Raw genomic sequence first — 72,089 nt, 5'->3', positions numbered from 1 at the left:
ACCAAAAACAAGGGAAAACAATATTTTCTTGCATTCTGAAATAGGGGATGATTATAGAGACCAAAGGGAAGATTCATACACCTTTACATCTCAAAAGCTGGAGGGAAGAATCTTACAAAGCAAGCATATGCTACATATTGAGCACTAAGAAGGACCTAAAGTCATTCACACACAAACAATGCATAGACTAGGAAGAAAAAGAGAACAAGGCTTGCAATTAACTAGGATTTAGGAAATACTATAGTGTTTTCCTGTCTCCACCAATGGATGGTATAATCTTGCTCCTAAATGATATTGATAATCATCTGCCAAAAGTAGTCACATGAGCGAATGGGAACATGTGCAATAGTTGTTTGTTTGAGGACTGCTCTGATCAATCCATCAAATTTGTATCAAACCAACCAGTGTCTTTTTTTTTTTTTCTTGTAAACGAAGACTAAAGCAAGTGTTGAATTCCAACCTGTTGTGAAATATTATCAATTGACCTTTTATGTTTCCAATTATATGACCAAAGAACTGATATATCTTGGCAGCTTTCTGAAGGATCCTGCAATCTGAGTACCGCTTGAGGAACCATCGCCACAACACTCTACCACCATAATGCGAAAAGAAATTTATACCTTAAACAAAACTATATTTATTCCCTTCCCATATTTTTTACCATAAGGTCAAGGCATGGCCAAGAAAATGGTTTATGCAAACACTACAAGAGAGACGCATTGCAGTGGAGCAAGAAAATCTTTTTACATGGCGATGGCGAGCAAGCTAACTTTTGTAGATGATGGTGGTGGCACTGCCAAAATATATTATGAAGTCTTAATTATATTTTGATTCATGTCTTAATTGATGAAGAGAAGGATGAAGAGAAGGAAGGGTGCAAAATATTGATGCAAGTTTGCCAAAAACACAATACTAAAAGGCAAGAAGAAGACAAGGCACTGGAGTTGAAGTGTTGGTTCAAAATATGAAGTTAGGTGAATTCTTGAAGTGTTGATTCAGACTATGGACTTAGATGCCCTGCCCATAAAGGATACTTTTTAACTATATTTTGGATGACCTTTCTTTAGCCAAGCACTTGTTTTGATAGTGTTTTGATTTTTTTCTTCATGGACCAACAATGTACCTTGACATTGAGATTTTATTTTTTCACCGAAGACATGATTTAATTGTTCTTAAAATCGTCACAAAACAATAAATATTTGGGGCAATCGTTAATTAATGAGCATAAATGAAATATGAATTATTGCTTTTTGTGGGATTTTAAAAGCCCATGAATTGAAGTAAAGCTAATTTTTGCTAGGATTTAATTGGCATGGCAATCATAATTAAAAAAATCAAATATTTGATACGACTATCAATGGATGAGCATAAATGAAATATCAATTACCGCACTTTAAAACCCATGAACTGAAGTAAAGGGAAGTCATTATCTTTAATGTCAATAATTAACAGAGTTTGTTATAGTGATTAAAAATAAAAAATAACTTCCCGAGTCTTAAATGTTATCTTTTGTAAGTGATTTCTCATTGTTCTTGCATATACTAAAGGATTTTTAATGGCTATGCATATTACTGTTTATGGTTATGTGCCTAGAAAAAAGCTTACTGTTACGAATAAGGCAAGATATTGTTATCTTAAGCTTGATGATAGATATCCTTCTGCACTTTGAGTTGGTGGGATGCTCTGTCACACTTCGGCCATCGTCTCTAGGTAGTGAGAAGGTGAAGATAAAAATAACTACACTTGCAAATGGAGAATATGGTTTCGTTCTTGCAGATGCTCATTCCTTCTATAAAGTGTTTATTGATCAAGGCACTCGGACAACTCCAGTTGTTCTTGATGATGATTGTGTTTCTGTCGGACATGCACAAAATATTGTTGTTCAGAGTGTGTTGGATTTGATAGGGAACCTGCCGTGTTGCATAGCAGCTTGCATGTCGCTCTATGTAGTGCAAAAGAAGTGTTGCAAGTGGAAGAGTTGCCATTGCATATAATGGATATATTGCCTTTGAGTGTGGAGCGGGTTCTACAATGATTGGTATGGATCAAAAGCACGATGGACATGTTTGGAAATAATACATTTCTTGCACATTTGATTGTTTTGATGGTGCCCCGTTAGGCTTAGCAGGTGTGGTGGTCATTTGCGATGCTTGAATCTTGATTGCCCATACTTAGCAAGAATGAAGAGCGCTAACTTAACACAATGGAAAGGAAGACTTAAAAGAACGTGCACAAAAGGAATTGTTGGTCTTGAACATGGAAGTCTCGCTTACAAACATTGTGGTCAAATGCCAGAGTGTATAGGGACTTGTCCAACTTTTATCTGCTGCGTACCTAATGACCATATGTCAACCACAAGATGTGCTATTGATTCAGGTTTCATGAACACCCTCACGGAGAGGGTTTATCTAGGTTTTTATATATCTAAAAAGTGGAGAAGAAGTTGCAATGCATGCACAACTCCATCCTTTCACTACTCTAAAACAATTAGGGCTTGCTGTGGGGCAGGACATTGTTATGCAAAGGTTGTTGGGTGATGGGGTTACAAAGTGTGTAGAGGATGCAAAGAGGGAAAGTTCGTTTAGTGCAAAGGGATTGGATGCAATGTTGGATCTAAAAAACAGATGTAGATATCCATTTATTAACAGCATTCTATTTCCTAATCAACTAGACACAACACACTAACCGCATGTATTTAAAATGTCCACTATTGGACCAGGGAGTGCCTTGGATCTTGTTAATAGAATGCATCCTGGTGGCAATATTTAAGAGATGTGGATTCACTTTGACCACGTGCATCAATTTCAAGGCTAGTCTACAATGGGCACCCATGTGTATGACCCTTTCATCCGTGAGTTGTTCATAATAGCCACATGTGAGTTCAAGGTGGAGAATAGATATGCACAGAGATTGAGTTTTGTAAAATGTTGAATGCTATGGCTTTTGGAACTCCAGAGTTTCAAGGGTTCATGGCCAACGAGGCTAGTGCTAGTTCAAGTCTCAGAACGAGTCCACTCGTTGTGAGACTTGAACAAGTCCAACGAGGCTAGTGCTAGTTCAAGTCTCAGAACGAGTCCACTCGTCTTTGACCTTGGCTCAAAAAACAAAAACAAAAAGGTAGTGCTAATTGGTTAGCTATGCGGTCCATGTATATTGGTGGTGCTAAAAGGGGTCATGTAGGGCAAGGAGAGATCTTGTGTCTTCCACTGGAAACAGAGCATGCTCAATCACACAAAGATATGTATACGTGCATTCTCTCAGAAGAACCACAAGCTTTTGTGCAAAAAATGAAAAGAAGCCCCCATGGATGTGGCCGCCCGCACCGCGAACATTTCCTTGTATGAAGCTTTTGGTATAGTCTTCTCCTTGGCAATTTTGCAAAGCTCAAACTACGATGGGACATCATAATCCCATGTAGAAAAGGATAATTAGGACAAAGGAGTCTTGCTTTGTTGTATTGGACGGAAGTAAGTTTTGGTTTTGGACTGTTTGTCCGTTGTTTGGTCATTTGAAACTATCATAGACTAATTATGCAAAGAGTGTATTGAGGACGAATGTGCCTTGTTTTGAAATGTTCCACAAAAGTTAATTTTTTATTTTTGCAATGACTCTGTATGTACGTTGGAGCTTTTTTTAAAAATTTCTATGGGGACTCGAGAGGAATATGAAGCTAAATGAGAGTTCTATTGTAGTATTAGATGTAGGTTTATTTGTTTAACAGTGTAGTTTCCATTGTTGACCTGCTTCACATCTCTATCTTGCGACTAAGATATATTTGTAGCTTGCATAGGTCAAGGAGCCAAAAAGATAATCTTTATTTTATGCTTGATGAGAAAGTTGAGGTCCACTAGCTTCTTGTATTTAACACGAAAAATGTATGATCTAATATCATCATTGGAAAATCCATTTGCTGGATTTTTTCCACTCGCTCGGAGATGCTTCATGCTCGATTTCGGTCGCTTGGGGTGTGTTCATCCTCGTGCAATTTCAATCTATTGGCTATAGCTAAGCCAATGAAACTTTCAACAAAGTTCAAACAATAATACTTTTTTGTTTTGATGATTGCAAGGAGGTCGATGCTACATGTGAAGGTTATGTAAAGGAGTCATTCCTTTGATGGCCTTTGTGACACTTGAATTAAGAATATACACAGTTACGTTAACTACTTCAACCCAAATGCATTATAAGAGATTCCTACCATTAAAAGCAGACGCCTTTCCATCTCAACAATTGTGTCTCTTGTGCTCTGCAATACCATTTTGCTATACGAAGTGTGAGCAATAGTGAGATGTCAATGTATGCATATTTTCTTGTAGAAATCCAATTCTCCTTTTCAATTTATTTTAAACTACTTCAATTATTTCATATCTTAGGTTGAACCAATGCAAGCCATTCCTTTAACTTTCCAAAGGCCAAAGGCTTGTTCTTACGAAAATACACGCAACACCATTTTGATGCAGTGTGAGTTGTAGTGAGATGTCGCTTCCTCTTTCGTTGCAGAAATCCAAGAATTTATCAAACATGAATTATCCTCCTCCGCATGTTCTAAACTCCTTCAATTTTGTTCTTGTTTCAGTTTAAATCAATGCAAGGCCTTCCTTAAACATTCCAAAATCTTGAGACTTTTTTTTTGAGAAAATACACTCAAATCTTCCTACAGTAATCATCTATCAATATGAAAAATAGAAAAAACCTTCAAGTGCATTTCCACTCATCTTTCTGCAGACATAAGTGTGTATGAGCTAAAGATGAGTTTTTGGCTCTAAAATTGGCCACTTATGGAAAAGGTTTCCAATGCTACTTTTGCCCATCATCATACAAGCTTCACATACTTCCGAATTATCAAAAAATGCTTAAGTGGCTTATCTTTCTACACCTAGATAATGAGATGCCCATATCTCTCATGTCAAAGTTTGATGCTACCCAAATTGACGCGGACTACAAATGCTAAAAACTCACACAAGTTGTTTCTCCAAATGCCCTTTGCAATGAGCTTATCTCCATCAAGAATGACTGCACCATTCTTGTCAAAGTGAGCTGGCAAGTCACGGTCCATGATTACTAATTCAAAAAAAGAATTCTCTTCACGTATTGAACCCAAAAATATTTGAAAGACTTTTTGTACTACCTTCTTTAGACATAAGTGAAATAGTACGTGAACCTTTCATCAAGCACTTTGCATCATCGACCATCACCACCTTGATGTCATTCCCCACAAGCTATAGAGAGGAATACCAATCCTTGTGACTAATCATGTGCCCCGAAGTCCCACTGTAAACGATCCAAGGATGATCATGTGCTGCGTTGTTTCACAACACACTTCTTCAATGACAACAAATAGCTCTATTTCTACAGCACCATGACTACATTTTTCCTTGGTCTTTAGAGTGCCATTCTAGGCAACTTCTTTGCTTTTTCTTGCATTCTTTTAAATATGTGCACTTTTTTGTTATAGTAGGAACATTTAACCTTTTTTTCTTATTTGAAGAGTTGAATCCCTACCCCTTCTTTGTATTAGCAAAGAAATCCTAGTTGCTGTTGCATGACAAATGAAGATTAATACAAGGATGCAACAAAAAAGATACTTAGGGCTTTTGTAAAGAGTTCCACTTTGTAGATGAATGTGGGAGAGGGCTTGACAATAATCCCACATGGGAACTTTTGGGAGTTCTAGAATTTTTGTATAAAAGGTGGCTCATTTGAGAGCATGGACACATTGGGCAAACTCATGTTTGAGCTCTCTTGAGACTAGCTCTCCCTCTTCTTCCATAGAGGTGCAAGCTTTTCTCTCTTCCCATCTACATTGTTGTAAGTTCTATTCTTTTGTTAATTCAATGCAATGAGTTGATATTTGTCTCTCTTCTCATGTCAATTCTCTTGTGTGCATGTTTCTTATTGAGAGTTTCAAGGATTGTGTGCATGCTAGGGAAATGAGTATTTGAGAATGAAGAATGCTTTGATCTTGTGTGAGCAATAGCTAAGCTTTCTTCTTGTTTGGATGTATGGATGAGTGGAATGTGGAGTTGAGTGAGCAATAGCAAGATTGAGCTTGAGTGTGTGTTGAGTCTATGTCAATAGTAGTAGTTTTCTTAGCATTCTCTCCATCAAATGGATAAGCTTTTGTGCACCGGTACGGGTTGAATCCCTAGCTCCGAAAGGGATGCAAATCCCATTGGATTGAGCTAAGTGTGGATCATACTACTCTTGCTACAAGTGAGAGAGTTTTCCGTCTCTCCATTGGCGCCGCTGCCGCCGGGGAGAAGACTCAAAACCGGTTGAGAAGCCTGCATTACTACCACTATTTCTTTTTGTTTTGAGGTTTAGGGCATTGAGTGTGTGATCTCAAGGGCGCCTTGTGTGTTTTCGTTTTTTTTTAATGAGAAGCAGGAAAAAATTTAAACCCCATCGCGGTTGAGTAATCCCGCCATTAATCAGAATTTAAGTACTTTCTGTTTTTGTATTTTTGTTGCAAGTTGGCGAGAGATAGGTAGGAAGTAGTGAAGCGATTTTTTTTTCCTTTATTGTTTTGTTGTTTTGTTGTTTTGTGGGGAGTCGTCGCAGCAAAGAAAAATAAATAGATATATATATATATATATATATATATATATATATATATATATATATATATATATATATATCTATCTATCTATCTATCTATCTATCTATCTATCTATCTATTTATACACATATAAATACATTGGAGAGCCTGCACAGCAGACGGCGAAGGAATAGACGGCGGTTGAAAGGAGAGAGAAGACAGCTTTAAAAATATATATATATATCTTTACTTCTGACGTGGCAGCTGGAGAAAAGCGTTGGCAGAGAGCGCTGCAGTGGGAGGCTGTAGGCAGTCGACAGTGTGTCGGCGGCGGCGACAGGCATAGTAAAGAGAAGGCGAGAAGCAGCACGGCGTGAAGCTGAAGGCCGCAGGCAGTTGAAGTAGAGGCGAAGGCGGCAAGAATATATATATATATATATATATATATATATATATATATATATATTCACGTGGCTGTAGCTGGAAGTGGAAGCGGCTGCGTGGAAGGTGGCTATGGTGGCTGCGAAGGAAACGGTGAACGTCGACACTGAGCGCAGGCGAAGGTAGCTAAGCAGAAGGCAGTAGTCGGCAGAAGCGGGTGGGCGGAAGTTGCAAGAAAGCGAAGTGGAAGCGCAGCTGTGGCGGCCAGCTGGAAGTGGAAGCGGCTGCGTGTGGAGTGGAGGTGGCGGTCGCGAGGCCAACAAGCGAAGAAGCCTGCAAAGGCAGTTGGAGGAAGTGCGAAGGCGAGGTAGTTGCAGTGGAGGCGACCGGCAAAACTGGCTGTAGCTGTGTGACGTTGAGTTGTGAAGGCGGTTGCTGTGCAGCTGCAAGGAGTGAAGGCGAACGGTGCGGGCAAGCGCGTCGTTGTTTGCAGAAGCCGCGTGGAGGCAGCTGGAGCCGGCGGGAAATCCGGGAGGGAGTGGGCGAGCGGCGGATAAGGTTAGTGGATTTTTCTTTTTTTTTATTTTTTATTTTTATTAATTTTTCATGTTTTTTTGTATTTTAAAATAAAAAAATAAAAAAATAATATTTTTTTTATTAAAAAAAGAAAAAAGAAAAAAAGAGATTAAAAAAAGAAAAAAAAAGAAGAAGAAAAAAAGAGATTAAAAAAAAGAGAACAATTAAATATTAAAAAATAGAGAAATAAAAAATTAAAAAAATTAAATTATTTATTTTTTTTAAGAGTCCATATTATTTGCATAATTTTTATTTTTTCATTTCTGTAATTTTTAGCATAATTAGAGTAATTTGCATTGTTTTAGATTTTTGTAATTTAAAAAAAATAAAAATAAAAATAAAAAAACAAAACAAAACAAAAGGAAAAAAGAAAAAGAAAAAGAAGAAAAAAACAATTTTTATTTTTTCCATTGTTCATTATTTAAATTTTTGCATAGTTAGCTTGCATTTTTTATTTTTTTAGAAATTTTGTAAATGATGCATAATTAGTAAATTCATATTTTTATATTTGGCACGAAATTTATTCATTTTATTAAAAAAACACACAAAAACAAAAACAAAACAAAAACAAAACAAAAACACATAAAACCAAAAAAAAATTTGACCTTATGCAATTACGGTCGGGACGTCTTGTAGAGTCTAGGGCACCTTCTAGAGTACCTACGCAAGAAAGTGGGACCCAATCGGTAGGCAATTTGGCAGATATTGCTGAAACCCTATCTGAATCCCAATCCGATACCCTTTCCTCCAGAACAACTAGTTCATTGTCCATGGACAATCTAGGGCCGACAAATAGTCATCCCGTAGCCCTAAATAAGACACCCGCAAGATCCTTTAATCCATTTGAAGCCGACACCATGGGGTTAACACTCAATGTGAGACTCCAATATGTCTACACAAATGCTCAAGGAGCTGAGATCTTTAAGGATCCACAACAACGGTATCTTGTTAAGATCGCCGACGTTTTCTCAGAACTTGATAGAGCACCTCTCGTCAATGACCAGGGTAACATGTACATGGGTGGAGATGGTGTTCGCTACGAAGTCACCTACCATCCAGAAAAGGTAGACAAATTAGGGGAGATCTCTAAAACCGAGATCTTAGACTTATCAGAACTTTCCAGAGCAAGGGAGTCTAGAGATGACTGGCTCATTGAGCCGGACATGCCTGGACCTTCCAATGCCCAGTCCTCAAGGCCATCCATAGATGATTTACTTCTTGTAGATCTAAGTTTGGAAAAGGATAGGAAAGGCAAGTGTAAACTGGATCAGGGGGCTGAATGCCAATGGGAGTTTGTACGACAAATTCCTGTGACAAAGGTCTTACAGGATGACCCACTTCAAGAGGTCTATAAGGACTCGTTAGAGGGATATTATGCCACAACTAGATTGCCACAGCTGGATCTTCCTCTAGCTCATGTGGTGGTAGTTGAGAAGCTTGCAGGACACATGAACAGAATAATTGATAAATGGGCCAATGAATACCGAACCTTAGATTGGAAAGAGATTCGGGAACTCACGTGGAAAGGACAACCATTATTTATGGAAGTGTTCTCAACAAATACAGCCAAACCAGGAGAGACAGCCTTTCTTGGAGAAACTGTTACTCCTCCCCTACGAGAGTTCACTAGAGAGGGACCTTCAACATCTAAGTGGACCACTGCTAGTAGCCCAACTCTAGCACCAAGATATCGTCCTACACCAAATGTGCGACCACAGGTCACATCACACCAACATCTTTCTCACTATGACAATCGGAGGGTAGGGGAGCCAACTAGGCCTCCTATTAATGCACATCCTGAAATGAGGGTGACAAGATCTTTGGAGGGGTTTCGTGAGGCTGGTAATAGGGTACCCACACCAATTTTGGAAACATGTGGACCATCTTTCCAACGAGAGGAACAATTCCCACTGAGAATGAGAGGCCGTAGGCCCTATGATGAGTATTCAAGACAAGTAAGGCCATCAACTCTTCAGAAACTGGTAAAGAAGTATGAAGGGTCGGGAGATCCATACGATCATGTAGCAGCATTTAGACAAGCAGTTCGAGCTGAGCAAGTGGCTGATAAGCATACTCAAATTGAAGGGTTTGGACTCACTCTTGAGGGAAAAGCCCTGGCTTGGTTTCAGGCATTAGAGGCTTCAGACAAATCTTCGTTGCGAGTTTTGGAAGAGAGATTCATAGCTGCTTTTTCCTTGATGGGAATTCAACATGACACGGTAGCACACATCTACTCTTTCAAACAAGGCGAGAATGAGAGTGTTAGAGACTGTGTAAATAGAATGAAGCAGTACATTAATCGTTGCCCAGAGGATGAGAAGCCCGCCCAAAGTCGATTAATTTCTCTCTTCTTAAAAGGCCTCAAAAATTCGACACTGCATACACATCTCTATGCGAAGAAACATACAAATTTCAATGAGTGTTGCCATGATGCTATGGATTTCACCGATAACTTCAAGTTCCAGGATGGTTCTAGCCCTGAGGTGAGACCTCGAGATCAGTGGGGTGACGACCAAAGTTCAGGGTCTAGCGCGCTAGTAAATCCAGACCAGATAGCTAACCTAGTACTAAGGAGATTGGGACAGACCTATCGTCCACCCATGCAGCCACAACAACAGCAGCAGAGAATGAGGAGTGTACTTCCTACAGGTCCTCATCTTTGTGGAGCATGTGGCGGTGACCATAAAACAGAGGACTGTAATACCTTTTCTCCTCTAGTCACAAACCAACCCACAAAGAAGTGGTACCAAGCCTGTGCTTGGAACTTTACCCACACCACACAGGAATGTACTCGCATTGCGAGAATGAGACAGGAACGTGAGCAGCCGAGGGGTGGAGTGGCTCCACAAATGTATCAACAATATACTAATTTTGAACGTAAGCCACCGATGGCACAAGAGCAAGCACGACCTGTTCTTGGTGCTCAACCTCCTGCTCCAGGGACTGCTCCTGTGAGGGTTTTCGACTACGATAATTCAAATATGTGTAGAGAATTGGTAAACCCAGGCTATGTGGAGGAAGAATATGTATCATATTCATCCAAAGATAATCTCTTTGAAAGTCCCGCATACCCAAGCCCAACACTAGACGTTCACCCAGGGGAACAAAACTCTTTAATGTTGCTAGGCGGCTACCAACCTAGGACTCCAGGCCCCTCAGGTCAATGGCAGCCAAGGAAAGTAGAGGCCAAACCAATGGGCCCCTGTTATGAGTGCAGAGAACCCCATTGGGCTCGTGATTGTCCACATCGCTCTAGGCAAGCATCTCGGTCCAATACAACAGTACAACAGTTTCCACCAATTGAAAGATATTGTCTAGGGTGTTGTGTAGAACACTTCCCAAAAGACTGTCTGCTGAAACCACATGAGGAAGGCACCTCTCAACCAAAGGTCTCACTCAACCTTGTAGGGGCAGTTCCATCGCCACCTTCATCTGAGAATGATGATGTCCTGCCACTTAGAGTCATGACTAGATCACAAACACGAAATGCAGAAATGCAAACTGATGAGACACCTCGAACTAGGGATGCAAAGACAAATCTAGTGGACAAGACCCTACAGTCCAGTAGAAAAAAGACCACTCGGCGGAAGAAGAACCGAAACAAACAAACTAAAAGTACATCCACTAGTTCTCAAGAAGCCTCTAAACAAAACATGAAGGATAAAACTTTTACATCCCAAGAAGTGCATGAGGAACATCAACCTCAACCTGGGCCTAGTGTAAACAAGATGAGGCTAGTACGACTCAGGATAGTTCTGGGGGTTCTGTTTTTGTGGATAAAGTGAATGAGACTCTAGAGGCCATCATTGATGCTCATAGAAGTCGCATTGCAGCTTTATCTGAGCTACCCAAGAAGCTTCAAGAATACCCAAACCCTCGTGAGGAGAAGATCAATCTAGCTGTACATCAGCAACTCATTAGGGAAGCTCAGTCAATACTTGAGGGACCACCCCCACCTATTCCTCGGGGCCCAACCTCTCTTAAGCCAACATTAGAAACCATACCAGAAGTATCGTCAAGTCGAGAAATGAAAAGTGAACTCATTTCACAAGCTCATAGCGAAAGGTCTGCACCAATTGACACCCAATTGAAAGGGGGTAATCTGCCACCACCTAGCCTTGTCTTCCCATGCAATGATGAAGTTATTGATACTAATGAGGACATGGCAAATGAGATGTGGGCTGCAGTTCATGAGAAAGTTCATGAGAACATGTCTTCCATTAGTTCGCCTCCATTCTCTGAGGTGGATTTTACCAGAGGCACGGAAAACAAATTTAGACACCCAAGCATCCAGGAGGAAGTTCAAACAATTGTTTCTCCTAGAAGTAAGCATACAATGAAAACCTTACCATCATATCTGGGAGAATATGAGAACTGTTCTCAAACCTTGAGGATACCCTCCATGCATAAAAGGTTGACAAAGGAGAAGGATATGAGTACCGTGGAAGCTATTTTGTCAGCACCAGTGGCTTGTACCTTACCTTTGCTCGATTTGATAAAAATTCGACCTGAGTTGTGGAATGATATTGCCACATGTTTGTCAGAGCAGGTATTGCTACAAAAGGGTCACCATGAGTGTACTATACACCCTGAGACAAAGCATGTAATGCCAGTTCCTATCAACAAAGTGGGAAAATTTTGTGAGGACGATCAGGGAAATGCTACCCTCCCATTAGAAGTGCGAAAAGTATCTTCAACTGCAATACTTGATAGTGGCGCAGGAGTGGCCATTGTGACAAGGTCCATTTGGAAAAAGTGGGGCAAACCAGCTATTAGGAGTACCAGGATGCGCTTGCAGCTAGCTGATGGAAGCTTAGAACATCCCCTTGGGTTGCTTGAGAACATATTGGTCACCACGTGTGGGATTGAATATGAGCACACCTTTGCAGTAGTGGATTTTGAAAAACATCCAAACTACGAAGTGATATTGGGTAGACCATTCATGCGACAATTTCAAATGATTCAAGATTGGGAATACAATTATTTGTACCTCCGACATGATTCTATCATCACAAGGGTCAACCTAAGGAATCACTAATATCGTGATGTAACAAGGTCTCCAATAGATGAGTTTGATTCTGCTTCATCTGAGGGCTCAAGAGTTACATTGTCTGATGGGCGAGAAGATCTATGGGCCTCATGTAGGGATTTCAACACTGAGAGACTTAAGGGTAATCGAAGTGTATCAGACGAGGCATACATTCCACAACCCTTCCCTGAGCATTTAATTGATCCATTAGAATGGAGTCATGTCCTTGCAACATTATCAACATGTGCATTACCGAAGCCAATTCAATTTTGTGACTCAGATGGATATGATATTATTCCTATAAGAATGGTACAACCACGTGCTCTTCTAGATGATTTGTACTATAGGGATACATCCACAACAGCTATGCATGTCGAGGAAGTCTCAGTGGAGAATTTACCACTCAAATCTGTTAATGATGCTGATCAAAAGCGTAATGTTTCTACCTTACCCAACCCACAATCAAAATCTGCTCTTGAAGCTCCAAAACAAATGATGTGGATAATTGATGAGTACTCAAGTGAGGGCCATGGCTGGCATGTTCCAACTACTCTAGTTGCTGCTCAAAGAAGGCCAGGTAAGAAGGAATTATCAATGTGGCTACCCAAAGATGCGTACAAACTTGTACCATCTAGTCCAGTTGCTAAGCCTCCTAAGAAGCACATCATTTCCAAGCCCAAACCTTGGATTGTTAATCGATGGGTCCCAAAACATGTTCTTAAAGCACAAGGCTATTATGAGGGTGCAACAGCAATTTGGCTTCCAAAATGCCATGCTTTGCTAGGGGTAACAGAGTCTTTCAGAAAGATTCCAAATGCCACCCTTGATTTTCCATATCAGTGGGTGCAAAAGAAATCAACACAAACTCTTCAAGAAAGGAAAGGTGGCTGTGATAGCACCTACAAATCTACTTGTGTTGATCCTCCTAAAACATGTCTTGAAACACCGGTTGTCCCACTACCAGGGCAAGGGTAAGCTCAACGACTCCATAATAAGATCGACAAGCCAGGGCACTTTTCTCCCATTGGGTTTTTCCCCTCGGCTATATTCGGTGTTTGGCACCAATGGCAAATTTTATTTTTTTTCTTTTCTTTTCGTGTTTGTTAATAAAAATTTTGCAGAGATCTCCGTAAAAAACAAAAGCATCAAACATGCCCCTATAGTCCACCTACCTTGCACACAAATTAGGAAGGGGGGAGACATGCTACGCCTACAAAGATCAAGGAGGAGCAATCTGCACAAAATCAACAATGCATCAATGCAAACGAACAACATCAACAGGACACTACAACAGGTGTATTCAAATCTTAATCTTTATTTCTTTATGTGCTCTTATCTTTTGAATATATGGTTTGCATGTTCACACAATGTTGGCTGGTTTAAGTTTTTGATTAGTTGTTAAAATATGGTGAGTGAATTCTAGAGTCTTAGAAGACTTAGGAAAAGATATTTCTATCTAAAGACAGTGTAGGATATATACCAATGGAGTATGCCACGTACTTATGCTTTCAAGGTATATTAGTTATACCTAGTTGTAGCTACCTTTTAGATATGAGCTGGGTGCTAGGAGTAATAAAAATTTATTAAAAAAAATTATACCCTAAACAAAATATATATATATCCAAAGTAAATTGAGACATGAAGTGTCTACCGCCATGTGAAATGCTCGGTAGGACCTGGGGATGTCTCAGCACCTTGGGGCCGATGCCTTGGTTTCCATGGGGTGAACACTGATGTCTAAAAACTTCAGAAGAAGAACTTTGAGGAATCTATCGCCTTGATAGATGTTGGTAAGACTCGGGGGTACACTATAGGCCCTCAAGACCGATGCTTTCATCTTCATGGGGTACTCCTTAGGTCATAAAAGAAAGAAAAAGGGTCTGTCACCCTTGAGATACTTAACGGTCTTTAGATTCTCTTGGCGGAGGTCTCTGGGCCAATGCTTGGGTCTCTTTGGGATAGAAACTTAATCTTTATCACCTTCTACACACATATCAAAAAAAAAGAGAAAAAGAAAAAAAGAAAAAAAAAGGAGTTCCAATCACCTTTGCTCATATTTAGGAGTAGGTTTGCCACTTAGGAATAACTTACATACTTGTAGAACATTGAGACTGCGGTCACAATCGGCGGTGTACAAAGCACACTTGCCTTTGCATAGCATTATCTACCACTTAAGTCTCACTTTGATTAGTCTTTACTCACCTATTTTAGGACTCATTAAAACTTTAATCAGCCTTGCACTTGTATACTCACGTGTGAAATCATCATTGCTGATTTTTCTTTTCTTTTCTTTTTTTTCAATAAAAGACTTTAATGTATCAATTGTTTTTTGTTGCAGCTCTTGCTACTACCGCGCTCGAGGACGTGCGCAAAATAAGAAGGGGAGAGTGTTGCATGACAAATGAAGATTAATATAAGAATACAACAAAAAAGATACTTAGGGCTTTTGTAAAGAGTTCCACTTTGTAGATGAATGTGGGAGAGGGCTTGACAATAATCCCACATGGGAACTTTTGGGAGTTCTAGAATTTTTGTATAAAAGGTGGCTCATTTGAGAGCATGGACACATTGGGCAAACTCATGTTTGAGCTCTCTTGAGACTAGCTCTCCCTCTTCTTCCATAGAGGTGCAAGCTCTTCTCTCTTCCCATCTACATTGTTGTAAGTTCTATTCTTTTGTTAATTCAATGCAATGAGTTGATATTTGTCTCTCTTCTCATGTCAATTCTCTTGTGTGCATGTTTCTTATTGAGAGTTTCAAGGATTGTGTGCATGCTAGGGAAATGAGTATTTGAGAATGAAGAATGCTTTGATCTTGTGTGAGCAATAGCTAAGCTTTCTTCTTGTTTGGATGTATGGATGAGTGGAATGTGGAGTTGAGTGAGCAATAGCAAGATTGAGCTTGAGTGTGTGTTGAGTCTATGTCAATAGTAGTAGTTTTCTTAGCATTCTCTCCATCAAATGGATAAGCTTTTGTGCACCGGTACGGGTTGAATCCCTAGCTCCGAAAGGGATGCAAATCCCATTGGATTGAGCTAAGTGTGGATCATACTACTCTTGCTACAAGTGAGAGAGTTTTCCGTCTCTCCATTGCCATCACACGGCTCTACGTCCTCACCTCCTCATTGTTATTTTGTAGTACCGTTACGATCTGGTAATCCACAAACCAGTCAACCACCACACACAACGCAAGTAAGAGTCCCATCTCTTTAAGGAACCCATTATGGCACCATTAACTTCGCCAAAAGGACATTACACCACCATATCTTTGAGCGAAGGTCTAGTGAAGGAGCGAAAGGCCAAGACTACTCCTCATAAGAGTTTTTTTCAAGGTTTTGGCCTCAATTTTAAGACAAGACACTTTTGGACTCCATCCCACAAGAAGCTCAATGGCAACAAATCTCGAGATCTTCACGTAGCATTTTGCATACTTTTGTAGATCATATATGAATGGTGACTACACAAATTGTACTATGTCAACATGGGTGGGTGTTTTTTCATGCTAACACCTATCTTCCCCCTAGAATGATTATGAGTGTACCTCTGCCAAAATAGTGCTTGACAAAGTCTTGGACTCAAGTTCAAGACTACTCCATGTGAGTCTATTGGACCCCTACCTAGCCTATTTGGCATGACCTCACACGAATCCAAGATTTTTGCATACACATGGTGGTAGTCTTGTAGTAAAGTTCAAGACCCTTGGCCTTGTGTGTTTGACATTCTCATCCATAGCATAGTCTCTCCCACGTGCTAGTCTTAGACATTAGTCCATGACCCGAAAAAGCACGTCATGATTCATAGCATAGTCTCTCACACGTGCTAGTCTTGGACATTAGTCCATGACCCGAAAAAGCACATCGTGATTCTTACCATAGGTCTAAGACAATTGGCCATCCCTCTTTCAAAGGTTGATCCTTGCCAAGGGTCGTGGATCTATGGGAAGAACCACAATGTGCTTTTGAAATTCGTGGACTCAAGCCCAAGACTAGCACAGACTAGGCTAACCAAATATGTGACACATGGTTTACTTTTACACTACATGCATGCATGCAGTTAATTTATCCCTCTTCATATGTACAGCTTAAATCTGCAAGTAAACACAGCTCCCTTAACCTGAGCGATGACAGCTGGTCCTCAAAAAGTGGATTTGCACGTATTGCAGCTCAAAATTGTGGCAGCATGCAAGCAAGAAGCAAACCATCTCGAACCAAACACACCAATTATTGTTTAATTATATGGGGTTGAATCAGTAGGATGGCATGTCTCAAATGAAAGTTCTTACCCTAGGAAGGGAGAACCTTCACCACCACTAAAGGCAAGTTAGCAAAATCATATCCAACTCTCATCATTCCATGCCCAATTTTCATCATTGCATTTTCAAACTTAAGTCACAGAGCAAGATCTCACACCACAGATAAAGGGCGACATATCTTACACCATCGATAGAAAGAAAGCAAACACTCAGTCAAGGGGTGAAGATTCTCCCAAAGGGAAGAACCCCACTCACAATTAAAGCTGGGCTTGAGAAAATGATTATTTATGCTTGGATGCCTTGAAGTTGACAAAAGAAGTTAATGTGTTTCATCAAGAGCAGCGAAAAAACCTCACCCCTAGGCTTTACCAGTGTGGACAAGTTATGCTGAAATGCCATCGATGTGAAAAAATCCTCTCAAATCCAACAAATGGCACCATTTCCTACAAAATCGTTCTTCCCTGGCCCGAACTTAAGAGTTGAATACCAAATTCCTTTGAATATTACATGGACAACTGGCATAGCTTAGAGACAAACATAGCTCGCCAATTATAGAGTGGTTCTATTACAACCCACCAAATGCCACATGGAACCAGCCAGGAGTAGTTGCCATGAGAATGTCCCTCTGCTCTCACCAATCCAACAGTCATTGCATGTTTATGGGGCCTTTCAAATGTCACAGGAGCTGCAGGATCCATCCATAAGGTAATAGCATCCTTGCATGTGACGTAAGAACTCTAAAACTGCCTACAATCTCCCGCCTGCCCACTACCCGGCTAAGTTGCAGAGGGTGGCAGATACATTTGAAGCCCCCCTTCGTGACCGGGTACAGACGTGTCTGAATTAATTTCAAGGGCAGGCCCCTTCTAAATCTGAAGGGACCGGGTGCTAGCCCTGGGGCGGGTATAACTCAATGGATCAGAGTGTCAGATTGTGAATTTGAGAACACGGGTTTGAATCCCGTTACTCGCCAAAGAGCAAAGTAACCTTCGGGTCTCATAAGTAATTATTTGATTTCGGGAGAACAGTTCCAAAAAATGATGTCAAATTCTTTCATGACTTCCTCTCTGACATATCAAACACCCACCCACCCCCCTGCTGGGCCGTGTGTACAAAAGTCACTCAGGTAATGGCCCGCTGACCAAATTCTCACTTGAAATCCAAATCACAGTAAAATTGAATGGAAAACCTTCATACAAATACATAATGATGATTGCACGATGATAATTCGCACAGGCAAACAAAGTAAACAAAGCAGATCAAATGCCTACAGAAGTTCTAAAATCTCTGATGAACATAAAGGGAAAAAAAAGCTTCGCATCATGATACTCACACACTAACCTGAGAAGAGAGAATATTTTCTTGACGACTGCAAGGTTTCCCTGTTGATGGTTTTAAACACAAGCCCCATCCTTCTATGCCAGCAGCTCTAGGCCCCAAAAGAGCATTACCAAGCTATACTCTAGGCAACCAGTGACCTGGCCCTGTACCAATCTGATTTCACATAAAGAACAAACAGAATTCGACCAACAAAATGTGTCTCACACTGAACTGTCATACAAGATCTCTAAAAAGGCAACTTCAACACACATGCCTGACTAAATCATAAAATCAGTAAGCACACTAACCTAATGATCTGATAACCCATCTTGCATCTTCGCCATCAAAAAAAACTAAGAGGAAACATAAAATGGCCTGTTGCCAAAACGTTCAGTATACCATTGCTATTAAAAACATATACTACACACGAATTTGACTATCGCCTGCTACGCTGGCGAATAGGAGATCTAGAACCGGACCTTGGAGGAGAGCGTGACCTGGCTCGTGAGAAATCCCGATCCCGTGGCCAATCTCTTCTTCTGTCTCTTTCATGATGTCTGTCTCGTCCGTTGCTTCTCCCGTTCCGTTCTCCATGCTCATCCCTGCCATACTGGCAATAATCTCTCCCCCTGGCCCTCACACTGTACTGATCCTTCTCCCTTGCAAGATTGTCTCTTTGTGTGTCCCTCCCAATTTCCTCAGCCACCCTTTCCATGTCCTCTTTATTCTTCCTCTCTTCAGCTTTCTTCTCCTTCCCAATTCTTTCCTCTTCCTTCGCCTTCTCTTTTTTTTCCTGGAAATTTTTTGAAGGGTTAACAATCCTAAACACAGCAAGTTGTAGCAACTAACAATGGATTTTTGAACACACACACAGCTCTCCCACTCATTGTACTTATTGCACACCCAGATTCAGCTTTTTAGTTCAGTACTTTTTCATTTTGTTGGGATGACAGAGGATACCCCATACAGGTACACCGATTTGTCTCATAGGCCGAGTTCGGTCTTTTGGAAGACGTTAATAAAATCTTTCTCTCTCTCTCTCTCTCTCTTTCTCTCTCTCTCTCTCTCTCTCTCTCTCTCTCTCTCTCTCTCTCTCTCTCTCTCTCGCAAAGATCGCTTTTAAGGTGCATGTATCTGATCCTTGGCATCCTAGCTCTACTAGCTTGTTAGTAGGATTTTTTCTTTCTTTTTGCAAAATTTTTCTTTTTCTGGACTACAGATTTGGCTCAAGACCTTCATGATCTTCGTGTTAAGTATTTGGTCTCACAAATCATTTTGGCCTTCCGCAGGCCTCTATCACTCTCTCTCTCTCTCTCTCTCGCCCAGCCCGCCTGTGCCCCTCCATTCGCTCTCTCCAGACCGCTTGCGCCCCTCTCTCTCTCTCTCTCTCTCTCTCTCTCTCTCTCTCTCTCTCTCTCTCTCTCGCCCAGGCTACCAGATTCCCAGACTACATCAGAGGGAGATCACAGAGATATGGGCTCGACATCAGCACCATATCCAAGAGCGGCTAGCTCACTTACACTCACACCCGGAGATCATGCTCCGAGGTATTTTTGCCTCGCCATCGCCTATGTATCACATATTACACCCCCATTATGGTACTGGTTGGAGCTAGACATATCTGCATTGCATTCTTGTATACCCTGCGCATATAGGTTGCATACTGAGCCTCTAGCAGTAGTGCTCCATCCATCACACCCCCCCACTAGCTCAGTACTTTCATAGTTTATTTCATGTTCATTTTGTCCTTTTTTTCCTGGACATCCAGAAGACATTGACAGTTGTACATTGATTTGTCTCATAGGTCGAGTTCGGCCTCTAGTAGATACAGCTTTCTTTCTTTCTTTCTTTCTCGCCCCAGCCCGCCTGCGCCCCTTTCCCGCCCCCGCCTCAGCTCCAGCCTGCTCCCAAGGCAGCTGGCCCCAAGGGGATTCTCTTCAAGCTGAAGAATGTGAAAGGCCTCCCCCTCTCTACTTCGTGCATCGGGCAGACGAAGGTCACAGGATCATGACTTGGTCCAACAAATGGGACGGATTACAGGGAGATTTAAAGAAAGCGATGGACAAGAGCAAACTCGAGTTCAGAACCCAACAGCCGGGGAACTCTTACTAGAGATGTGCTAAAGGCCATCAGGGACATCTTGGTGTTCCAGGATGACCAACAGGACAAAGAGACAGCTGAGCTCCAAGAGGAGATGGCAAAGATGAGGGAACAACATGGCAAGCAGGTGGAAACCCTTGAGCGAGAGATTTCAGCTCTCAAACAAGCCTCCCAAGAGCATAAAGAAGAGACCCAGAAATTCACAGAAGCAATTCAGGATCTTAAAAAGGAAGAGTGGGAAATCAGTCCCTCTCTGCTTTTAGAGGTTGAATACCTCAGAACCCAACTCCACAAAGGCCTCATGAACACAAGGAGCTTGAGAAGGGATGGGCAGATGTCGTCAAACAAGAGGTGAGGAAGGAATGGACAGAGGTTGTGAAGAAGCAAAAATCAGCCCCGACCCCTAACACCATGGGCCCTCAATGTGAGGATCACAGCCTACAGGGCTGAAGGTAGGAGGCTCACCGATGGAGGATGGTGAAACCTTATGCAAACAAATGGGATGCTGAGAGGACAATTTAGAGGACGTGACATGATCCTTTACATAGAGACACACTAGTGCCAGAGGAGCTGGCTACCTAAGGTGAGGGGATATAGATGGGAGTCTGTCCACCATCCACAGTCTCGAACACTAGGAGGCACTAGAGGCTCAAGAGGAGTGGCCATACTCTTCAGGGAGGAGCTACAGCATATGATACAAGTGATCAGGCAGGATGAGGATGCACAATTCATATTGGTGTGGGATCATCTATCTCGAAGAGGGGTACCTGTGCACTGGCAGTACGGGCATTGAAGTCTCCAGGATCAGTACACAAAGAGCCCGTGACATCTACCTTGTGGTGTGCTACTTTGCACCATCTTCATCCAAATATGCCACCAATGGGGGGCCTAGCCCGGTGGCCTAGTTCTAGCTCTGTCACCTGCTACCCCTTCAGACATGGAGCAAGTACAGTGGACTACTTGATGGGATCTCTCTCCTTGATACTCCTCATTTCGGACTTCACCATCTCCCCCCGCCCCATGGGCAGCTGGTCATGCCTACCTAGCCTTCTCCCTCACATGCCAGTACTGTTGGAATACGCACAGGCAGGAGCATAGACAAGGAGAGAGAGAGAGAGAGAGAGAGAGAGAGAGAGAGAGAGAGAGCAAGGGATTTGTCCTCAAGTCATTACTTCGGACAGTCAGCTTGTGATATTCCATTTCCTTAGATGGACAGGACTTTGGCATATTTGGACTACACGGAATGGGTTCATCTGTGATTCCTTGTCTGGAATACATGGGCACATTCTACGTATCCGCGGTTTGCTGCTTTGGCAGTTTCCTTCTCTTCTCTCAGCTCAGCTGTTGGATGCAGATGTTATTTCGTTATGGTCTACGGCGGCTCGGCTAGCTCATCTTTGATGCTTTTATCTGGGATGCTTATTTAGGAGGCTTTCTTATTAGTGTACAGGTTTGCATGGTCATGATCCTTCAGAGGATCTTTTGTGGGGGGTTTTTTTTGGGGGGACCATAGGTTCTGTGTGAGCCATGTGGCTGATGTACATTTTTACATATAATATAAAACACCATTTCAGGGGGGGGGGGGGGGGGGGGGGGGGGGGGGAAGAGAGAGAGAGCTTGTTGACAAGATCACCTTTTATTATAGCATGAAGCTTATTACAATGGCAATAGCCAGCAAAGGAATGTTGCACTATGCTTGGATTGGACGCTACAAGTGAATTTGAGGAGCTGTCTTATATAGTGAACCACGGAACTAGCCGATTGCCCCTAAGAGTTGGCCAACTTCTCCACGACCTACTAAACAAGGAGAAAATGAATAAAACCTAACAAATAGGAAAAACCGCAATACACTGAGATGCACAATATTCTAACACCACCTCTACAACTCATAGTGTGTAAGAGTCTGAAGAAGCTAAGCTGATGAAGATGCAACCATGGACCCTCCAGTACTGCAGATACCGGAATCACATCGGAGAGAGCACCCGCCAACCTGTTTCCTCGAAACCCAATGCCACAACGAATAGCAAAGAACTTTGCTCGGGTCCAAATTCCCACACAAGTGTAAGATGATGAGTTGCTGGACACACCGCGTCCATTATCCCCCCACAGTGGACTGTGAACACATCACGTCCCAAAAACTCGAACAATGAACTCCGAACAGATCCTATCCATAGTCTCTGCTACACCAAAGATAACCTTGTCCTGCCAGATTTTTAATGCTTGGAACTCCGACTAACGTTCCCATGCACTACAAAATGGAGCTGCTTACAACCCTCTCTCCCGCCCACAAGCCTCCTATAACTTGGTTGAACACAATGCTAATCGATACACTTAAATACAACAAGATTTAATGGACAACATGCTCAATACAAGAAGTAATTTGCTGAATTGACAAGAGACGCACAATGAGCCGGAACAGCCGACCCCTCCCTCAAATAAAGTATATTGATCTTACATGGTGTCATGGGCATTTCTGACCAGATTTCCATACCAATGCCTATGAATACAGTATTACAAACAATGTATTGTCGGTGTAGACTTGCAGCTCACACTACCCTCTCAAGTGCCCATGTTCCCTACCATATGCTCTCTATTGTTCCACCTACACATGGTAGCAACAATCTGCAAGAGAGCACATAGAACAAGAGAACACTACACAGGGTATGTAATCATGGAGTCCGATTCCTCTCTCCTACTACTTGCTTCCATATTTAAACATCAAAGCTTACCGATTGCAAGTAGAGTCGATGATAGCGGAAGTCTTCGTGATGGAAGCGTTTGGAGTATTGAAATCTTTGATTTATCGCGATCCTTCACGACAAAAATCTTGAAGAGGATGAAGGGGAACCTTGGGAAACGGAAATTGCTCATGCCAATGCTGCATTGCATGGCATCTTTATGTGCTTGCCTGCAAATGAAATTGCATGCTGTTTTCATGCCTGCATGACCTATGTGTAGTTCCGGGCTAGGGGACGCCCGCCCGTGAACCGTGCGTGTGAAACTGTCTGCTGACATGGTTGTGTGGCATGTGAACAGGTGGTAAGTATTACCCAATCTAGGCTCAAATAGCCCTTAGAACTTAGCCAATATTTATAAGTGAGTGCATTCCCACTTCATTAAAGTTTGGACGCCCAAAAGTCACTTATAAATTATGAACGCTTCCAAGTTCACACTCATTGAAGTCCCGAGGCGGACAAGACTCGATGTCCAGGACCTGATCCTCCCCTTTTACTCATAAATGGGCATCTCCCCTTTTACTCATAAATGGGCATCTCCCCATGTCCCTTCACCTGATTGGACCCCAATTCACTTACTTATTAAGAGAAATTCGTGTTTTCTCTTCATGAGGATTTTTGGAGGCTGAAAACTCTGTTTTTCCACCATTTCTCTCCATTTCCAAGCTCTCCATAGCCATACCCAACTTGCTTGGGTGTTTTCCAAGCTTCCAAGAGTGTTTCCAAGTGCTAATCACTCTCCTACTCACTCCCAATGACTGAAATTCAGCAAAACAGCTCTTATTTTTGCTGTAATTTCTGGTCTTTTGCTGAAAACCCTAATTTCAGCCTTCCTTTCTCAAGTTGAACCATAGGGGAAGCTTTCCCAAGGTTCCCTTCATCCTCTTGAAGACTTTTGTCGCGAAGGATTGCGGCAAATCGAAGATATCAACACTTCTAAAGCTTCCAACGCAAAGACTTCCGCTTGCAACAACTTCTATGAAGACTGGTAAGGTAATTGGACAATGTATTGTCATTACTTACTCAGTAGAAGGGCAGGACTCCTTGTTTAGCCGCCCTGTGTAGTATTTCTCTTGTCCTATGTGCTCTTGAAGATGTTGCTACCTTGCTTGGTAGAACATAGAACCAATGGTAGAGAATATGGGCACTGAAGTCGGGCCGAGCATCAAGGCAGCTCCTTGGTAATCTACATCGACATACCATTGTTTTCTAAATGCTGAATTTCATATGCATTGGCATGGAGGATTTGGCAATGGATGCCCGTGAAACTATGTATTGAATTTCTCCAATAGTAATACAATTTACTCAAGGGAGGGGTCGGCCGTTCCGGCTCATTGTGTGCCTCTTGTCAATTCAGCAATTTACTTCTTGTATTTGAGCAAGTGTCCTTCAAATCTTAGTGTATTTAAGTGTATTGATTAGCATTGTGTTCAACCAAGTTACATATGACCAGTACTTACTACTTGTCACGTGCCACATAACCATGTCAACACACAGTTACACACACGGTTCATGGACAGACGTCCCCTTACCTAGAACTACACATTGGTCAAGCAAGCATAAAAATAGCATGCAATTTTAATTGCAAGGAAGCACATAAAGATGCTATACAATGCAGCATTGGTAAGGACAATCCCCGTTCATGAAACTATACCAAAATAGACATACTCTAGGCAAGTACACGAGATACCAAACCCGATGGAACACCAATCCTCCAAGCATTTCCGAGCATGTACACGTAGGCACAAGTCCCAAAGCAAAAAGCCAAGTCCCCAGTATCACATGAGTGGCATCAATCCCCGGCATATGCAACTACCATGGACGTCAATCCAATGTACATACATAATGAGAAAACACAAGTGGACAGTGGACCAATTGGGTAGCTAAATGGTGACATCCCCCCTGGCTTCTAAACAGTTGTCCACAACTAAACGTATCCAAATAGGTCTGAAGCAGATGCAAGCAATCTCAAAAAAACTCTTCATCTACCATTTAGCATCAATGGGAAGATAGTTCTTAAACTTCACAAGGTAACGCCTGACAACTTTGCCTGTAGCAGCAAGCTTACGTTCCTTGTGATACACAATCTGCTCTGGCTACAAAATCTCCTCAAGCTCATCAACTTGTGGTGGATCTACATATTTGCAAAGGAGACTCACATTAAAAACATTACGTATATACCAACGACTAGGTAATGCCAACGTGAAAGCCACTTCATTGATCTTCTCGATCACTCGAAAAGACCCATAGTACCTCGTTGCAAGCTTAGAGTATGCACCCTCTTTCCCAGGCCTCTTTGAAAGTCTTGCTTTCTCAAATTTCAACAATACCCAATCATTCTCTTTAACAACAAATCGCCTTCTATGCTTGTTGGCAGCCTTTTTATGCTCGTCTTTGCGACCTTGCAATGACTATCTACACCTGAGCAAAAGCAATATCCAAGTCTCTTACATACTCATCAACTGCAAATATCCCATCCTTTGTGCGAAGGATGGGTGGCAAAACCACCTTACCATAAACAATCTCAAACGGGACCTTTCCTGTAGATGAATGTATCGTGTTGTTGTTTGCAAATTTCACAAGCGGTAAGTACTTCTCCCAAGAAGATTTATGATCCACCATGAAACCGATCCCGTCAAGTGGAAAGACTCCGTTGGACACCCACACGGTTAATAGCACAACTTTTAAAACCACAATTTGAAATGGACAACTTAATATAACTTGAAATTGAAATGAAATGAAATGGAAAGATGGACACCAGCACTAGGGCCGGGAACGGACCAACCCCCCCCCCTCAATATATGATATATTTATTGGGAGTATTTAACAAATACAATGCTCCATGGGTTCCAAGAACCAGATGATGTCCATGTACATATGAAAACAGTACCAAACAAATAGGCTCGAAGTCGAAATTCGATGTAGATGCTCGAAGCAGAACGACCACTAGCGTGGTCCAGTCTCTATGGTCCTGTGCTTTCACTGGACTCCGCGGAGAGCGCCTCACTGGTGTTCCGAGACCACGCACAAACAGGCGCTCTCGTACCAACGCCTTGCTCTCCCGATCTCAGCACCTTTGGACCGAGGTTCGCCAATAGAGCTTGGACTACCCGGCACCGAACGGGTGTTGGCCGTATAGAGAGTCGGGAATCCCTTATCAGATTTAACACGAAATACTTTACTTAAATCTGAAATTCACTTACTTGTGGATGGCAGATAGAGGACCAATACCCGTGGTATTTGTGTAGAAGATGTAGCCACCCAGGAGATGTTAAGTCCTCTTGTGGTCGCCAGTGGAGAAGACGTGCAACCTTGTTGAGATGGCGCAGCCACCTCGTAGAGAACTTAGCGCAGCCACCAAGATAAATACAACCGCAAAGACCACAGCCACCTGCTGTGAAAAGAGGAGCACCCTCTTGCAAGGGAGGTGATGCCTGGCCGCAACGTGGAGGAAGTAGTCTTTGGATAGATTGAACCGTCCACTGGAAAAATACAACAACGGAAAGAGAAGCATGTGTAGTCGCCTGCTGTGGGCAGGCGCAACCAACTGATGAGGGTACAGTCGCCTGAGAGGATGGGAGAAACAGCCACCTAGGAAGCGCCTGGCTGCTGTGCACTGCCACCTGGCTACAGCCTGCGCAGTGAATCTTCCAGTGACTAGAAAAAGCAAGCCTGTATGACACTTCATTGATCTTGTGAATCACCTTGAAGGGTCCATAATAGCGAGGAGAAAGCTTAGGATATGATCCTTCTCGTCCTGGCCTCTTCCGAAGCCTAGCTTTCTCAAATTTCAGCAAAACCCAATCACCTTCTTTGACTTCCATGTCTCTTCTGTGCTTGTCAGCAGCCATTTTATGCTTATCCTGAGATCTTGCAATGGCTGTCCGGACCTGACCAAAGGCAACATCCAAGTCACAAACATATTCATCAGCCGCAAAAATCTCATCCTTGGTACGAAGGATGGGTGGCAATACCACTCTGCCATAGATAATCTCAAACGGAGCCTTTCCCGTGGAAGCATGGATCGTATTGTTGTAGGCAAACTCAACAAGTGGAAGATACTTCTCCCATGCACTCTTTTGATCTGCCACATAACACTTCAATAAGTCCAACACGGCTGAATTTGCAGCTTCACTTTGGCCATCCGTTTGGGGATGATAAGCTGATGAAAACTCAAGTTTAGTACCCATATTATCAAATAAAGCCCTCCAAAAGAGGCTTGTAGTCCTGGGATCTCTATCCCCAACAATGGATTTAGGCATACCATGATGCTTGAAAATATTTGCAAGAAAAAGCTTTACCAAATTTCACCTTTTGGCAAGTAATACATGCACGCACATAAGCCTCAATGTCTTTACGCATGCTTGGCCAAAAGAAATATCTCTGAATCATGCGAGTAGTGGGCATAATACCTCTATGACCAGCATAAGGTGGAGCGTGACACTAGCCGAGGGAGACAGCCGCGACAGCACGCTCAGAGACCGCTGCAACAGCAGCCAGAGTCTCAGCCTCACTAGGTTCCCGTGAGGAACAGCTTTGCTCCTCTCCAGGAGGAGACCCCTGCGGCGACGACTGAGGACCAGGAGATGCCAGCACCCCCTCCTTCACCCCCCCCACCCCCGTCCCCTCCCACCGCCTCGCTTCCACCTTCGCCTCTCGCAGAGCAGTCGCTCCAGGTTTTTAGTGCAACTTCGAGAGCATTGATCAATTGGCGCAAGACAGTGGCCTTTTGGATCAGTAGTGCTCCCACTCCGGCATGGAGCCCGGACCCCGATTTTAGATGGATTCCTCCTGGCACAGCAGTGCGGTATTTGGGATGCCAGATTGGACTAGATTTGTCACCTGAGCAGCAGATTGCCCCGCTTCTTCTGAGCATTCGGAAGAAGCTTTTGTATTGGAGTACAGCTTGACTATCCTTGGCTGGAAGGGTGGTGGTGGCGAATCAGGTGCTGTTAGCGACCATGTGGTACATTACGTCTTGCTGGATCTTCTCGAGCTCTTGCATCAGCCAGGTACAGAGGCTGATCAAGAACTTTCTTTGGTCTGGGCGGGACGGTCAACCAGCCCGGGCAAAGGTTGCATGGGCAGTTATTACACTTCCGTTGGCTCAGGGAGACTTGGGCATTATAGATCCAGTCTATCAGAGTAGAGCCTTATTGGGGAAGCTTATTGTTCGGGGGCTGCTTCCAAGCGCTGAGCCTTGGAAAGAGCTTCTCTTGCAGCGGCTGCAAGCTCGGGCTCCTCCAACAGGTGGCACTTGGGCACCAGAGATTCGCTGGATCTTCATAGAGATGAGGAGGACAGGCCTCAGTAGAGGATGGGAGGACAGATTTGCTTTGAGTATCCTGAGAGCTTGGGAGCTGCTGAGACCGGGGCTCTCTCAGCGACCTCCTTGTGTTGAGGAGCGGGCCAGACAGCCGCTCATCTGGAGCCCAGCGGTTCGCACAGAGCAGGGTCATATACTGGGTTCTCGGCCTCGTCTAGCCTGGGGACCTTTAGCAGCAGGCCCAACACGTAGTTTTGGAGACTGGCAGGCCTTCTGCAGCCTCCCAGAGGAGATCCAGGTGGAGAGGCTGAGTCACTTCAGAGGGGGGTTGATTATGAGGGATGATATTCAGGAGGCACTCACAGAGGAGTGGTTCACGCCTTTCGAGCTCGGTGGATGGGAGCCTTTACACAGTTGGAGATCCTGATTGCTGTCAGAGCTTGCACTGAGGATGGCAGATGCCTCTACTATGAGATTCAAGATGAGGGCAGACTTCAGAGAGTGGAGGTGGAGTCGCCTTTGGTTGCAGAGTGCACCTTTCAGAGGATACGGGTAGTGGCCGCCGCTTCTCGGAAGTGGCATATTGACCCCGACCCTGCAGATGTGCTCCCGGATTGGCGCATATGGGCATATGCAGCGCGCCCCTTGGCCCGGCTACAGTGGGACCCTGGGGAGTACGAGTGGCATGATCCTTATGCATCCCTTGAGGCCACAGAGATCACCTTTTTCCAGTATACAGTTCGGCTGGGGCGGCATATTTTGACGGCGAGGAGGATGGTCTCTCCAGCTGCAGCGGGGCAGTGGTGGCAGCTACAAGGACTCTCACAGGAGTTCCTGGAGGATTTTTGGGCTCGGCTCTGGGCTAGTCGACAGGCCCGCAAGATCTCGACTTTCCAGTGGCTGGTCGCCAACAGGGACTCAGCAGTTGGCACCTGGCTTGTTTACAGCGGTCTTCCGGCGGCCTGCGTCCGATGCAGCCACCCTATGGAGACACAGAGACACAACCTTTGGGATTGCCCTCAGGCGCAGCAGATTTGGCTGCGGATGCTGCGTATTCTGGCCCCCCTCTCTCCAGAGGGTATGTTTACGTGGGGCACCGCTGCTTGGTCGACTTCGTCAGGGCCTACTATGGGTTATGAGATGGAGCAGGACAGTCAGGCCATCAGATTCATTAGGGGCCAGCCTCGCCTAGTTCCGGCACCGGATTTCTCGTCCGCCAGTTGGACACATGAGAGGGATTTACGATGGGAGCTCCTCAGCAGTCTCACCATCTGGTTCACCTGGAGGGCCCGGTGTTTCACGGCCTTTGAGGGGAGACTAGAGCCCCCAGCAGAGACTGCATGGGGGATTTGGCAAGAGTTGATCCACACCCTGCGAGGACAGTATGACCACATCCGGGGCGACTCGGATGAGGCGATCTTGCGGCGTCAGGCCTTTCACACCACCTGGCGCAGCGGCCCCTTCTATACCCTACACACGGGATCCCCCCGTTGGCATTACAGGCCACCTGTTTGGCTTTCCCCCCCCCCCTATTGTATGATTTAGCCCCTCAGTCCTTGTACTAATGCTTGTATTTTGCAACACCTAGGGAGAGTCTCCCGGGCTGCCTTGCTGTATTCACTGCTCTGCTTCTCTTATGAGCAGGAGAGATCTTTTGTAGCCCTACGGGCGTTTTTATATAACTAATGAAAGGATCTTTTCTCGGGAAAAAAAAAAGGTGAAGCGTGACATTCGTCTATAACCTTTGGACGCAAATCCTTCACCACACATAGGCAATTATCCTTCATAAGATACCCTCGTTGATAACATAAGAGGCATGTGAATGACCAGCCAACAAATCAGTCCATATATGGCAAAAATCAGCATCCAAATGATACAAATCTCCAATAGCAGATAAGTCTCCATGAGAGGCCACTGAGACTGCAACAGCATAAGGCCTCCTGGATAGTGCATCGGCCACCACATTTTTCTTTCCTGGAGTATGCACAATCTGAAAATGAAACATGGAAAGAAAGTTTGCCATTCTCATCTGCTTCTCTGAAAGCTTTGTTTGAGATAGAAAGTATCTCAAGCTTTGATGATCTGTCTTGACTACAAATTCAGCCCCAAGAAGATAATGTTTCCATATCTTTAAGGCGTGAATTACAGCCAAGAGCTCTTTCTCATAGATATCCATATGAAGCTCAGCATCATGCAAACGACGGTCTCGTATGCAACTACATGCCCTTCTTGATTTAGGACAGCTCCTATGCAATCACCACAAGCATCACATTCAACCACAAATGACTTGTGCAAGTCAGGAACAATCAATACTAGACCACATATAATAGCATGCTTGAGCTGCAAGAAAGCATCCTGTTCCTTTGAAGTCCATTTGAAAGCAGTTTTCTTCTTTGTGAGATCATGTAGAGGAGTGGCAATCATGGCGAAATGCCTTATGAAACGCCTGTAATACGAACATAATTCCAGAAAACTACGTACTTGATGTACGTTTTGCAATTCGGGCCAATTCCGAATAGTCTCTATCTTTGCAGGATCCATTGTAACTCCATCCTTGGATACAATATGACCCAGATAATGAATCTCTGAAAGGAAAAACTCACTTCTCTTGGCATTAATGAAAAGTTTATGCTTCCGCAACTCTTCAAACACTGTGACCAAATGAGTTCTGTGTTCCTGCTCATTCTTGGAGACCAAGATGTCATCAAAGAATACTCCTGTAAATTTACAATGGGATCGGAATATCCTATCCATCATACGATTAAACGTAGCACGAGCATTGGTGAGACCAAAAGGCATTACCAAAAATTCATATAATCCGAAGGCTGTCCTGAATGCAGTCTTATGGACATCTTGTGGCACCACGCGTATCTGGTGATAACCACTCTTCAAATCAAGTCTGCTAAAGCAACCTGAGCCATCAAGCTTATCCAAGATATCATCAATTCGCGGAATTGAAAATCTGTTCTTGATGGTAAGCTTGTTCAAAGCTCTATAGTCCACACACATACGGAATGATCCGTCCTTCTTTTGAACAAGAAGCACAAGAGAGCAGGAAGGTGAGGAACTGGGCTGAACCAAACCTTTCTCTAAAAGCTCATTTACCTGCTTCATGATTTCTTCTTGTTGTGCAGCACTCACTCGGTATGCGGGTTTGTTAGGAGGAGAACTACCTGGCACAAGATCTGTGCGATGATCTTCGGGCCTTTGGGGAGGTAATTCACCTGGCAATGAATCAGCAAAGCAGTCGTTGAATGCATAAAGAAAATTCAGCCTATCATTAGACATAGCATCCACATTTTGATGATTTGGCACAAGGCTATCAAGAACAAAAACCAAGTATGCTGAAAGACTCTTTTTCATTGCTTTATTAATTTGGATGTGTGATACAAGTGGGATGGAATCCCCTTCTTTGCCAGCATCAATAAAATGCATGCGGCCTTTATGCATAAAAGAAATCATATTAGACTTGTAGCCTTTGCGGGACTCAAGCCTATGGTGCCACGGCTTGCCCAACAATACATCACATCCATTCAGTGGAGCAACTAGGAAATGTCCATTATCAAGGTAGCCCTGTATATGGATGCGCAACTTTCCTATCAATGGGGTAGCCTGCACCTCTTTACCAATAAATGCAGCTTCGGCTTCAATCTGAGGTCCCATGTTCTCAACCTCAATACCCAATGCAACTGCCATTTGCATAGAGATGAAGTTATCGGTTGCACAATCATCAAACATGAATAGTGCGGGCTGATCCTTGATTTGCCCCCAAGCCTTGCAAACCATTCGCTCTTTTGCATCATGACTTGTATTTCCTTGCACATCAGGAACTACATGTACCTTAGCCTTGGTTTGCTTGTCCTCGTGCTTTGATTTGCGATCTGGGCATAGTCGGAACATCTGGTCTTTGCTACCACAAGAAAAGCATTTTCCATCCTTGGCATATTGCTCTCTTTGCTCTAGGGTTAAACCGAATTTGTTCTTCCTTGGGCCCTGATGTTTAGATGTGTTATTTTCAGCTTTACCACCCTTGCAGGTGTCCCGGAAGTTCTTTTTAGGTGGCTGTCCACCCTTTTGCTGATTTGGGACAGCCTTGTCTTTCCCCTTTGAACCTCCTTGATCCTGTTTAATCTTGAGCACCAATTGCTCCGTAGCAAGAGCAGAAGCTGTGAGCTGTTGCAAAGTATGTTTCGGGTGCAATTCAATGTCCGAACGATATGCTGGTTGCAGTCCAAAACGAAACTTCCTCTTTCTTTCATCCTCACTGATTTGCATAAAGGGAGTCACTTCCAGCAATACTTTCCAAAACTTGTTAACATACTGTTGCACGCTTTCATTCTCTCTTTGTTCCAGCCTGTCCCACTTTTGAGTGAGAGTTTGCTCTGCATTTGGTGGCAAAAACTGAGCATAGAATCTGTCTTTAAATTCCTTCCAGGTGCTAATGGGGTCCTTGGTGATCTTTTCAATGATCCACCAATGAGCAGTAGTTCCTTTCAAAAACATGCTAGCATGGCGTACTTTTGACTTTTCAGTAAAGTCCTCATCACTAAAAGCAATGTCGAACTGTGCCACAAATGCTAACACCTTAGAAGCATCATGTTCACCATGAAAAACATCAAATTTAACAGATTTGTCACCTGCTTTGAATTCCTTGAGCTTTCTGGCATGAGGCTCATGGTCTTCTCTTTTTCTTTTCCCCTTGTCCAACGGGGCAGCCCTATCTGCATGGGCTCCATGGGTCGTCATAGAAATTTTATGAGGCACGGTGGCATGTGCTCCATGAACTTGAAAATCAGATGCATGTGACTTACCTACATAAGGCAGTTGTCTCTCCATGAGACAACTCAGAAGGCAAAATTTTTCTAGCAGCAGACCTGTCACCCTTACCGAGAGATACATGTCTTGAATGCATGTGACTTTCATGCCCTCCATGAGCACTGGCATACATATATCTGTCAGGCTTAGTGCCTTGTGGAGAAGATGCATGTCAAGAAGTGACTGTCACCTCTTCCTTTTGCATTAAAGATTTCAGCCTTTGAGATGCAGGATCTCCATGCTTCAAACGAGGTGGATTTCTGAATTTCAGCTCTCCGTCATCCCCCTCTTTAATTTCACCTTTGCGGAGGAGATAGGCAAGTGCCAACTCCCTTGGTTTCTTGCCCACTTCCCGTGCCATTGATTCAAAAGTTACATCTACCATTGCATCAGCCTTCCTGGCTTCAATAGCACTTTGCACATGGGGATCTTCATGCAAAAACTTTAACTCTTGCTCTTGAGCCTGCAGAAGTTTTCTCATATGTTCCATTTCAGCCCTCATAGCATCAAGCTCTTGTTCAAGCATAACTGTCTTTCCTGGAGACAGTTGACCCTTTGATTCACTATCATTAACCCTTTCCAGGGGCTTGTGTCTTCCTCGCAGGGCATCAGACCCACAAGAGGCACTAGATGGACCCCTCGAATTTGGCACTTCCAAAGGGTTGCCTTGGCTGTCCATTGTGTTTAAAGTGTGCTAAAAGCGAGATGTCCAGTACACAGGTTCGTTTCCCCACTAGAAAGAGAGAAACAACCGTGCTCTGATACCAATGAAACCGATCCCGTCAAGTGGGAAGACTCCATTGGACACCCACACGCTTAATAGCACAACTTTTAAAACCACAATTTGAAATGGACAACTTAATACAACTTGAAATTGAAATGAAATGAAATGGAAAGATGGACACCAGCACTGGGGCCGGAACGGGCCGACCCCCCCCTCAATATATGATATATTTATTGGGAGTATTTAACAAATACAATGCTCCATGGGTTCCAAGAACCAGATGATGTCCATGTACATATGAAAACCGTACCAAACAAATAGGCTCGAAGTCGAAATTCGATGTAGATGCTCGAAGCAGAACGACCACTAGCGTGGTCCAGTCTCTACGGTCCTGTGCTTTCACTGGACTCCGCGGAGAGCGCCTCACTGGTGTTCTGAGACCACGCACAAACAGGCGCTCTCGTACTACCGCCTGGCTCTCCCAATCTCAGCACCTTTGGACCGAGGTTCGCCAATAGAGCTTGGACTACCCGGCACCGAACGGGTGTTGGCCGTATAGGGAGTCGGGAATCCCTTATTAGATTTAACACGAAATACTTTACTTAAATCTGAAATTCACTTACTTGTGGATGGCAGATAGAGGACCAATACCCGTGGTATTTGTGTAGAAGATGTAGCTACCCAGGAGATGTTAAGTCCTCTGGTGGTCGCCAGTGGAGAAGACGTGCAACCTTGTTGAGATGGCACAGCCGCCTCGTAGAGAACTTAGCGCAGCCACCAAGATAAATACAACCGCAAAGACCACAGCCACCTGCTGTGAAAAGAGGAACACCCTCTTGCAAGGGAGGAGATGCCTGGCTGCAGCGTGGAGGAAGTAGTCTTTGGATAGATTGAACCGTCCACTGGAAAAATACAACAGCAGAAAGAGAAGCATGTGTAGTCGCCTGCTGTGGGCAGACGCAACCAACTGATGAGGGTACAGTCGCCTGAGAGGATGGGAGAAACAGCCACCTAGGAAGCGCCTGGCTGCTGTGCACTGCCACCTCTGGCTACAGCCTGCGCAGCTACCTGTAGTGGGCAGCCTGCTGAAGGATAGACGCAACTTGCTGCAGATGAGACGTAGAGCCTGTTGGAGGTGGCCCACGACTGCGTGCAGAAGAGAAAGGCAGCGCAGCCTTCAAGTATGCTGCCGCCTGTAGGAGCAGCCACCAGAGGCAGCACACTGAAGTACTGCAGGTCTGCTGCCGCCTGTAGGAGCAGAACGTACAGCCGCCAAAAATCGTGTACGTGCGCAGCCTGAAGAGATGGTCGCCGGTAGTGAATGTGAACATTTAACCTTATAAAACAAAGGGTTAGAATATAAAATATTTAAATAACATGTGCCATATACTTACCACCTGTTCACATGCACCAAAACTCGTCAAAATACAGAACAGACTTCACGACTCACTGGCAAGCGTCCCCGCTCAGTAAGTAACACGTCAAGCAGGCAAACACAAAAATACATGTCATGCGAAAACAGTTTCAAACATGCAAATCATGTGTGCATGTGCAAATAGTAACATGGACATATCTCCCGTTCATGGAACAAGTACAAAATATCTGTCGGCACAAAACTGGCACGACGTAAAACATAATAACCTGGTGTCATGTGCATCTCGCACTTGGATGCCACGTAGACATTTCTGTACAGAAGGTGCAGGCCCTGGGATGGTGAACTGGTCCCATGTGAGCCCAGTCCGGGACGAGTCAGCCAGGGATCCATCTCAGTCGTCCGAGGTCAGGTGTGCATTGTCCTGCACATGAGTCCAAGGTCAGGTGTGCACTGTCCTGCACATGAAAGAGTGCCAGTCCGCGCTGTGAGTCTCCCTCTAGAATGATGTCAGTGGTTCTGTGTATCTGGTTTGGTACCGGATGCCAGATCATTGAGTAGATTAGGTTTAGGACAAGGGGCCAGCCCATAGGGCTACCCCGGATCTGAGTGTGGGCACGGGAATGGTGTAGAACCACCCCCATGAGGGCCAGGAAGGCCCAGGCTGAACCCACCAGCCATGGAGGGGCTGTAGGACAGCCCTAGGGCAGAGATAAGGCAATCTCCAAGAGATTACAGCCTTTATATGGCTGTAGGGCATGTATGGGGCAGCCCATACAGGCTGCCTAGCCTTGGGATTGTGGACAAAAGTGGTGTCCAGTCAATCAGAAGCAGGCGCATCACTTTCAGCCTGTTAGGGAAAAAAGGTAGTATTTTTTGGGATTTAATTCAGCATTTATTGCTGAATTTCACCAGTCGTGGGACATAGTTGGTTTTTTCAGCTGGCCGACTGCTTCTCAGGAGGAGTATAAATAGTGGAGGCCATAATCCCATCATTCATCTCAGTTTTCACCAAGTGCTCAAGCCAATCAAGGGCCAGTCTCAAGCCAAGGAGATTGCCAAGCAAAGGGGTGGACTTCTGAAGGTCAAGGGCAGGATTTTCCAGCCAAGAAAAGGTCAAGTTTTCTGTATTTGTTTTCAAATTTACATCATTCTAATAAAGCAAATACACCATCCGTGGTGGGGGCCCTACAGAGGGTATTTGGGACCCTACAGAGGGTAATTGGGACCCAATACTGTGTCCTCTCCATCTCCCCCTTCTCTCTCTATTTTCTGCACATCTCCTTTCAGTTTGTGCGTTAATTCCATCGCGAAAAGAGTGCTGATTTCTGAGTTTTGAAGTACCGATCCTTCTCCGAAGCTTCCGCATATTACAGTGGTATCAGAGCCTACTTCAAGGACAAAGATTCAGCAAAGAAAACCAGAAAATTTTTTCACTCGTGTGGTTGGTTTTTAGACGCCGGTGGACTACCCCTTTCGGAGTGACTCCTGTCCCTCGAAGGACGGTTGGTTTTTAGCCTCCGGAAGCCTCCGAAAGTCTCCCACACAGATAGTGGATGGTCAGATTGCGTTCCGGAAAGGAATTGCATTTTCCCGCTATGGCGAGCTTCGGCGACGAGAGAGAACCAGAACCATGGGACCAGAGTGCACCAGGCAGCCCACCTAGGGCACCAGGCTAGAGTGTCACAGACATGTTCCAGCAGATGATGCGAGCAATCGCAGACCAGACAGCCAAGTTGGATGAGCAGAAGGCGCGGATCTTGGCTCTGGAGGAGCGTTCTCGCTCTCCAGCGTCGCGTTTTCCATCTCCTCCTCCCTCTCCTTCCGTATCACAGATACCAGATCCTCGTCACAGGGACCCTCTCGCAGGGTCACAGCTGCAGCCAGGCTCCTTGCTTGAGTTGCAGATGCGTGCATTGGAAATTCGACAACGAGAAGACGACGCCATGCGACGCGTGGAACACGAGCGTTACTTCAGAGCTTTGGATGCCAGATTGACACCAGCGGCTCCCTTGAATCATTTTCCCGAGAAAATGAATTTCAGTAAGTATAATGGTAAACTCGATCCCACGACTCTTTATTCATGGTTACATCAATTTGAAGCTTACTTTGCCGCAGTTAGGAAAACAGATACTGACAAAGTGATCTTAGCTAGTTGGTACTTGGAAGGTGAGGTCATTCCTTGGTGGACTCAGTGGGCTCATGCCCACACCAGAGCAGGTATGGCAGCTTATGTGTGGGACGAGTTCGTCCGCGACCTTAAGCAGCGGTTTCTACCGCCCCAATACCTTGAGCGACTCGAAGACGAGTTCAGGGGAGCGCGTCAGAACGCGCAACCAGTCCTTCAGTTTGCCAATAAAATTTCGACCTTGTGTCTGCAATTAGGCTTATCTGATTCGGACAAGAAAGGGCAGTTTTTGTATGGCCTGGACACGCAAATCCAATGGGAGGTGCGTATGTTTAGGCCAGCCACCTTTGAGGACGCACTCTCGCTTGCGCAGAGTGCAGAAATGAAACACAATGGTGGCAAGTCCAAGACTTCCCAGCCGGCTTCTCCCAAGGCTAACACCTCGGGGGGCAAAAGCCAGAACCAGACGGGGTCTTCCCCAGGACAGAGCCCGGGAGCCTCTGGCTCCAAGAACTCGAACAATGCGTCTAAGCTTACTCCAGACCAGAAAGCGGAGGCAGGCAAGACAGGTGGCAAGTTGAGTGCTGAGGAGCTTTCTCAGTACAAGAAGGAGGGTAGATGTTTCTTTTGTCACACAAAAGGACATACTTCTCGGGATTGTCCGAAGAAGCCTCCAAAGGCCGCCGCCGCCTCCACAGCTTCAGTGGTGAGGACAGCTCCCACAGACCCCAGCGGCTACCTCTAGTTCTTCAACCCCCGGTGCTTCAGTTGGAGCAATTATTAGCCGGGAGCTCGAAGATAAGCAGAAGGGCGCCCATGACCAGGAGTATGAGCGCAACGAATTGCTCAAGTCCTTTGGCTACATAGGTGGCCAGAGAGTCGTTCTTGTTTGAAAGCGGCAGCACGGAGGATGTGGTCACAGAACAGGCCGCTAGGCGTGCCCGTTTCGAGCCGACTCCGGTGGACAAACAGGTTGAGGGTTTTAGCACAGGTATGACAACGAGAGTCAAGTATGAAGCTCTAGGTGCTAAGTTAGTGATTCAGGGCCTAGAGTTTGTGCATGACTTTATGGTCGCCCCTCTTGTAGGAGCAGACATAATTTTGGGTATCCAGTGGTTTCACAAGTTTCTTCCTGATGTCAAGTGGGACAAGCACACGTTCTAGATCGATCGGAATGTGTCAAACACCCCCGTGACCCTTAAGTGTGAGCCAGGTATTCCAAACTTTCCGCTCATAAGCCACTTGCAGGCTAAGCGAGCAGTCAGGAAAGGCGCACAGTGTGCGATGATTTACATCCAGACAGCCCAGACGGTGGCCAGTGCTTCCGAGAAGTATTCGGTTCTCCATGAAAAGTTCCAGAAGATTTTTCTTCGGGACAGTCTCCCTCCCCAGCTCCCCCCGTCCAGACCGGAGGATCACAAGATTGACCTCCTCCCAGGCTCGGAACCCCCGAGCAAGTTTCTGTATCGCCTTTCCAAGGCAATGGAATCGGAGTTGGACCGCCAACTCCAAGAATTGTTGCAAGCTGGTTTCATCCGCCCCAACGTGTCGCCATTTGCAGCACCGATCTTGTTTGTCAAGAAGAAAGATGGGTCTTCTCGGTTATGTGTCGATTATCGTGCACTCAACAAGCTCACTATCAAGAGCAGATTCCCGATGCCTCGAATTGACTATATTCTCGAGAGGCTGAATGGAGCAAAGGTGTTCTCAAAACTGGATTTAAAGAGTGGGTACCACCAGGTACGGATTGTTGAGGGGGACATCCCCAAGACAGCCTTCCGTACAGAACGGGCCCACTATGAATTTGTGGTCATGCCATTTGAATTGACGAACGCCCCCACTACATTTAACCGCATGATGATGCGTATTTTCTGGGAGTTGATTGGAGAGTGTGTGTTCATATTTCTGGACGACATACTCATATTTTCAGCTACAGTTGAGCAGCATGACATTGATGTGGAGAAAGTCCTTAAGTTGCTAGAAAGCAACGAGCTCTATGTCAATGAAAAGAAGTCAGAATTTTATCTGTTCCAGGTACATTACTTGGGATATATAATTAGTGCCGAAGGCATTCGACTTGATCCGGCTAAAGTGGCCGAGATTGTTAATTGGGAAGTACCTCAGACAGCTTATGACATTAGATCATTTGTGGGTATATGCCAGGCATATTCCACCCACATTGACAAGTTTTTTGATCTCTCAGCAGATCTCACCGATCTCCTAAAGGGAGTGAAAACAAGAAGGCAAAAGATTCAAATGACTCCACGAGCGTTGGAGGCATTCCAGAACCTCAAGGTGGCTTTGTCAGAAGCGCCTTGTTTAGCCCTTGCCTCGTGGGACGAACCATTTCAAGTGATCACCGATGCGAGTAACATCGCAATTGGAGGTGTATTGCAACAGAATGGTCATCCGGTAGCTTACATGTCTCGTAAGTTACTGCCCACCGAAAAGAACTACTCAGTCTATGATCGTGAACTCCTAGCAGTTATACAGGCCTTGAAACATTGGAAACATTTCTTGTACGGCCGTGACTTCGAGGTTCGCACTGACCATCAGGCATTGCGCTGGATTCAGACGATGCCAAATGCACAGTGGAGTGATCGACAACACCGCTGGAGTCAGATATTCCAGCAGTTCGGTGGCATGATTGAGTACCTTCCAGGAAAGGCCAATCCAGTGGCCGATGCTTTGAGCAGGAAGGGACAAGTATCTGCGATTCAGACCACTAGACTTGACCTTGTTGATACAGGACTAGAAGACATAAAGCACACGTACGCGGATTCCGAGGAATTCGGTACACAGTGGGAACAAGCATTGGATGCCACAGGACCATGCCATTTTCTGATACGCGATGGTTGGCTTTTCTACAAAGGCCGACTGTGTGTCATGAAGTCATTCCGGGCAGCTCTTCTCCATGATGCCCATGACGCCATTACAGGTGGTCATAGGGGCATGAATTCGACTCTGGAGAAATTAGAACGGCAATACTATTGGCCAAAGATGAGGCGTGATGTGTTTGCATATGTACAACGCTGTGACATTTGTCAAAAGGTGAAAGCTCCTCGTGGAAAGAAGATAGGGTTGTTACAGCCTTTGCCAATTCCTAAGGGTCCTTTCCAGGACATTTCGATGGACTTTGTCACAAATCTGCCTCTCAGTCCGAGTAAGCGTAATACGCAGTGTTTAACTATTGTTGATAGGTTCAGCAAATTTGTTATGCTTATTCCTTGCAGGGCCAATGTGACCGCCGAGGATGTTGCCCAGCTATTCATTCGGCATTGGTACCCGATTGGCGGGATTCCTAGGACCATAGTGTCAGACCGAGATGCCAAGTTTACCAGTCATTTTTGGAGGGCATTGTTTGATAATTTTGGTACTAAGTTGAATTTCTCCAGTGCATTCCACCCACAGACAATGGCCAGACAGAGATATACAACCAGTTGGCCTTTGATGTGCTGAAGTGTTATGTCCACGATCAGCAAGGTAAGTGGGAATCGTTTTTGCCTTTAGTTCAAGCTGTTTTGAATGACTCTTTTTGCTTCAGCTATTGGCAAGACTCCATATGAGGCAGCGTTTGGAAGGCCTTTCCAGTCGTTGTTAACCAGGACTTCGTCTTCAGTACCTGAAGCGAACATAGTGACGGAGTCTTACCAGGAGATCCTAGAGTCTGTTAAAGACAGATTGACTAGAGCGCAAGAGGCCTACACTCGACAGGCCAATAAAGACCGAAGGGACATGAAGTTTTCGGAAGGGGATTGGGTGTATCTTCGGATTATGAAGCAAAGATTGCAGCAAGTGGGCAAGCGATGCCCAAAGTTGTCTTTCAGGAGCTTCGGACCATTTCCCATCCGGAAAAAGATTAATGAGGTGTCTATGCAGTTAAAGCTACCTCCGAGTTGGACTATGCACGATGTATTTCATGTCAGTTGGTTAAAGCCATATGCAGGTCCACCCCCTTCAGAGGTCAAAGACGAAGCGGAACCAGACATTATTGTGATGAAGCAGAAGTAATGGTTCCACAACAGATCCTTCTGCACTGTTTCAAGCATGGCTCAGGCCGAAGAATACGACAGTTCCTCACGAAGTTTCAGGACCGAGGAACTCATGAAGCGGTATGGCTCGACAAAGAATTTTTCGAAGACTATCCGGCATTATTGACAGATTATTTGGAGGCTATGCAGCTTCCGTCAAGTTAAGCAGAAGGGGATGTCACGTGCATCCCGCACTTGGATGCCACGTAGACATTTCTGTACAGAAGGTGCAGGCCCTGGGATGGTGAACTGGTCCCATGTGAGCCCAGTCCGGGACGAGTCAGCCACGGATCCATCTCAGTTGTCCGAGGTCGGGTGTGCATTGTCCTGCACATGAGTCCAAGGTCAGGTGTGCACTGTCCTGCACATGAAACAGTGCCAGTCCGCGCTGTGAGTCTCCCTCTAGAATGATGTCAGTGGTTCTGGGTATCTGGTTTGGTACCGGATGCCAGATCACTGAGTAGATTAGGTTTAGGACAAGGTGCCAGCCCATAGGGCTACCCCGGATCTGAGTGTGGGCACGGGAATGGTGTAGAACCAACCCCATGAGGGCTAGAAAGGCCCAAGCTGAACCCACCAGCCATGGAGGGGCTGTAGGACAGCCCTAGGGCACAGATAAGGCAATCTCCAGGAGATTACAGCCTTTATATGGCTGTAGGGCATGTATGGGGCAGCCCATACAGGCTGCCTAGCCTTGGGATTGTGGACATAAGTGGTGTCCAATCAATCAGGAGCAGGCGCATCACTTTCAGCCTGTTAGGAAAAAAAGGTAGTATTTTTTGGGATTTAATTCAGCATTTATTGCTGAATTTCACCAGTCGTGGGACATAGTTGGTTTTTTCAGCTGGCCGACTGCTCCTCAGGAGGAGTATAAATAGTGGAGGCCATAATCCCATCATTCATCTCAGTTTTCACCAAGTGCTCAAGCCAATCAAGGGCCAGTCAAGACAAGGAGATTGCCAAGCAAAGGGGTGGACTTCTGAAGGTCAAGGGCAGGATTTTCCAGCCAAGAAAAGGTCAAGTTTTCTATATTTGTTTTCAGATTTACATCATTCTAATAAAGCAAATACACCATCCGTGGTGGGGGCTTTACAGAGGGTAATTGGGACCCAATACTGTGTCCTCTCCATCTCCCCCTTCTCTCTCTATTTTCTGCACATCTCCTTTCAGTTTGTGCGTTAATTCCGTCGCGAAAAGAGTGCTGATTTCTGAGTTTTGAAGTACCGATCCTTCTCCGAAGCTTCCGCATATTACACCTGGTCTTCCTATGGAGTGACAGTCCCATAGGTAATACACAGTTCCAGGCAGCACGAGTCTCCCTATGGTGTGACAGTCCCATAGGCAAAACACGGCACGAATACTGGCTCTTCCATGGCGTGACAATCCCATGGGTCGAACACAGTCCAGATCATACACGGGGGCACCAGTCTGGCTCCCGTCCATACGACACCATCCTGCTAACACACAGGTGGCACCAGTCTGGCTCCCGTCCATGTTAGCAAAATACTAGCCTCTTCACATGAGACACCGGCCTGGCCTCAAGTGAACGATTCATGACACGAAATGTTTCACACCTCAACAACAGTGAAATGCGTTTCATGGTGACCATGCGCTCAATCATGTGCGTAGTAGGCATTATACCTCTATGACCAACATATGGAGAAGCATGGCACTCATCCAAAAACTTTTGCCTCATGTCAAACACCACATAGACAATTATCTTTCATGAGATTACCCTCTTTGATCACATATGAGACATGTGCATGACCAGCCATCAAATCAGCCCAAATAGTGGCAAAATCAGCATCCGTATGATACAAATCGTGCATGGCAGACAAGTATCCATGAGAAGCAACCGAGATAGCTGCTACATACGGCTTTCGTAACAATGCATCTGCCACTACATTCTTCTTTCCTGGGGTGTGCAAGATCTGAAAATGAAACATAGCGAGAAAATTGGCCATCCTCATATGTTTCTCTGACAATTTAGTTTGGGTAAGAAAATACATGAAACTCTAGTGATTTCTTTTCACAGTGAAATCAACCCCAAGAGGGTAATGTTTCCATATACCAAAGTGCATGAATTATAGCCAAGAGCTCTTTCTCATAAATGCCAAGAGAGAGCTATGCATCATGCAATCTACGGCTCTCATAAGCCCAATATGTCTCTCTTGATTTAGGACAACTCCTATGCAATTTCCAGATGCATCACATTCCACACTGAATGGCTTTTGCAAATCTGGAATGATCAACATTGAACCATGTGTAGTTGCATCTTTCAATTTGAGGAAGACATCCCTCTCTACTTCAATCCATTTGAATGTAGCCTTCTTCTTTGTGAAGTCATGCAAAGGAGAAGCAATCCATGCAAAGTGCCAAATGAACCTGCCGTAGTAAGAGCATAATCCAAGAAAACTACGGATCTCATGTACTGATCTCAATTCCAGTAAATTCCGAATCGCATCAATCTTTGCAAGATCCATCCGCACTCCATCTTTGAACACAATATGCCCAAGATAATGTATCTCTGATAAGAAGACTCAACTCTTCTTTGCATTTATGAAGTGTTTATGCTTACGGAGTTCTTCAAAAACAATAGCCAAATGAACTCTATGCTCTTCTTCGGTCTTCGAGAAGACTAGGATGTCACCAAAGAAGACACCCGTAAATTTCATGTATCCACGGAATATGTGATCCACCATTCTATTGAATGTAGCCGGGGCATTCGTAAGACCAAAAGACATAACAAGATACTCATAAATCCCAAATGTTGTCCTAAGAGCAATTTTATGTACATCCTCAGGCACCACATGCACTTGATGATACCCACTCTTGAGATCAATTCGGCTAAAGCATACCGATCCATCCAAATGTTGTCCTAAGAGCAATTTTATGTACATCCTCAGGCACCACATGCACTTGATGATACCCACTCTTGAGATCAATTCGGCTAAAGCATACCGATCCATCCAACTTGTCAAGGATATCGTCTATGCGTGGAATCGGAAACTGATTCTTGATGGTAAGCTTATTCAAAGCTCTATAATCCACACACATACGAAAAGATCCATCCTTCTTTTGACCAAGAAGACAGGTGAACAACATGGGGAAGAGCTTGGCTGAACCAAACCCTTCTCAAGAAGCTCATTTACCTGCTTCATGATCTCCTCTTTTTGGCCTATTAGGTGGTAAGCTACCTCACTCAAGATCAATCCGATGATCTTACAGTCGTACGGATAGCAACTCATTTGGTAACTCATCAGCAAAACAATCATTGTACTCTTGCAAGATTTTCAACCTATCATTATTAAGAGTGTTTACATGCACATTATTTCTTCAACATAATCCTGTATAAAAAATAAGTACGCAAAATTACTCTTTCTTCATTACTTTCTTAATTTGTACATGAGATACAAGGGAAATGGTATCACCCTCTTCACCAGCATCAATCACATGCTCTCGAACTTTATGCATGAAGGTGATCCTATTGGTCTTGTAAGCCTTGCATAGATCAATGTGTGTATCACCCTCTTCACCAGCATCAATCACATGCTCTCGACCTTTATGCATGAAGGTGATCCTATTGGTCTTGTAAGCCTTGCATAGATCAATGTGTGTATACCAAGGCTTTCCAAGCAATACATTACAGCCATTCAAAGGTGCTACAAGAAAGTCCTCATGATCCACATAGCCTTCAATGTGTATGCACAACTTGCGAATAATAGGCATAACCTGCACTTCTCTACCAACGAAGGCAGCCCCTACTTCAATTTGAGGACCCATGTCCTCCATTTCAATACCCAAAGCAGCTGCCATCCATGTAGATATGAAGTTCTCATTTGCACAAAAATCAAACATGAACAAAGAGGACTGATCCTTAAGCTGTGCCCAAGCTTTACATACAACCCTGTCTTTGCTATCATGTGAAGTGTTGCCCTGTACATCTGAAATCATATGCACATTGGGCTTTGATGCATTTGCATTATCACGTTTCTTCTTATTGAAGCATGCATTTGCAATATGCTCAGTACTACCATAAGTAGAGCAATTCCCCTCACTCATATATTGCTTTTTCTGCTCCGAAGTGAGACCGTAGTCTCTCACTTTGAAGGAACGCTTCTTGGTAGACTTATTTTCAGCCTTTGGACCATTTTTATCTTGGTTTTGGTCCTTTTTAGGTGGCTGTCCATTATTTTGTAGGTTTTGGACAGTCCTCTCTTTGCCTTGAAATGAGGGTTTAGCCTTATTGAATCGACTCAACTTAAGTTCCAATCACTCGGTGGCAGTGGGAGCTGCGATTAGTTGGTGTGACCAAGATACATTTGTAGTCCCACTTTGTACACAGATTGCAATCCCGATTGAAACCTTCTCTTCCTTTCCGCCTCGGTGACATCCATAAATGGAGACACCTCCAAAAGCCCCTTCCAAAACTTTTACACATATGCATTCACTGTTTCCCCCTCATTCACTGTTTCCCCCTAATTCTGCTTTCACCCAATCCCACTTCATTGTTATCTCATTCAATACATTGAGAGGCAAGAATTGGACATAGAACCTCTCCTTGAACTCTTCCCATGATCTAACAAGATTCGGTGAGAGCTTCTCAATGAGCCACCAATGGGCAATAGTGCCTTTCATGAACATGCTTACATGTCGGATCATGGATTTCTAAGTGAAATCCTCATCACTAAAAGCAATATTAAACTGGGTAAAAAAAGCAAGTGCCTTTTATGCATCATATTCCCCATGACATGCGTCAAACTTCACAAATTTGTCTCCAGCTTTGAAGTCACGAGACTTTGATGCATTAGCTTGCATCTCAACACGTTTTCCCGCATGTTTGTCCATTGGGACAACCCCTGTGACTGGCATCATTTTAGGAACAAAAAGTGATGCATTAGGCATAGATAAATGTGCCCAGTAAGCATGAGGCATGGCTGGCCCCTCAACACACATTGGTGCATTTTTATCCATAGCTTCTCCCTCATGAGCACACTCGATAGCATGAGTGGCATGAGAGATACGCAGAATACCTGCACCAACAAAAAATTGCAGCCCGTGTTGCATGTGTTGTGCATGCACATTTTCAACCAGCAATGGCATTTGACATACATTTTGACCACTGCCATACACATTGTATCCTTCACGGGCTACATAAGGTACTCTTGCATGGCGTGAAGTTACTGATAGTTCCTCTCTAATCGCATGTGGATTCATCCGCTTAGACATAAGTCCTTGTTATGGCACATGTGGGGATACCAAGGCATGTGGGATGGTTGCCTTTTCTACATAGGCATCCTCGGTATGAGCCAAGTATGCACCTGCTACATCCCTCGGTTGCATGTGCAACTCTTGGACAATCATTGCCATTACATGATCTATATAAGATTCAACTTTCTTGGCCTTCAAACGATCATGTACCAAGCACCAGGTTGAGGCTCTTCTACAGAAGGTGTTTTGGCGTTTTTGAGAGAGAAGGATTTCTGCGTTTGGCTGCATTTCCTGCAGGTCTAGGGCCGCCAGAGGAGGTATCCTATTGGCTGAGTTTTCTGCCCTTGTAAGCAGGTGAAGGGCAGCCACCAATGGCTGTGTTTTTTTCTCCAGGGGAGGTGCTAGGCAGCCTGGCTGCATTTTTCTCCAGAGGAGGTGCTGGGCAGCATGGCAGCGTATTTCTCCAGAGGAGGTGTTGAAGGTGCTGTGTTTTCCTCTTCCCTCTCTTCTTCTTGGTACACGTGCTGCCGGCAGGTTACAGCAGCATTTTTTTTTGCATTATCTCATCTGTATTTTTGGAGGCAATGGAGGTGCTGGGCAGCCTGGCTGCATTTTTCTCCAGAGGAGATGCTGGGCAGCATGGCAGCATTTTTCTCCAGAGGAGGTGTTGAAGGTGCTGTGTTTTCCTCTTCCCTCTCTTCTTCTTGGTACACGTGCTGCCGGCAGGTTACAGCAGCATTTTTTTTTTGCATTATCTCATCTGTATTTTTGGAGGCAATGGAGGCAGGTGTTCTTTTCCAAGAATGGTGCCTTCCCACATGGCCTTTGCCTGGCTGATCTTTGCTTTGACAGAGTTTTTAGACTCATGGGTGCACACTTGGATTCACATCCTCGAGGTGTGTGTGTGGAAGACAGTTAGTCCTTTCTCAATAGCAGAGGGGATCTATGAGTTTGTGCCAGTTCAGCATAGTTTTGCTGGTGTACAGGTGTTTCCTTTAGGTTCTCAGGGTGTTCACCTTGAGAGGGGGATGTGGTTACTTGGCAAGGTGAGCCACTCCTATTCCCCAGGCAGATGGCCTTCTGGATTACACGATACACGCATAGGAGTCTTCATCCCTAGGATGAGCATTGATTTGGGAGCATGGTGTACAGGTTGAAATCGGCATTCATGCAGAGGCAAGCTAGGTCATTTGGTGACGAGAGATGTTGTCAAGGTTCATAGGTACTTGCTCAGTTGCAAGATGGGTACAAGATGCATGGCAAGTGTACAGGTTCATTGGATGCAGATAGGTACCAGTGGAGCAGCAGTTTGGAGCAGATGATTGACATCAGATTGTGCTTTGGGATGATGAGTTGTGGATGGTTGGTTCCACATGGACACGTGACTAGTTGGTTGGGAGCTTGCCAGCTGGGGTTGTCAGGTTTTGGCAAGAGAGCTTTCTTGAGCTCAGTGCCATAGTTAACACCAAAGAGTTCAAGGGGTGTTGCCATGTGACTGGGTGACTCATAGGGGTGTTGCCATGTGACTGGGTGACTCATAGGGGTGTGTGAGAAGTAGTCCCATCACGCGACGGCGAGTTATGGATACAGGTTTTAAAGGTCAGGTGCCGGCAGGATTGTCAGCTACAGTATTGGAGGTATGTTTCTTCCACTTGGAGTGTTAGCAGGATAGAGAGGCATTCTTGGACCGAGGGATACATGGAGATCCGGAAACCTAGTATCTGGGGATTGGTGCTCAACAAGCTCAGAGTTGGAGGCTTGAGTGCCAGGGCTGATGTAGACATTGTGGGCTGATGTAGACAGTCTAGAGGGGGTGCCAACAGGGAGACAGTTTGGCGGTGTTCTCTAAGGAACAGATTTTTTCTTGGAGGTAGAGAGTCAGACGACATCCTTTCTTGGGCTGAAGAGGGAGCACATTGTGTGGACTGGTGTGACACAGATTGGGTTGGAGATATGGACATCTGGTGGTTCATTTTCGGGATTTTACTTGACTTCTGGATTGGGAGCAGTTTCTTGGAGTAAGTGGCAAAGGCGGGAGCAGATCGACTTCTCGACTTGCTTTGGAGGTTTCCTTTTCCAGCTCCTTGGACCGGTTTCTCTCCCAGGATCTAAGAGGGGATGTTAGCATTATTCATCTCCTGGTAGTGTGCCCAAGCTATGTATCAGGGGTGCCCAGATTTATCCCGAGCAGCACCATATTTTTCCCTCATGTTTAGGGCCCTTGGTTGTAGGGTTGGCCACCCACTTTCCATGTTTATTTTTAGCTAGTCGTGAGTCTTTTTAAGAGTAAGTCGGCCAGCTCCTGTAAGGGCTATAAAAGTCAGGCTCTTATTCATTTGACCTCACCTTGATAGGGCTTCCAAGCCCGGGTCCTCCCTTACGAGAGTAGTTGTTCATTATGCCCTCACCTACGGGGACCACCCCTTGCACAGGGCCATTTGTATCATTGCTGCTTCTTCATTATGCATATTCATTTCTCTCTCTCTGTACCTATGTCTCACGCTTTCCGCTACGCACTCTCACAGGTTCCTCTCCCATAGCATGGAGATTCATCCTCTTAGACATAAATTCTTGTTCGAGCACCTGTGGGGATTCCAAGACATGTGGGATGGTTGCCTTTTCTACATAGGCATCCTCAGTACGAGCCAAGTATGCACGTGTTGCATCCCTAGGTTGCATGTGCAACTCTTGAGCAATCATTGCCATTGCATGATCCATATAAGATTCAGCTTTCTTGGCTTTCAAACAGTCATGTACCAATGGATCCTCGCAGCGAGCTTCAATTCTTCTTGTTGTGCATACAGAAGAGCCTACAGACGAGTAAGTTCAGCCCTTAAGACTATGGACTCTTCTTCTTGCATTTTCTCTTTGCCACAAGACGGTTGTCCCACATATTCATGTTCCCTAGTGTGCACCACATGAGGCTGCTCATCCTGTAAAGCATTGGAGACATGCATTTCATTGTCCCCGCCTCTTGTGTTAGCATCTCCAACATTCACTATATGGCTGTTCATAGTGTTCTAAGTGTAGAGATAGCTAGTGTTCACGATGATCGTCTTTCACGATAGAAGTGAAAGAGAGCCATACGCTCTGATACTAATGTAACTTGGTTGAACACAAAAAAATTCTACTTTTTAATTTCAAATTTATAGTTTTCTAATTTCTTGCTATCCCGATGTAGCAAAGAGGGCTACTGCCCCAAGGGCTGTGCTGCCAAAACAAAAAGATATGCTGAAGGTAAGCACAGATGTGAGCCCTGCCGTATGCGTTGATGTAAGGCTAAGATAAACGTTGATATAAGACTTGACTAAGCCTGATGTAAGCGCAGATGTGGGCTGATGTATGCTGCAGCAAAGCGCTGATGTGTGCTGAACCAAAACGCAGATGCAAGCTGATGTATAAACGTTGATGTATACTCTAATGTAGGCGATGACAAATGCAGAAGTAAAACACAGATATGGTGCAGAAGTAAGCCTGATGTAAGCGCCAAGAACAGCCTGATGTAAGGCTGATGTAAGCCCTACAAAAGGTGGCCTAGACCAGCAGAGGAAAATGCTGGTGTGAGCCCCTGCCTGTAGGCGGCCAGATGGTACCTGATATGGTGATGAGGTGGTACATGAATGATGAGGTATAGACAATGCTATATATAGTGAAAGGGGGAGTAATGGTCGGTCACCATAAAGGTGTATGCCAACAGCCAAGACAAAAAACCCCAAAAATAAAATATTAAATATCCAAAAGGTCCCTTTTTAGGGCTGAAAAAAGTGTTGTTTCTTCACACCCCCTCTCAGGCCAAAAAGGGGACCATGAGAGAAGATGAAAGAAGATAATGGATGCCAGGGTCCCACACAAACACAATGGCAAAAGGAATGTATCCCCCTCTGGAAACAAAACCTGATAAAGTCAGAGAGGGCGATCATGATAGCAAAGGTGGTGTGGATAAGGTGATTTGCATGGGTTGATCGTCTCCCAAAGTATGATCTTGAAAAGATTCTCCACTAAGTAAGAAATCTCATTCCCAATGTGGTCCAGATCAGAGTTTGGAGACGCATCTTCTGGTGAGAAGAATCGGTCCTCCGGGAGTGCGGGAAGACGATCCATGCTATGTGCTCTCGAGGTCTTCAATCCCTTCGCTCACGATAGCTCTAATACCATGTGAGGGCAAAAGGACGGAAGGACCAAATATACGAGAGATCAAAGCAAAACCACACAGCATGAAATAAGTGAGTGAATACATATAAAAGGGTGAGTGCAGATATGTACAAGAGCCCTCATATCAGAGGTGACTGAGCAGAAAAAAGACTAGTGGCTTTAGCAGAGAAGTCCATGACGAAGGCTCGTGTCGATGTGAGGCAAAGCACTCCGAGGTGATAGTGGCAGCGGAAAAAGGTAACGTCGATGACAATGATGGTGGCGCAATCTCTGATGACATGAGTGCTGCGTACCTGAAGCAGAGAGGGTTGTCATCCCAAGGGGTGCAAGCTCTGGTGACGCGGGTGCTACGTACCTGAAGCAGAGAGGGCTACCGTCCCGATATATAGCAAAGGGGGCTACTGTCCCGAAGTTACAGAGAGGGCTGCCGTCCCGATGTGGAGCAGAGAGGGCTGTTGTCCCAAGGGCTATGCCAAAACGCACAAGATATGCTAAAGGTAAGCACGGATGTGAGCCTTGATGCATGCGCTGATGTAAGGCTGAGATAAACGCTGATATAAGCCCTGACGTAAGCCCTGATGCGGGCTGATGTATAGCGTTGATGTATGCTGCAGCAAAACGCAAATGACTGCTAAAGCAAAGCGCTGATGTCTGCTGAACCAAAACGCAGATGTAAGCTGATGTATAAACACTGATGTATGCTCTAATGTAGGCGCTGACAAATGCAGAAGTAAAACGCAGATATGGTGCAAAAGTAAGCCTGATGTAAGCACCAAGAACAGCCTGATGTAAGGCTGATGTAAGCCTTGCAGAAGGCGGCCTGGACCAGCAGAGGAAAACGCTGATGTGAGCCCCTGCTGTTGCCGGCCAGATGGTACCTGATATGGCGATGAAGTGATACATGAATGATGAGGTATAGGCAATGCTATATATAGTGAAAGGGGGGGTGTTGGTCGGTCACCATAAAAGTGTAGGCCAGCAGCCAAGACAAAAAACCCCAAAAATAAAATATTAAATATCCAAAAAGTCCCTTTTTAGGGCTGGAAAAAGTGTTGTTTCTTCACCTCTCTCTCGCGCTCTCTCTCTCTCTCTCTCTCTCTCCAGATCCGGGACATACTTCAGCAGTATCGGAACCACCCCCAGCAGTGGATGTGTCTCACCTCATAGATGTAGGTGTCGATGGCATGGCCACACCAGCTACATGATGTACACATGCCCCAAGGGCCTTGGGGCCTTAGCTAGGTAGAATTATTTTGTCTTTTTCGTTTGTTTACTAGTTTTTTGTAGCACACAATCTTTGTAATCCCTTATGGTGTTTTGAAGACATTTAATATAACTTTCTTTCTCCCTCTCTCCACACACACACACCAGATTCCTACCTCTTCATTACACTCTCACATAAGAATCAGTGAACATACAAACAGCATTTACCTTATATTCAACAAGGTAATCACGAACTACGCAGTAGACCTTATGGTCTTTTGAAGATGTTTAATATAGCTTTCTTTCTCTCTCCACACACTCTCTCTCTCTCTCTTTTAAAGTAAAAACCAGTGTTCTATTACCAAGGAGCAATGCACATGGGGAAGATGTACTTCAGAGAGAAGTCATCCAATGAAGAAAGCTAGAAACAATGGAAACTGTCGGGTATCAATAGCCTCCAGCTGTCAACGGTCGTGTAGGAACTGGCGAAGATTGGCATGAAAGAAAGCATAAGAATCTAGAGAAGGCTGTCGAAACATAATATGGTTCCTAGCCTTCCAAATAGTCCAGAGTGCCCAGTATCTCTCTCTCTCTCTCTCATACACACACAAAGCGCACCCCCCCCCCCAAACGATTCCTACCTCTTCATTACACTCTCACATAAGAATCGGTGAACATACAAACAGTGTTTACCTTATATTCAGCAAGGTAATCACGAACTAAGCAGTAGCCCATATGCTGCTTGCCAGTAACATGCGATTGTGTCCTCTCAGCAACATCATTAGCAACCAGAAAAGAGCCACAAATCTCACAAAGAGACATCTTCTTCTCTTGGGACACCGGAAGCCCACGATCGTTTGCTGACTGTTGAATCAAAGCAGCTTTTTCCGCAGTCAAAAAATCAACCTTCCCAAACCACCCAAGTCCCAAAGTGAGTATCAAAACATGCTCATCAAAAACTTTAAATCCCTGCCAAAACGCTGGATAGACAGACAGCTGAGAGACACCTTCTTCATCAAGGCTTGGGCCTCATCCACTTTGCCTTCTTCCCCAAGGTTTTCAATTTGCTCAAGAAGCTTTTTCATCTTCTCTTCTAAGATAGCAAGCTGTTCCGACTTCTCTGATGATATTGGAAACAGCAGAATAGCATCCAGATCTTGCGCGATTCTTTCACGCCCTCTTCTCAATTTTCTATCCAGGTCCTGCAACTGCAAAAGGAAAAGCCATGTTCTAGAGAAGTTAAAGCACATGAAGACTTGGTGGTAAAAGCAGTCTGGATCAAGGTAGAATATAAACCAAGCTTCACTCTATAAAAATATGCTAGCAAGGCTTCAAACTAGCCTTACTTTGCCTTGGTTATTTCCCAAACTTAAGAAAATGATTCCATGAGAGCTTCAAATCATCAATTCCATCACGCATAAGCATAAATTGCATGCTACAACATCCCCACTCATGTTTAACTAAATGAAAGGCATGATAAAATGAGAGGAATGGTGTCCCTTCGCAATTATCTATAGCATTGCTATGTTGTTGGTGCCCAGACGCAATCAATATTTTGTAAACACCCAAATGCTCCTTGGTCATAATAACACATGGTGTGCTTGAATAATAGAGGGATATATCAGCTTAGCTCACACAATCACTTAGCACCTAGCAAGAAGGACAGTTGGCTCTTTAAAGCAGCATACTTGACATTGTAAACACAAAGATGATTACGTGTAAGTTGTGAAGAATACCAGTTTCTCGCAATATTGCGCCAGCTCAGCTTCAAGTCGGGGCACATATTCCTCGTGCCTAGTCGATTTCTCAAAGCTGAATAGATAAGACACAAATTCTTTGCATTAGCCTAGCCATATGCCAAACCGTATGCATTTGAAAATAACACTCTATATAAAGCTGTGGCGATGTGAACAAGCTAAATGCAAGATAGTATGATTATGAGAAAAAAGTCCGCACCTTTCCTTGAGTTTTGCATCATGTATTTTGGGACAGGGTCCTGATAGGACATACCAAAAACAATGGTGAGAGAGGGGACCATGAGACATCATGTTGAACGGCAGAACTATATCAAAAAACAAAGTAATATGGTGCTAACCAAGGTTACTTTTTGTGTTGACAAAGAGATCATGTGGACAGAAGCGAACAAGATAGCAGCCGCAAACATCTCTGTCATCCCATCGGACTTCTCTGTACCCCTTCTTCTCCTCATCAGTAAGATTTCGAGCTGCATTGAAGCGAAAAACTAGGTCAAACAGCATCACTACACACCATCTATTAAACTCCAAAAAAAATTGCTTACAGCTCAAAGTCTTGGGAGATACTGGTCAGCAATCAAACACAAAGGTTATACCGGTCTTGTTATAGAACTATTAGATGGGCAGAAAAGGGACAGATGGGTGAAATCTCCCTTTTTAACAGGCGGGTAAAGCCCCTAGATTGTTGCTGGTGTGCCAGTTAATAGAAAGGATTGAAACTACAAATATGATGGGGGCATATAGGTACTGATGTATCTTTTACTGCATGTGATTTATTTGCAAGACTCCTGACATGTGAGAACCATGAAAAGGCATGAAAATCTTACAGACTTGAATCAATAACAAATTGCCAAACAAGACTGCAGATGCAGCACGAAGAGCCATCAAGATAAAGACACACATCTTGGGCGGGAAAAAAAGATACTGACACGCATAAGCAAACCCTCCATTGATTTGACCTCACCCTCTCTGATTATAATGTGACACAATGCTAAACACAGGGGCATCTTATCACATTTTCAAAAATTCCACTACGCCTACAGCCAGAAACCTAGCAAACTATTGAGAAAAATCAGGTTGTATTAATCCCTTATATAAGTACGTCATCATGGTTACCAACAGTCAGCCACCATCCCCGCCTGCATTTAAAAGACACAGGTAAACCTGTGGCATGTCCCCAGTCTTCGAACAGAGCTGCCACCCAGTAAGGGCTTTCCAAAGTGTGCTAATGACTTGACAACAGCAAATGGGCACCAATCCATCCATTCCCACCTCAGCCCGCATCCTCCCAGCCATGCTATTCGGCCCACACGGGTAGGAATGCGTTGTCCTAGCGCCATTCCTTTCCTCTCTCAAGGTATGGATTTTCAAAGCTCGGCAAAAAAAACAAGGGTCACCACAGTTCTTTCTGGCAAGACCTTTAAGGCCTTATAATGTATGGTTAGCCAGATGTGAGATTTCCAACACGAGGCCATAGCGATTTTTCAAAAGCGCATGCAGAAAGGGAGACAGCAAGAAGACTACTAGCTTTAAAATCAACAGAAAGACAGTACCTGCCCCCATGAGCTCGTCCAACAAAGCCCTCTGAGCATCCATCATCTTTGTATGTCTTCTGCTGCTGCTGCTGCTGCTGATGTCGGTGATGTTGATAATGTTGTGCGTGCGGCCACCGCGGAGATCAGAAAACAAACTCACTGTTTAATGAACGCAGGGAAACATACTTCGCCTTGGACCTTGCTATGTACAAAAATGTATATCATTTGTATTTGTATTTATATAAAAACACAACACACATATATATATATATATATATGCTGCTACCAAGGGTTTGCCATTTTAATTAAGAGTGCCACTCGTTTGGGTATGCAAGAGATACTAGAGTGGGTGAAGGTTTCGTGGTCAACGCAATTTGATCTTGGACGTTCATTATGTGCTCTCTTTTTCGATCGTAGGGCTCTCATTTTTTGGATATGTGAGTTTTTTTATTTCTTCATTTGTATTAGAGGGTTAACTCATGCATGATAGTCTGTGGCATATTTTGTTGTCACACATTTCTAGGAATTCTTTTATTATCTGTTGTGTCCTTTCAGTATATTGTTAATTTAGCTCAATGGTATAGATTGTTTGAATAATAGTTTTGTAAATTGGTGATTTTGTCATGTTGGTGAAAGTTGCATAGCTTGAATACTTTATATAAATGTTTACAATTATTTAATCTTTGCTTTATGGAAGAATGGTGCCAAGTCTATGTTACACTAAAAAAAAAGTATTATGTATAAAATACCTTGATATTTAAGCTGTTTGTTATTAATTTCCATATGGTTGGTGTATAAAATACCTTGATATTTAAGTTGTTTGTTATTAATTTCCATATGGTTGGTGTATATGTATAAAATACCTAAATATCTAAGCTATTTATTTCCATACAATTGTTGGTGTATACTATCTTTAAATGGGATTTTGGTTTTTCATTAATTTGTTATGTCATAGGTTTGAGATTGAGCTATGTGTATTCGAGATGAGCTACATATTCCTGACTCAATTTTTACTAGTTCAATTTTATAGCCATTCTCTCTTGTATTTTGACAGGCAGCTATGTGGAAAAAAAGAGGGCAAGCCAGATGGAGCTATCCATGTGGTGAGCAAAGAAAAATAGAGCTAAAAACATTTTTAAAAGCGCATTAATATTAAAGAAGAGGGGCTTTTTTTTCTCGGCCTCACTACTCTCATGCATGCAACAGAGGAGGGGCTTTTTTTTCTCGGCCTCACTACTCTCATGCATGCAACAGAGGAGGGGCTCCCTCTCTCACTTTATCACATGTGAGCATCAAGGAGTTATTCTAACCTCTCTCTCTCTCTCTCTCTCTCTCTCTCTCTCTCTCTCTCTCTCTCTCTCTCTCTCTCTCTCATATGTATCCCCTCTTCTTCATTACCATCACATGCAAGCAATAAGCTGGTAAGCTATGGTGATTGATTTTTTGACACTTTTTACCACAACAACACTCTAAATGCATCACTTTATTTGCTTCACACTGCAAGAAATGGAGGCAGCATCATTTCTTCAAGTAGCCTCGCCAACCAGATTATGTTCTTGTGAATCACATGCACATAGGGGAATGGTGGATTCTACTTGCACACCCACATGTAAAACTTGAGAGACCATCTCCATCTCGCCATGCAATGGTGAACACAAAGGGAAAGTGTTAGTTTTGTTGTCTCTTATTGTAAAGATATGTTAGTTGATATGGGTTTATCTCCCTAAATGCAAAAACCCTAAAATGGAGATCTCTAATATTGTTGTGAGTTCCTGTTAAGCCCACATGCAAGTTTGAAGGAAAGAGAGTTCATTGTCATTGGTGAGACCTGCACCCACATGCAAATTTTTAAGACAATGGAAGTAGAGGTCAACAATTTAGTGGGATTTAGTAGAGGCCACCAATTTAGTGGGTTTACTACAATTACATGTAGCAAAGTAACTATTGGAATACTAAGGAGAAAGGCATTCTAGGTTCTCAAACAAAACTTTGATACTATTGTTGGTTCTTCTTGCCCACCCTAAGAAACTATTAAGAGCAGAGCTTAGGATTATAGAGGCCATGGAAAATGGTACTCAAAGCAGCACAAAAGTTATGAAAAATGGTATACAAAGGGATATTTTAGTCCAAACTGAAGGGTGAACAAGTAAAGAAGACTAGTCTCTTTGTGGAAAGAGCAAGTGGCCCTTACTTTGGTCGTAATAGATGACCCGTCTCTACCAGTATGGACTTATCAGATGTGGACAATAGAGATAATGTCCTACATGGTGTTGTCTTTTGTTCACCTAAATGAGAATACTCCTTGTATGAGAAAGGAAGAAGAGGAGAGAAAAGAGACAATGCAAGGGTCGGTTCAAGAACATGCACTTAGCCAACCCTAATGAGGGTTAACTCCTCGATGTGAAGCTGCTAGGGGCTCACTCCACCCCACCACTTGTGTCACTCAAATTGGAGCTTTCCTCGAGCTAGGTAGGGAGCAATGAGAGAGAGCTATGGAGAGCTCAACTCCTAACTCAATGCCTAGGGGAGGGTGTGTGTGTGTGTGTGTGTGTGTGTGTGTGTGTGAGAGAGAGAGAGAGAGAGGGGGGGGAGGGGGAGAAGAGACAAGCAAAGAAGCATCACCTACAAGCCTAGGGGAGGGTGGGTGTGTGTGTGTGTGTGTGTGTGTGTGTGTGTGTGTGTGTGTGAGAGAGAGAGAGAGAGAGAGAGAGAGGGGGGGGGAGGGGGAGAAGAGACAAGCAAAGAAGCATCACCCACAAGCACACACATACAATCAAGCAAGCAAGAATGCATCACACGCAAGCTCACCACCATAGCCACAAAAGAGCAAGAGGGAGAGAGAAAAAGACTCAATTGTGATAATGAGATTGTATATCATTTTCATACTTCATAAGTCACTTATATACATGAGCTCTCTTTTTATAATGGCTAACCACCCATTTAACAATTAGGGGCCAAAAATTGGTTCCCTAGCTCTATGTACACCTAGGCTTGTTGCTCATGGCCGACGTTACACATGTCATAAGCTCAGTCATCCCATATCTTTTACATGAAGCGCTTAGAAAGGTTTTGCATAAAAATGAATTACGTAAAGCATAACCATGCTTGAAATAATGTTAACCATTATGCTTAACATAGCCCCTCCCTAATTCAAGAACTGGCAAGAAGGCATAGCGGAGTAGAGGGAGTATGTGCGGACAAAATCGTACCGCTAGCTAGTTCAAAAGGCGGTCTCCATCATATCTTCGAAGGTTTGGAGACTCCAAGTGGGCATCCACTAGATGCGTTCATAGCGAAGATCTGCTTGAGTGTTGGGTGTGGGGCTGAAAACGCGTTTCGGGTGCGTCAAGACCTCCGTTTTTAAGGAAGCAGGCAATTTCGAGCACTGCGGGTAAGTCATCGATTCTCTGCATAACTCTGTTTTAAGAACTACAAGAAGACAGATTGGCTGTGCAGACACTATGTGTGCTGCAAGGAGGTCAACAGTTGCCATTGGGTGTATGTATGCACATTGAGGTCACTAGTGTGACATTTGTGTCTACTACAGTACCGCTGTAGAAAATACAGCAGTTTGTGGTGTAGGACAAACCAGAGTGCTGTTTCTGGTAAATTTGTGTGTCTGGCAAGATATCAAATGATGGCATAAACCAGATTGTTGCTGAGAAGCTTGATAAGAACAACTTCCATGCTTGGAGGTTTTGGTTGACGAATTTCCTTATGGGAAAGGGTTATTGGGACTACATAGAAGGTGAGCATGAAGAGGCACCGGAGATACTAGAGATCAATCCAACTAACTGCAGATGTGAAAGAGTTCAAGGATTGGAACCAAGGAGCTAGAAAAGTTATGTATTGGCTCTCTATCAGTATACAGGACACCATGATTGGGCACATACAGGATGCCAAGTCCTCCAAGGAGACGTGGGACACCTTGGTAAAACTCTATGAAACAAATACCAAGGCACGAAAGATACAGTTAAAGAATGAACTTCATACTGTGGAGAAAAAGAGTATGTCTGTGAATGACTATGCATTGAAGATAAAGGGTATTGTGGAATCCCTTGCATCTATTGGTGTTTCAGTAGATGATGATGATAAGGTGGAAGTCTGTCTACGTGGTCTCTCGGGCCGCAATACAAGGCGTTCAAGACGTCTATTCAGACTCGGGAAAACATTCTCAATTTCACAGATTTGGTGTCTGTTGATTATAGAAGAGAAGAGCTTGGGTGAAGACCAACAGTCTTCACAAAACAAAAACAGTTCAGAGCAACAGGCCTTCTACACAAGTTCAGGAAGAGGACAAGGTAGAGGAGGCCGTGGATGCGGTCAAGGAGGTGGCCGAATAAGTAATCAGAATTATGGCCAGCAGCAGCAGCAACAACAACTGTCCCAGAATTCACAACAACAACAACAATACGCAGGTGGAAGAGGCCAATTCAGAGGTAGGGGGAGTCAAAGAGGTCGTGGAAATTGGCAAAGGTAGTATAATGATACACGTGGATGCTTTTATTGTGGTAAGCCTGGACATGTGCAGGCAGATTGTTATAAGAAGCAGGCTGACATGCAAAATGGGAAATTGCAGCAAAACAACTATGCATCCTCGAGCAGAAACAATGAGGATAATGAAAGGTTGTTTGTTATGCAGCATGTTGTTAAATGTCATGTCTGAAAATGTAGAAGTAGCACATAAAGATGATGTATGGTACGTTGATTCAGGTGCTTCGAACCACATGACAAGTCATGGGGAGTGGTTCAAGGAGATGAAAACCTTGAAAGACCAGGTTTTGTGGAAACAGGGGATGACACTGCTCATCCAATTGCCCATGTTGGAGATGTGCCATTGTCTATGCAGGATGGCAAAGTGAAGTACCTTGCTAGTAGATGAAAAACCTTGAAAGACCAGGTTTTGTGGAAACAGGGGATGACACTGCTCATCCAATTGCCCATGTTGGAGATGTGCCATTGTCTATGCATGATGGCAAAGTGAAGTACCTTTGCAGATGTACTTCATGTTCCGAACATAACAAAGAATTTGGTTTCAATTGGCCAGATGATTGAGTAGGGTTTGCAGGTTCGGTTTAACCCTGATGGTTGTTATGTTGAAGACTTTAAAGACAAGTGCAAGTTGGTTGCAAAAAGGCAACAGAGTGGGCAGAATGTTTACGTTGAATGTAAACATGCCTGAAGTGAGTGCTACGATGTTTGCAAATGGTTCAGGAATTGTTGCAGACACAGACATTTGATAAAAGAATTGGACATGTGAATGTGCAGAGAATGAAGTTTATGCAGACTAAAGGAATTGTGACAGGGCTGCCAAATTTTAAAGTTGAAGGTATGCAGAAAATATGTGAAACATGCCAATTTGGAAAGCAAACAAAGCATGTATTTCCACGTAGCAGAAATGTGAGCAGAAATGCACTGGATGTTGTGCATTCAGATGTTTGGGGTCCTACAAAGACCATGTCTATGGAGGCTGTAGGTATTATGTGACATTTATTGATGACCACACAAGGAAAGTGTGGGTATACTCCATGAATGGAGGAGAAGAGTAAGGTGTTCACTCACTTTCAAAATTTCAGAGTTATGGTTGAAAAGCAAACAGGGAAATATGTAAAGTGCTTAAGGTCAGATGGAGGGGGAGAGTACTTCTCCAATGAGTTCTCTGAATTTTTGAAGAAAAATGGTATTTGGAGACAATTTACATGCAGATACACTCCGCAGCAAACTGGAGTTGTTGAGCGGAAAAACAGGCACATTGCTGAGATTGCGCGAGCATTGATGGAAGAGAAGAATATGCCGCATAGCTATTGGGCTGAGGCTGTTTCTACAGCAGTTTACATCATGAACAGGACTCCAACTGCAACCATACATGATGTAACTCTAGAGGAGAGGTTTACTGGTGGCAGAAAACCTGTTTTGTCTCATCTAAAAGTCTTTGGATGCATTGCATATGTGCATGTGCTAGATGAGCTAAGAACTAAGCTGGATCCAAAAGCTGAAAAATGTGTGTTTATTGGATATTCCCTTGAGCAAAAGGGATACAGGTGTTATAACCTTGCTACACATGAGTTGAGGTAAGCAGGGATATTGTCTTTGATGAGATGAGCAGTTGGTATGCTGCTAAAAAAGAAGTTGTTGGGGCTGATGTGAGTGGAAATGTGGTTGCACAAAATGCAAGTCAGCAATCACAATCTTTGAGTGGACCAGGAGAGTCCTCATCCAGTGGTTCAGTTGATAGACCATGGAGTGGCAGGCTGCATCATAATACTAGTCCTGCAAATGTGATTAGTACATCACGTAAAGAAAAAGAGAAAGTGGTTGAGCCCCTTAGTATGCCTGACATTTCTGTAGGGCATTCTCATGTTGATGGAGAGTCTAGTGGCTCACAGATGAGCCTTGATGAGGAGCTTGGGATCCCAGCTACTATGAGAACACCTGGTGTAAAGAAGGCAATGCAAGCCATGAATGAAAAGCTGCGAAGATCTGGGAGAGTGAAGAACCCTGTGCAGAGGTTTACCTATGATGGTTATGTGGCACATCACTATACATACATGGCAAAGGTTGTGCAGATTGTAGAGCCCACCCACATGCATTGATGAGGCTGTTGGAAATGTGTGTTGGGAGAAAGCTATGGATGAGGAGATGGATGCACTATATGGAAATGAGACTTGGGATCTAGTTTGAAGGCAAGAAAGCCATTGGATGTAAGTGGGTGTACAAAGTAAAACATAACAGTGATGGAAGCATAAGCAGGTACAAGGCTAGATTGGTAGCCAAAGGATATGCGCAGACATATGGCATTGATTATGAGGAAACTTTCAGCCCAATTGCCAAGATGGCAACAGTGAGAGTTGTGATAGTAGTGGCTGCGTCAAAGAAATGGTCTTTATATTAGATGGATGTAAAGAATGCATTCTTGCATGGGGATTTGCAGGAAGAGGTGTATATGTTGCAGGAAGAGGTGTATATGTTGCAGCCACCTGGTTATGAGGATGTGAGTCACCCCGAGCATGTTTGCAGGTTGAAGAAAGCCTTGTATGGCTTAAAACAAGCACCAAGAGCATGGTCTGATAAGATTTTTCTGAATATCTTGTCACTATTGGCTTTCATGTAGCCAATGCAGATTTCTCGCTGTATGTGAGACAAAGTCATAGAGGGGTTGTGCTTGTTGTCATCTATGTAGATGACTTGATCATTACGGGGGACCATGATGCAGAGATCTTTGATGTAAAGATCTTGGTTAGACAGAAGTTTGAGAGATGAAGGATCTGGGAGAGCTCAGATATTTCTTGGGCATTGAGGTGATTAGGTCACCACATGGTGTTGGATTACTACAGAGACAGTATGGCTTGGACATGTCCAAGTATGGTATGACAGGCTGTAAGCCTATCTTAGTGCCATTGGATCATAATGGCAAGTTGAGTGCAGATTCAGGAGAGATTTTGGAGGATCCTACTATGTATAGGCGCATAGTAGGAAGCTTGATCTACATGACGATCACCAAGCCAGATTTGAGCTATGCTGTTGGGTTGGTGAGTCAGTTTATGCAGGTTCCTCGGAAGCCGCATTTGGATGCATTGAGACGCATATTGAGGTATGTGAGGTCTACTTTGCATTGTGGACTATTCTATGAAACTGGGACAGAGATATGTGTACATGGGTACACAGATGCTGATTGGGTTGGTAGTATCTCAGATAGAAGATCTGAGATATGTGTACATGGGTACACAGATGCTGATTGGGCTGGTAGTATCTCAGATAGAAGATCTACTAGTGGCTTCATGTTTTCTTTGGGGAGTGCTGCTGTGACTTGGAGCAGCAAGAAGCAGCCTACGGTTGCTCTATCGAGTACAGAGGCCGAGTACAGAGGAGCTGCTATGGCAGCATGTGAGGTAGCTTGGTTGAAAAAGCTACTTGCAGATTTGGGTCTATCAGTGGATAGACAAGTTGTCATTTTCTGTGACAACATTAGCAGTATACAGTTAGCCTGGAACCCAGTTTTTCATGCTCATACGAAGCATATAGAGGTCCACTACCATTTTGTCAGAGAGAAGGTCTTGGCAGGAGATGTTGACCTTGTTTATGTCAGCACCACACAGGATCAGGTAGTAGCTGACATCTCATATTTATACATCCACATCCATATCTACATCTATACATCCATACATCCACATCCACATCCACATCCACATCCATTTCCACATGCATACATCCATTTTCACATCCACATTCATACATCCACATCCACATTCCATATCTACATCTATACATCCACATCCATACCCACATCCATTCATCCACATTCACATTCACATTCACATCCATACATCCATATCCACATTCCACATTCATACATCCACATCCACATTCATACCCACATCCATTCATCCACATTCACATCTACATCTATACATCCACTTTCTCATCCACATTTACATTCATACATCCACATTCACATCTACATCCATACATCCATTTTCACATCCACATCCACATTCATACATCCACATTCACATCTACATCCATACATCCATTTTCACATCCACATCCACATCCATACATCCACGTCTACATCCATACATCCATTTTCACATCCTCATTCATACATCCACATCCACATACATACATCCATATATCCATATCCACATTCACATCCATACATCCATTTTCACATTTCACATTCATAAATCCATATCCACATTCACATTCATACATCCACATCCACATCTACATTCATACATCCACATCCACATCCACATTTACATCCATACATCCATATCCACATTCCTCATCTACATCCATACATCCACATCCATACCCACATCCATTCATCCACATTCACATCTACATCTATACATCCACTTTCTCTAACCAAGACCAACTGATTTTTAGAATTTTCCAGATTCAGTTTGGTTGAATTTGGACTAGATTTGGACCTAGTTTGGTTCTTTTTTTATTCGGTTTGATTCGGTTTTGATTCGGTTTGATCCAAGAGAGAGGAGAGATAAAAATATCACATTATTTTTTAGTTTAAAACTCAGTCAAGCATGTGAAGTAGGCGCCTCCTTGAAGGGACTCCCCTTCCTTACACGTGTCAAAATGGAATCATTATACCCAAAATATCTCATTTTGTTAGTAATACTCATAGTTTTTTACTAATAAACCTTGTACATAGTCATCTTATGTGGGCATTTACTCATTTTTTGGTTATTTTCTATTACAAATTGGATTTATCTCCTTCCCACACATGGATTGATCCTATTGGTCCATAGGAACCTTAATTTAAAATTTTTCAAAAATCTGGACCCCTAGGATAAGGCCTCTTGAGCAGATTATACTTGATTTCTAATGCACCTTCTGGAAATCTTTTTAAACTTCTGTTTCAGGGAAACTTATATTAATAAGATGAGAAATTTTTTTATCCAAAAATATTCAAAATCTGAATAATCTCTCTCTATAGCATTTTCTCTCTCTAGGCCAAAACAGGTAGAAACAAGATCTTTGATATTTCTGAAGAGGGATTTGACTACAGGGGAAGATACTGGACATCCTGCGAGGCTGGGGAGGAATCTTACAGGTGGATTATAAATTTCTTTAGATCAGCCATCACTGGACAGTTGGATGGACACTTACAGCAGAGCAGAGCAGGACACAGACACGGCCCACACCAGAGGTACATTGATTGATCGCACCATTGAGCTTGGGTGGCCCCGACGCCCACGACTGCAGAAGGGGCCCTCCTAGCATCGCGACGGGGATTGCAAGGACGGATTCGGAGTACTCTCATGCGTCATGTGAGATACCCAGTCAGGGTATTGACCACATATGATATTGAGGATATTCACCAATGACCGATGCGGGACATTATGAGATGGAGGACTCCATACACCTGAGGATGCTGTCATAGTCTACCCTCCCCCCCATTTTGTATTCCCCCCTCCTCTTTGTACCCACACCCTACAGGGTTTTGTATACCCTACAGTTTTCACAGGCCGCCACAGTTGCTAGAAGTACCATTTTATTTTCTCACTTTTTGGTTTTTATATCCAGACTTTGTATCAGATTCATCATGATGTAACTTTTTTGGTCTCATAGGTCATTTTGGCCTTTTGAAGACGTTAATATATCATTTCATTTCATCTCTCTCTCTCTCTCTCTCTCTCTCTCTCTCTCTCTCTCTCATCTCTCTCTCTCTCTCTCTCTCTCTCTCTCTCTCTCTCTCTCTCTCTCTCTCTCATCCTGCGCTGCGTGCTGCTGCCCACCCGTCTCCCTGCTGCTCCTTTCTCTCGAGTAGCAACAAGCAGACATCTCTCTCTCTCTCTCTCTCTCTCTCTCTCTCTCTCTCCTCTCTCTCTCTCTCTCTCTCTCTCTCTCTCTCCATGTCGTGTCTCTCCACCATCACATGCTCCAGTCTCCCTGGCTGTGTCCAAAGAGATCCATTGTAGTTCCATACTGCAATGTGTAGCTCATGAGCTAGTCTCTGTGTCCCATAGGCTATGTGTCCCTATTCGACGACCTTGCCATCTATGATGACTCGGCCATCACGGTACATAGCTCTCTTCCCCTCCTTGCGGGCCTTGAGAACCTGTGGCATACATGATCTCCGGTGGTCAATGTGCATCTTCGTGAGATCATCATCAAGGTAGATGATGGGCTCCTCCTGTAGATACATACAATGCATGCTCTCTCTCTCTCTCTCTCTCTCTCTCTCTCTCTAGGCATCGCTCGCATAATCTCTAGGAGGCACGCATAGAGCTTGACATCTCAATAGGTTTCAGTGTTGCTGCCTACAAACAGTGCAATCCCAGAGAGAAGAATGTGGGCGACGGGGCTATGGTCTATGGTCCTTTAAAAGAAATCAGCTCATTGTAGAAGGACTGCCATACACCTGCAAATGTTCTTGTGCATCCAATGTAAAATAAAGTCGATCGTGTCGATAGTCATACGTCTAGAGAAAATATGAAGAAGCTCAAGAAACATCATCGGCTTGCACAAAATCTTGATAAAATGAGCCTACAAAACAACCAAGTATGGCCAGGGCCCCAGCAGGCGGTTGAATCCATGTAAAAAGCTCTAGGAAGGTCAAACTAAGTAGTCTCTGCACCGCAAACGTCCTCCATTAAACAAGGAAAGAATGCCAAACTCAGTAGTCTGCATTGTAGAAGATATCGTATGCTGCAGCAGCGTCAAACGATATGTAGTGGATCACAATGCAACCTCTCTCTGTAGTCGGTGTGCTCTAGGCTCATGTTGCGCATCATACAAGCTTTTTTGGTGGCATGGTCTCCTGCCGTTGGCAATCATCTCATTGTCCACATGAGTGCAGGAAAACAACGACAACCGAAGTATAAAGTGAAGCTGCTAGCTATCTAGTGAGCTCCTCTAGTGGGCCATTTGGATTTACATGAGCTAGTGATTGAAAGATCTCCTAAAAGTACATCTGTGCTAGCTCTCTGCTGGGATGAAGTAATATCTTGGGTGTCGAGATCCTCGAGGAGCAAGTGGTTGAGTGGTGTATTGGCAGTCTATTGTGAATGAGATGTATGCATAATCAACTGCCACTCCATCAGGCAAGAGGCGTAAATGCAGGGTATGAGTAAGAGGAACAAGTACATAGTCCACTATACTAGCACCATGTCAAAAGGGGTAACATGTGAATCCTATTGATAGCAGTCATCTAATGCCATTAAGGATGGTAAGACCATCCCATCTCTAAAAGGGGTAACATGTGAATCCTATTGATAGCAGTCATCTAATGCCATTAAGGATGGTAAGACCATCCCATCTCTAAAAGGTATTCCCCATACTCTGTGCAGCTTATGGTTGTCCTTTTGTCATCTTGTACACCAAGGTTTTTGTATATTGCACGTAGACCATACACCAAGGTTTCTGTAGTAATTTGGAAAGGTTTCATATTGTCTTATACATGAGTTGGGAAGAAGATCAAGACCATAAGGATGTAAATACACCTCTGTGCAGATATACCATGCCTATGTGCATGTACACTTACACATGAGTTGGGAGTCTCTCTCTCTCTCTCTCTCACACATACACACAGGGGCACAGAGAGACTCTCTCTCACAAACACGCGAGAGAGAGAGAGAGAGAGGACTTACTCGAGTCAGAAGCCGTACGCGGTGCAGTACTATGCACTATATTTGAACTATGGTTGGGGGCTAAAGTTGTACTATGACTGGTGGTCTATAATAACTGGATTATGCGTACTTGATTTTTGTCAGACTCATCGAAAAGTGCTAATGTTGGGGCTGCTGTTGAGAAATAAGTGAACCCAACTAGTCATTTCTCAAGAGTAGAGTGTTTCTCCCTCTATAATAAGCTTCTCTATAGTAAGCTGCATTTATTGTGTTGGGAACCACCTTCTCTGGCTTCACATATGCGCGAACCGCATAGCAGGAAAGGATCTTGAAGTTCTACGACGATTGGCCCCACTACAATAATGTTGGGGCTAAGCCCTATTGCAAGATGCAAAAACAAGTCTCTTCTATGTTCCATCTTCCACTCAAGATGGTCACTTTGATGTTAAGGATTGGGGCTGGTCATGTCTGCTTCAATACTCCAAGGTTGTGGCCGCATCACATGATCATCACACTCCCATGTCTGAGCCATTGCTATTACAAGATTAATACCTTTTGTACAACATCCCTTCTTTCATATGGGCCTTGGCAGGCTTGATCAATCAGTTTTTACCTTTGGATGCTTTGGTAGCGCTTTTGTGTATCTCTGTCTCGCTCCCTATATGACGATGGATGCCAACAAAGACGGATGGGTTGAGGTAGTGAAGAAGAACATTAAGCAAGAAGTCAAAGCGGACACACAAAAAGAGGGAGCCTCCATAGTCCACACCACCTTAGAAGAAGAGAAGATAAGGCAACCAAGGTGCCTCAACGTCAGAGTTTCCAGCATCAAAGAGACCACACACTCCCTCCAACAAGATGGTAAGACACTTCGCTTGAAACTCGGATATAAGGAGGATGAGCCACTCCCTTTCTCAAAGCATGGAGAGCAGGGAAGGATACAACAAAGGCAAGAGCCCTAATCCTACAGTTCCCCAACAATGAGCAAAGGATTATCTTTATGAAGAAGAAGGTCCTACTACAAGGTCTACAGGAGGAGCCCATCATCTACCTTGATGATGATCTCACGAAGATGCACATTGACCATCGGAGATCATGTATGCCGCGGGTCCTCAAGGCCCGCAAGGAGGGGAAGAGAGCTATGTACCGCGATGGCCGAGTCATCATAGATGGCAAGGTCGTCGAATAGGGACATGCAGCCTATGGGACACAGAGACTAGCTCATGAGCTACACATTGCAGTATGGAACTGCAATGGATCTCTTTGGACACAGCCAAGGAGATTGGAGCATGTGATGGAGAGACATGACATCATCGTACTCTCACAGAGACATTAGAGCCCTGAGAGAGGGCTCCATCGAGTAGAGGGTCACTAGTGGGCCTCAGTTTTCGGATGGACCACCCGACATGGTAGAGGATCCAGAGGAGTTGCGGTGCTATATAGACGAGAGCTAGAGGGGCGGCTAAGGGCTCAGAGTAGTGGGAGAGGATCCAGAGGTATGCTACATAGCCCTCTACTACTTCTCACCCTTTGGATCATCCTATGCATGGACAGAGGGAGATGAGGGGCCCGACAGTCATGCTGGCTCACCTTATTCTTGTCTATTAGATTAGATCATACAATACTCTCCTATGGGTGAGGTCTTCCTTATGGGGGACTTCAATGCGACACATCACCACAGAGATAGCCTCTATACTACAGTCAATAGCAGAGCATAATTTCCCACACTCCTTTGGGAGGGAGCACTGCGAAGCTAAGACTATGCCCCAGAATAGATGGTATGATGAGGAGTGCAGAGCATTACAAAGCCACCTCCGCACACAGCGAGCTCTGGGAGTCATTACAAAGAGAGTAGCACACAGAGAGATGCACCGCCTTACCCGCAGGAAGCGGAGAGCCTTTGAGGAGTCTAAGCAGCTAGAGATATACCACCGCTTCATGAGTAGAGACTACCGATTCCCTTGGAGACAGCTGAGAGAGCCTAGGACACCTACACCTATTGAGGACCCCGTACATGGCATGCATATGTAGAGAGCCTCTATTATATACCGCATCAGCCACCCATACCATAGCCTTAGGAGCCTCACCTAGTTCTCACACCACATTTTTCACGGGGAGATGGTAGCGCAAGCTATCAGCCGCCTAAAGCATGGTAGAGCTACAGATCACACAGGATTACAGAGTGAGCATCTCATATATGCAGCGGACACTTTAGCACGAGTTTTAGCTCACCTATTTAACAAACAGGGCACTCTCATAGGGTCTCCCAGCCGAGTGGACTATGCACACCATTGTACCGATTCACAAAGCTAGAGACATGCTCGATCCGAGCAACTACAGGACTATCATGATCGGCCATGTCATGACTTTATGGATCAGTGCTTGAGGCAGAGTTGAGTCAGTATACAGAGAGGGAGGGGCTATGAGCACTAGCCTAGGCAGGTTTCAGACGATCCTTCTCCACCATCGATCATATTTTCACACTGAGATGTATGATCGACCATTTGCGAGCACGAGGGAGGAGGCTATATGCTTGCTTTATGGATTTCTGCCAAGCCTTCGACATGGTACCCAGGGAGAGACTCTTTCAGTGGTGATATCACTTGGCATACCACATGAGATGATATGGGGTATCTACGCCCTATATGAGCAGGTCTTCCGACGAGTATGATGTCCACGAGGGATGTCAGACATCATCGCAGCACCATTGGAGTCCAGCAAGGGTGTCCGCTCTCACCCACTCTATTTGGCATTGATGAGGTGGCAAATCTCATTGCACGAGGAGGAGGGGATGGTATTGACCTCTCAGGTACACCTGTCCATATCATGCTATATGCTGATGATATCATTTTGTTGTCTGAGACACCTGCAGGACTATAGAGACATCTAGAGGTCCTAGTGTGTACATAGAGAGGGCTTATAGTGAACCTTGGGAAGACCAAGGTCATGATTTTTTGTACCTCTAGACAAGGTAGAGCACAGGCCTCTTTTTCTCTTGCAAGGAGGATAGGTACAGGTGGTGACATCATATGTATATCTTGGGATCACTTTCTCTACTACTGCAGCTACACGATCAGCTACACCATCGGACCAATGACTCGGGATCGGCACCACGGGACCAACGGCTCACACGGGGATATGCTACTATCCCTCTGCTGCTAGAGAGACGGTGCCCCTAGGCACACTTTCAGGAGCTGAGGACAAAGATGTGGCTGTTCCACACACCTTCACTCATGTATGCAGCAGTAGTATGGGGGCCTCGATTAGCCACATACTGGTGTTCATAGCTAGAGAGACCTCAGTGATTATGCTATCGAGACTCATACGCACAGCAAACCCTCAGTACCAGCAGATGACATTTTTAGAGCAGAGTTTGCTGCACTGCCAATGCTGGTCGAGGCTCTATTTCAGATAGTCGATCTTCTGCATAGATTTGGAGAGATGTCACATGACCACTTATCATATCTGGTCCTGGTATACCATGACTCTGGAAAGCGGTCCAAAACCACGTATCTCATAGTATGCTGTACAATGGCATATGTAATGCAGCTCTGTCCAAGGCTTCAGTACCTCATGAGTCCTTCTGAGAGCTAGCTTTACAGCCAGGGAGACAAAGCTTGTTGGTATGGACAGATGACATCCTGGTTCCAGGCACATGGGTTTAGCATGGACAAATTGCCTCCCTTTCAGTATTATATGGAGGCACCCTCTCTCACTCTCACACGGACAGAGACTACGAGACTCATTCGTCTCATCGGGACCTAGTCCAGCTCGACACTAAGAGGACATGGATATAGCCGACTGAGGAGTTGGGCACAAAAATGGCTTTCTATAGAGAGCATTTTCTCTAGCTCACGAGACGGATGGTTTTGTGATCAGGCCTAGTTATAGGGATGTACACTTATCTCATGCAGTACGATGTGCTATTGGTCAGATACGCACATTCTCACACCAGCTTGAGATTGAGACTGGCAGGAATAGAGGTGTATCAGCTGAGGCCAGGGTATGTCGAGTATGCCATAGAGAGCCAAGGTATGTCGAGTATGCCATAGAGAGCCAGAGAGGGTGAGATCTTGGGTGATATGCGGCCAGTGGGATGAGAGGCTGTGTGACAGCCATTCTAGAGACTGGCATAGTTATAGCGCCAGCTCATTTAGTCGGGTTCACACTATAGAGAACCCGTGTATGTATTGGTTCATTTAGTCGGGTTCACACTATAGAGAACCCGTGTATGTATTGGTTGAGTACCTTTCATATTATTGTGTACTCTTATCTTGTATATGGTGTGTTGAGTGTTGAGTAGAGAAGAAGTAGATTTCAGCCTCTCACCTTGTGTGTTCTCTATTAGGGTTTTGTGAGTGTGTGTGTGTGCTTGCAAGAGCTCAAGCTCTCTTCCCCGCATTCTTTTCATGGTATCAGAGCCTGGTTTGTGCTAAGGGCTGAGCTACAAGCAAGAGAACCACAGGAAGCGGTACGAGGGTAAGAGCTTCAACTACTCTTCCCTATTGTGTTGGTGACTACACCCTTGTCGGGAGCTCTACAGGAGGCACCGGCAAACGGTCTCTGATTGAGGAGCTTTCTTCGCGGGAGTAAAGCTATAGGGCAACTATACAGTCCTATATCGGATTGAAATTTCCAGGCCGAAAACGCGTTTCGGGCGCGTCTGGACCTTCATTTTTCAGAAAGCGGGCGATTTCGAGCACTGCGAGTAAGTCATCGATTCTCTGCAGAACTCTGTTTTAAGAACTGCAGGAAGACAGATTGACTGTGCAGACACTGTGGGTGCTGCAAAGAGGTCTACAGTTGCCATTGGGTGTATGTATGCACACTGAAGTCACTGGTTGTGACATTTAAGAGTACTACAATATCGCTGCAG

At 44.3% G+C, this 72,089-nt stretch overlaps 1 protein-coding gene across 1 annotated transcript; it reads right to left on the bottom strand.

Annotated features, from left to right (window-relative positions):
- Positions 1–18,118: 18,118 nt before the first annotated feature.
- On the bottom strand, positions 18,119–55,365 carry LOC147623526 (uncharacterized). Its single transcript, XM_086821710.1, has 7 exons — positions 55,140–55,365; positions 53,928–54,056; positions 53,789–53,828; positions 53,569–53,644; positions 52,840–53,040; positions 52,526–52,738; positions 18,119–18,888 (listed from the first exon to the last, which is right to left on the bottom strand). Exons 1-7 carry the CDS (start codon positions 55,183–55,185, stop codon positions 18,532–18,534), a joined length of 1,062 nt encoding a protein of 353 aa, XP_086677836.1. The 5' UTR covers positions 55,186–55,365; the 3' UTR covers positions 18,119–18,531.
- Positions 55,366–72,089: the final 16,724 nt, after the last annotated feature.

Source organism: Cibotium barometz, chromosome 27 (assembly GCF_041138505.1).
Source record: "Cibotium barometz isolate CiBa-2024 chromosome 27, ASM4113850v1, whole genome shotgun sequence".
Classification (NCBI taxonomy): Eukaryota; Viridiplantae; Streptophyta; class Polypodiopsida; order Cyatheales; family Cibotiaceae; genus Cibotium; species Cibotium barometz.
The sequence above is the reverse complement of the archived record's forward strand: the minus strand, read 5'-3'. Positions and strand labels throughout refer to the sequence as shown.

Bases quoted from the DNA above. Each gene is read 5' to 3' on its own strand.
- LOC147623526 (XM_086821710.1), bottom strand. From the start codon at position 55,185: ATGATGGATGCTCAGAGGGCTTTGTTGGACGAGCTCATGGGGGCAG. The intron at 52,739-52,839 runs GTGTCTCTCAGC...TGGTTTGGGAAG, and splicing joins CCCAAGCCTTGATGAAGAAG to GTTGATTTTTTGACTGCGGA. The intron at 18,889-52,525 runs GTAAACACTGTT...AAAAATTTCCAG, and splicing joins ATTACCTTGCTGAATATAAG to GAAAAAAAAGAGAAGGCGAA.